At 35.8% G+C, this 72,089-nt stretch overlaps 2 protein-coding genes and 1 pseudogene across 5 annotated transcripts in view; 1 reads left to right on the top strand and 2 right to left on the bottom strand.

Moving 5' to 3' along the window:
• LOC120091490 (vacuolar ATP synthase subunit H family protein) overlaps positions 1 to 4,070 on the bottom strand; it is an 8,527-nt gene extending 4,457 nt beyond the window's left edge. Inside the window, exons 1-5 of one of the 2 annotated variants that reach the window (XM_039049555.2) lie at positions 3,843 to 4,070; positions 3,520 to 3,590; positions 1,350 to 1,475; positions 937 to 1,039; positions 290 to 362 (exon numbers count right to left, since the gene is read on the bottom strand). In XM_039049555.2, coding sequence (XP_038905483.1) covers positions 290 to 362; positions 937 to 1,039; positions 1,350 to 1,475; positions 3,520 to 3,555 — 338 coding nt within the window. In that variant the 5' untranslated portion in view covers positions 3,556 to 3,590; positions 3,843 to 4,070. Of the gene's footprint in view, positions 1 to 289; positions 363 to 936; positions 1,040 to 1,349; positions 1,476 to 3,519; positions 3,735 to 3,842 lie in introns of both variants that reach the window. The other variant, XM_039049556.2, reaches the window with a different exon arrangement.
• A 14,511-nt stretch (positions 4,071 to 18,581) lies between these two features.
• LOC120090366 (protein kinase family protein / protein phosphatase 2C (PP2C) family protein) lies at positions 18,582 to 50,051 on the top strand. 3 transcript variants are annotated; one of them, XR_016524657.1, is made up of 12 exons: positions 18,582 to 18,858; positions 18,976 to 19,093; positions 27,828 to 27,994; positions 29,381 to 29,448; positions 29,576 to 29,799; positions 42,865 to 42,916; positions 43,709 to 44,246; positions 45,902 to 45,971; positions 46,061 to 46,280; positions 46,378 to 46,482; positions 47,932 to 48,230; positions 48,319 to 48,375. XR_016524657.1 is itself a non-coding variant. In XM_039047979.2 (12 exons), exons 1-12 carry the CDS (start codon positions 18,738 to 18,740, stop codon positions 49,913 to 49,915), a joined length of 1,974 nt encoding a protein of 657 aa, XP_038903907.1. In that variant the 5' UTR covers positions 18,582 to 18,737; the 3' UTR covers positions 49,916 to 50,051. The 3 variants fall into 3 exon arrangements, 2 of the variants coding, with proteins under 2 accessions (XP_038903907.1, XP_090163479.1); XM_039047979.2 differs by lacking the exons at positions 47,932 to 48,230; positions 48,319 to 48,375 and adding exons at positions 49,326 to 49,421; positions 49,721 to 50,051; XM_090307353.1 differs by having other exon boundaries at positions 47,932 to 48,375.
• Positions 38,443 to 39,099, bottom strand: LOC150032947 (uncharacterized; annotated as a pseudogene).
• Positions 50,052 to 72,089: the final 22,038 nt, after the last annotated feature.

Below are 72,089 nucleotides of genomic sequence, written 5' to 3'. Positions count from 1 at the left end.
AATGAGTGGATGTGAATTATGTCTTATATGTAGATTATAAAGCTTGGTTGAGGCTCAACCATTTGGGGACATGAAATTATGTTACTTTATACATAATGGAAGAATTAAACTTTACTTGGTCAAGAAACAATGTAACTATAAGCAAAGAATGTAATACATTAGAGAGAGATTGAAAAAAGCAAAAACAAAATGGAACAAAAAAAATCAATATCAAGATCGTAGAAATTAATGAAATGTATGATTAGCTTAAAAGATTGAGCATGAAGCCATGCTTGAATCTCATACATACCTTAGGAAAGGTTCATAAGCATCTTCGCTTGCAAGAGAAGGATCATGGAACAATCTTGCTCTTTTAGGGTTTGCTGCCAAAGCATAACATATATATCAGTAGGTTTGTTAGTGTTTGCTTTAACAATATTTATCTATAAACACTTTAGTTAAGACTTCTACTGATAAATATTTGAGTTTCCCACGTCCCTTAGTTGGAGAAACATTTTAAGAAGAAAATAGTAATACGAGATCTGATAGTAAAAGTATTTATCATCAATCTTGCTCCTTCCTTGCATTCTTTCATTTTGTTTCATTTCTAAAATTAAAAAAATAAGATAAATAATAAATAATAAATCAAAATCAAAACCACAAATGCTCTAATTAGATTCCCTAATAAATGATTCAACTTAAAAAAACTTGCTATCTTCTACCAAACCACTCTTATCCCAGCCCCTTCTAATATAATTGGATTATTCAATTTGTTACCTTGCAAATACGACATACTTTTCAGAAAAGCACCCTTTTATACACTTCTAAAAAAAGCCCCAGATATATCTCATGAAAATATATATATATGTATGTATGTATAAAATTCTTAATCTTTCAAAACTCCTTTCCAGGAGATATCCCAAACAGAATCATCAACTGCTATTCATATGAAATTACCTGTAAGCATTTCGTCAATTAATGCTAGAACATATTCCACTGTTTCTTCCTTAAATATATCGCGTAAAATGCTAACAAATACCCGAACATATGCCGGACCATCCTACAAAATCCAACTGCACTTAAGTGTTATGATAAACAATAAGTTCCCAATTCACCATTTTCTCTACATAGGGTGGACAAACAAGTTTTCATAAATAATAAGGATAATTGTTTTAAATGGCAAAACTGCTGAAAATATTTTCAAATATAGCAAAATGTTACTATCTGAATGTTACTATCTATAAGTGTCAGACAGTAACATTTTGCTATATTTATAAATAAATTAGTTCATTTTTTATATTTGAAAACATCCCAAATAATAAATAGATGAATTATATTATTAAAATAGAACATATAAGAGGAAAAATTACATCATCCAACAACTGTGCCCTGTAACTCTCTGGTCTATTGTCATAACGCCTTAACAGCTGAAGGCTTGTTCCACTGATAAGTTTAGTAGTCATGTATGTCTCCCATGGAATATCCCTTGTAAGAACCTTTCACAATTAGAAAAAATGTTAATGATGTAACTGTTGAACAAAATCATCTTTCAGGTAAAATGTTAAAATCCAATTACTGTTGAATATTTTCTAAAGTGAAATATTTTGGTCCAACAACCAGGTAGAGAATTCAACCTCATAAATCATATTTAAAAAAAAAAAAAAAAAAAAATCATTCTTCTTAAACAATTAGACATATGCAATCATTCGCCTCAAATTTCATCACAAAATTGGAGAAAATGAAGTCAATGGAATAGAAGGTTATTATATAATTGTGTGTGTGGGGTGGGGAGTGGATCATCCAATAATGGTAACCTTATAAGGCGTTTTCATAATTTTTATAAGAAACAAAACTTTTACAATCCATGTGAAAGAACATTAAAAACATAATAAATAAAGATTTCTGTACGCACAAATAGTCCAGCCTTGGACATGTCACACTCAAATCCAGATCTTGGAACAAAAATTACTTGCAAAATTTCAGTGGATCACCTCATTTGGTGGGTGAATCTAGATGAGAAACCTATCACTATCAGTCTGGAATACGGAAGAGAAAAAAACCAATTCAAATTTACTTATTGGAAGAGTTGCAGAGTTTCACGATGCTTTTTCCAGGGAGGAAGCATTATCTCTCTATGATAGAAAGCAGCCGAGCAAGTTAAGTTTTTTTCCAGAACCCTGCTCACGATTAATTTTTTAACAACCATATATCCATTCCGGCCAAGTTACCAGAACTCTTTGAAAAAAACCTTGCTTTCTCTTCTATCCCCTCTTCTAAATGAAAACAAACTTGATTGTTCCTCAACTCAGGGACCCTGTACAACTGCATCTAATCTGATATCCATCAGCAGATTTGGCATTAATTCTATCAACCAGAGGGCAGAAACTTTTCCAAAAAACTTGGGAACACTTTTTGTTGAAGGGAATGACATGTTACCTTTGAGTTGAGTGTGTTCATGGCAGATGATTGGTAGTCAACACCTAAGTACAAGCCGAATGGAAGGGAATATTGAGCCTGGGAGCTCAAGTTTTTTATCCCCTACTCAAACCACAAAATCGAAGGATAGCCTAGAAGAACCTTTAAGATCTTCCCACAAAGACCTCCCTTGGCCCAGATAATTGGAATATCAGCACTCCTTCCCACTCCTAACAAAACCCTTTTGAATCCCTCCCCCAGCCTGAAGAACCACTATAAAAAGAAAACCTTCATAAAATGGGATTATTCCTTGTCCCAATATCCAGATCCTAAAAGACAGCAAAGAAGTAGAAGGGTGAAAGAGAAAAGTTAACTAAATAAATAAGTAAATAAAAAGACATCCAGTATCAATTACAAGGATGTCCCTAAGGGCATTTCAAGACCTCTGTGACAAATATAAGCTGAACATCAGAGGCATTGCTGCCTTAAAGAAGAGGAGTTTGTGACAAAACATTAACACCCCTTTGTGCTGGTAGGGCCTGGTAAGTTTGTGGTTTTTTCTTGTATCTCTTTCTTTCTTTAAGAAACCAGTACTATCAAATGAATATTGACAATGATTATTCATAGGAGAAAATCCCAGATCTTTTAAGAGACTTTATCCTAGTAACGATTCCAGAGATGATGCTTAAAAAGAAATAGTAGAATTGAACTTGCAATTGTTAAGCAAATGAATCTCTCAAGACAAACATCTTGATTTCGCTCCCTTCAATTTCTCGATCCAGTTATATTTTCTAATGAATGCCATTAAGATGCTTAGATGACTTATAATTTTAGATCCTATAAGAAATTTGCAATTATTTATAACCCATAAATAACGAGTAATGAACAATCATTGGATCATTGACCTAACTACTCAAACACATAACATTCAATCACGATGGGTGTAGTTACACTCAAACTAACAGTACAAATAATTCGATAACCCAAAAACATTTTTCCCCATCGAAGAAATCACGTTCTTTAGCGTACTACTATTTACAATCTTAGACCACCTCAGAATCAAATCTAAGAAGACAAGGAAAAGAAAACAAAAAAAAAAAACAAAAAGAATATCCAATCACTAACCTGCTCAGTGCTAAGCTCGGCCTGGTCTATTGCCATCGCAACTTCCGCTTGCAATTACACTACCAGCAAGGCTGCAGATCAAAGAATCAGATCAAATCCCCAAAATTGAACTCAGATTCACTCCACGAACGAGAAGAAAACTTCACTTGTCGTAAAAGACATCAAAATATCGAACTCCCAACAATTTCGAAGATGCAAAATCAAAATTGCTTCAACTATAAATGATGGGTAGAAAATGCCAAGAATTTATCAGTCGGAATGGGAAAGTAAAAAGGAAATATTCTTATCCCGATTCGAAAAGCAGTAAGGAGAACACAACTTACGATCTTTTCGCAAATTATGAAGGGGAGAGAATCGAATTAGCTCTTCCTTTTTGTTCTTCCCTTTCAATTTCCTACGCGAATTGGGTTGAGTTGGAGATTGATTGATTGGTTTATTTATTTATTTATTTATCTATTTATTTATTTATTGTTTGATCAACTAGAAAATGTATGCGGTCGATATGAACCGGATGGTTGGGTTGCCCTGAATGAACCGGATAGACTAATAGTACTTAATACTTAGGCAACCCAACATTTATATCTAGAGATGTCCACACAGCTGGGGACAAAGTTCAAGATGATTTTTCCCCTCCATTTCCTTCTCCATCTCACGAAAAAATTTTAGAGATTTCTTCCAAAATTCATTGGAATCAAGTTTCCCACATAGATTTTTTCGTCTTTGGTTTTAAAAAATCAATTAACTTATAACTAATGCCAAAAAAAAATTTATTAAATAGTTAAATTTTTCACTAATTTGTTTTACTATGATTAGTTCAATAACAATTTGAATTTAAAGGAAAATTACTCAAATTTACTAGTAGAAGTAAATAATTATCATTTAAATTATTCGTATATAATTTAAATATAAATGTTCGATTCAAATCATTACATTATCTTGACCATTAAACAATAAAATTTGAAATAGGATAATTATTTTAAATTAAAAAATTGTTGGAAACATTTTAAAATATAGCAAAATGTCACTTATCTATCCGTAATAAATATTTATAAATAAGTTGAAACATTTTTCAATATTTGAAAATAAATCCATTGAAATACAATAATAATAACCATTACATTACCAAGAAATCCCCACCCTGTCAGAGCACGAGTAAACGCTCGAAGATGGATAACTATACTTGCATCTTATATTTTTTTTTAGTTGGATTGAGTTATTTTTGTTATTATTATTTCAATTAGAGAAATTATCATAACTAATATGTAATTACATTTTTTTTCCATAAAGAGTGTAATTAGATTTTATTTTAAATAAAGTTGATTACATTATTCTTATAAATATAGAGTGTATTTGGATTATAAGTGTTTAATTTAAAAAATATATAATTTTGAAAAAAAAATAGAGTGTTTGGTAACGGTTCACACGAGATTTCAAGATAAATTTATTTGTGGAACATGAACTTTGTATTTGTATTAATTTTGTGGAAAGTGAGTACAATCTCTAATACATAATATTTTTGAAGCTTTCAAAATAAACTATAGATTAAGCTGGTTGATCTTCTTGAATGATCGGCTTTTGGACATCTTATCGACCTTTGGACTTGTTGATTTTGGACAATCGGCCTTTATGCTTGATGATCTTCTTGGAATGATCGGTTTTGAGCTTGATAATCTTCTTGGAATGATTGGTCTTTGGGCTTGATCTTCTTGGAATGCCTTTGGGCTTAATAATCTTCTTGGATGATCGGCCTTTAGATTTTGTTGATCTTCTTGAATGATCGATCTTTGGATTTGTTGTGATTAGCCTTTGGGCTTGATCATCTTCTTGGATAATCCGCCTTTGGGCTTATTGATATTTTCTTGGACGATTGGCCTTTGATTAGTTTCGCCGGAGAAACTGTACACTTGGTGTATAAAAGCGGAACACGTGGATGTTCAGTCTTCAAATGTGGTCATCTTCAAAGGACTTTCGTCTTCGTCTTCAAGTGTGGTCAGCTTATAAAATTGTTGATCCTTTGAAATGAGAAGAGTTCCTCTATTTATAGGGCTCTCTGATGGGCTTCATGGGATTGGGTCTGGTTAGCCTAAGGCTTTGGACTTGGTTGGTCCATTGTTCTAGCATTTGGGTCCAATTAATTGCATTTGGGTTTGATTTGACATTTGGGTCAAGTTAAATTTATTTTTGGGCATAATTGAATTTTAACCCAAACAATAATATCAAATTGGGCCAAATTAATCCTATCTGATTCAATAGTCACAATGAAACACGTGGACTTTGTCTTCAACTTCAATTTGGAAATTGGTAATTAATTTAGTAAAGGACATGGCAATCTGTGATTGATCCAAAATTTCTCCTTCAACAATGTCATTTTCAAGATTTTATGCACATATATGGGTGGATGAATTTCGAAAAATATAAAGTTGGAATCAAAATCCAAATATATCTTAATTGAATTTGACCTCAATTGATATGTTAGACAAACTATGAATTTAGTACATAAGTTTAACTCGAATTTGGGATAAAATTTGGAATATGACCAAATTTTAATTTGAGATTTTACTCCAATTTGATTTGGATTTGAGATAAAATTTTGGATATGCCCAAATTTTAATAAAATATTAATTAAGATTTCTTTTCTTATCCACCATTTATTTTGATTGAAGATAAAAACTAAGTTTGGACAACTTGAATTTGGAATAAAATTTGGAATATGGCCAAAATTTAATTTGAGATAGTTTTAGATCTTTCCCACAACGAACCTAAATTTGGATGTGTTATATAAAATTTGGAAGATAACCAAATTTGAATTTTACATCAGTTTGAGATTTTATCTTAATTCGGTTTGACGTGAGGATAAAAATCTAAAGTTGGATGATTTAGATTTAGGATAAAATTTAGAATATGTCCAAATTTTAATTTGAGATTTTATATACAGTTTAATCTGATTTTGAATAAAATTTGGAATATGACCAAATTTTAATTTAAGAAAAAAATTTGATTTTTAATTTAGGAAAAAAATTTAAATTTTATCCCCAATTTAATTTAGTTTTAAATAAAATTTGGAATATGTCCAAATCTTTTAAAGATAAATTTGAGGACAAAATCTAATAAAATTAAATTAAGTAGAGAATTTGTTTAATTTAATTTGAAATTAGGATATAATCAAATTAGGATATCTAATAAAAATCTAATATTTTAAATCAAATCTTTATTTGATTTGGATTTCCTAATTTGTTACAGAATCTGGAACCTCTAAACATAGACCCTAAATACCTCAATTATCCTTATCCTCTCCTCTTATTCTACATTTTGCTTTCTCTCCTTTTCCTCCTCTTCTTCCAAGTTTTTTTTAATCTTTTCTTTCTTTCTTTCTTTCTTTTTTCATCGTTTTTTCCCTTCTTTTTTTTTTTCTTTCAAATTTCCTTCCCTTTTTTTTTCTTTTTTTTCTTCATTTCGTTTTTCTTTATTTTTCTTTCTTTTCTTTATTTTTTTTTTAATCTTTTTTTTTTACCTTTCCTTTTTCTTTTCCTTTTTTTCTTCTTTTTTTTTTTTTTTTTTTTTTTATCTTTTCTATTTCGTTTTCTTTCTTCTTCTTTTTTTTTTTTTTTTTTTTTTGCATCGATGCCCCTCTGCGTGACCGTTCTTGACATACATAGGGATGACCTCGGAAAGGTCTACCTATTGTATCGCCGCTTGTGCTCATGCTTCCTGATCATCATGGGGGACTTCGGAAAGCCTTACAACTCTCTCATTCGATCAACCTAGAGATAACCCCAAAAAGGTCTACCCTAGAGTATCGCCGCTTGTGCTCTTGCTTCTTGGTCGTCATGGGGGACCTCAGAAAGACTTACAATTCCCTCATTTGATCAACCTAGGGATGATCCCAAAAAGGTCTACCTATTGTATCGTCGTTCGTGCTTGTGCTTCCTGGTCATCAGGGGGGAGGGGCGGAAAGACTTACAACTCCCCCATTCGATCAATCTAGGGATGACTTGAGAAAGGTCTACCCTAGAATATTGCTGCTCGTGCTCATGCTTCCTGGTCATCATGGGGGCCCCAGAAAGGCTTACAACTCCCCCATTTGATCAACCTAGGGACGACCCCGGAAAGGTGTACCTAGTATTGCCGCTCATGCTCGTGCTTCCTTATCGTCATGGGGGGCCCCAGAAAGGCTTACAACTCCCCGATTCGATCAACCTAGGGATGACCCCGGAAATGTCTACATATTGTATTGTGGCTCGTGCTCAACTTTGAAGATGAGGCAGATATGCCATCAAGCTTTTGAGTGGAGTCAGATTGACTGAGTCGATCTCGCATATAAGGCGGAGCCAGACGAGCTAAAGTTGTTCTCGCATATGAGGTGGAGCTAGGCAGACCAAACTTGATCTTGCATATGATGTGGAATCACACCAACATTTTTTGAGAGAAAGCAAAGATGCACCAACATTTTGGAGAGGGGGTGAAGTTGTACCAACCTTTTGGAGAAGAAGTAAAGTTGCACCGACATGAATTATGAAGATGAAGCGGAGCCGCGCCAGACTTGGGAGATGAAGTAAGTCACGCCAGCTTGGGAGATTAAGCGAGCCACGTCAGCCTTGGGAGATGAAGCACGCCTCGCCAAACTTTGGAGAGGAAGCGAGCCACGCCAGACTTTAGAGATAAAGCGAGTCACGCCAGACTTTGGAGATAAAGTGAAGTCGCACCATCAGCTTGAAGATGAAGCGAAGCTATGCCATTAGCTTGGAGATGAAGCAAAGCAGCATCATAAATGTCATAAATGGAGACATTGAAGATAGAGCCGAGCCATGCACACCGACTATGAACTTGAAGATGGAGTGGAGCCATGCACATCGTCCTTGAACTTGAAGATGGAGTGGAGCCGCGCACATCGACCTTGAACTTGAAGATGGAGCAGAGCCAGATACATCAACCTTGAACTTGAAGATGGAAGCGAAGCCATGCACACTGATGTTGAACTTGAAGATGGAAGCGAGCCATGTACGCGCGATCTTGAACTTGAATATGAAGAAGCATCGATGGAGCCTCTGAATTTGAAGATAAAGGAGCATTAACGGAGCCTCTAAACTTAAAGATGGAGAAGCATTGACGAGACCTTCATGTTTGAGTTTGACAAAGCATCGGCAAATTCTTCGCATTTGAGTTTGACGAAACATCGATGAATGCTCTACATTTGAGTTTGATGAAGTATCAATGAATCATCGACATCTGAGCTTGACAAAGCATCGGTCAATCCTCTGTACTTGAGCTTGAAGTATCGACGAATCCTTCACAATTAAGTTTGACGAAGCATCGACGAATCCTTTACACTTGAGCTTGAAGTATCGTCAAATCCTTCGCAATTAAGTTTGATGAAGCATCAACGAATGCTCCGCATTTGAGTTTGACAAAGCATCAATGAATCATTGACATCTAAGCTTGACAAAGCATCGACCAATCCTCTGTACTTGAGCTTAAAGAATCGGCGAATCCTTCGCATTTAAGTTTGAGATATTGGCGAATTCTCCGCATTTGAGCTTGACGAAGCATCGACGAATCTTCTGTACTTGAGCTTAAAGTATGAACGAATCCTTCGCAATTAAGTTTGACGAAGCATCAGCAAATGCTTCGCATTTGAGTTTGATAAAGCACCAATGAATCTTTGGCAGTAGGCTTGACTTTGTGACTTTGAGCATGAAAATAGCATTGCAAAGCCTCCAAACTGAAGATGGAGCATCAATGAAACCTCTGAACTTGAAGATAGAGAAGCATTGATGGAGCCTCTACACTTGAAGATGGAGGGAAATTGACGAAGCTTCTAAACTTGAAGATGGAAGGAAATCGATGAAGCTTCTAAACTTGAAGATGGAGGAACATTGACGAAGCCTCTGAACTTGAAGATAGAGGGGCATGCAATCCAACCCTTGAACTTGGAGACGAAAAAGCAATGGTGTAATCATCGAATTTGAAGATGGAGAGGCATCAATGTAACCATCAAAGTTAGAGTTGTAGAAGCAATAGTGCAACCCTCGAACTTAGAGACGGGGAAGCAATAGTACGACCATAAAATTCGGAGATGGAGAAACAATGGTGCAACCATAAAAGTAATAGTCTAATCCTCGAACTTGGAGATGAAGAAACAACAATGCCAACATTTTTGTAGAGGAAGCAGAACTGCAATAACTTTTAGAGAATGAGCGAAGCTGCAGGGAATAATATTTTTTTACGGGAAGTAAGGAAGTCGCACCAAACTCGAGCTTCGAAAAGGAAGAAACGAAACATCCAAATTTGACTTCAAAGAGGAAGTGGTGAAGCCTCCAAACTTGACTTCGAAGAGAAAGCGAAGCGCCATTCCAAGTGTGTGTTTTTAATTTACTTTAGCTCCTTAAAGGGATGAATATCTTCAATTTGTCGTGTTGTCCCCAACAGGGATGAACATATTCAATTTTTCGTGTAGTGTCGTACATAGGGTGATTGTGGTACCTTTTTTATGGACTAAACTTAAATTTCTGTAAGTTTTCTGCGTACCCTTGAAGAAAGGGATCAAGTCATGACGTAGTTCAAATGTTTATTTATTTTTTAAACTGAACTTGAAGTTTCTTTCAAGTTGCCTACGTACCCAAGTTATAACATAGTTCAATATTTTTTTTTGCTGAACTGAACTTGAAGTTTCTTTCAAGCTGCCTACATATCCTTTACAATGATAGGGATCAAGTCATAACGTAGTTCAATAAAGAGATTTTTGTTTTCGGTCGTTCACCTTTTAAGCTCATGTGGGCAAGGAGCACCATGCGATTTAGGATATTGTGATGAGGAGTTTCTTCACTTAAACTTCAGAAGTTCTTATTTCATCATGTTTTTTATCATCCTCTTCATTTGTAGTATTCGTCAATATGATGAGTTTTGACTTTACTATTAAATAACCTTCTGTATTTATATCAACAGACAATGTCCTCTTCATATGTGAAGGGACACAACTATGAATCTTCTTGCCATTTTTTTCTTCATGAAATGATGTTGCCTTCAAGATCTTCACCCTTCCTTTATGTTGATCGTTTGTTATCTTGAGACAATCAAAAGTAGATGTTGAAGGTCAATCTTTCTTTGACGTGGAGATACTTAGTCATTTGAAGGCTGAAGTTCTAGTGGAAGTCGACGTTGGACATTCGTTTTCTTCTTCCATCGTGGCCATACTCGATTTTTAGAAGATTGATGATCGAGTAATTGAAGACTTGATATGACTGAAGACAGAAATTCTTTGCTTAGTTTCTTTTGAATCATTAACTTCTTCAGCCGTTATAGATTGTTGTTGACTTTCGTTATGTTAATAGCATGACATGCAATAACCTCTGATACTTCCTCTGGACAATTATCTAGGAAGCTCCTTGAGAAGAATTCATCCAAAGTCACCAATCGTTGAAGTTGAAGGTCTTTGTCTTCTTCCTTAGCAGGCGTAGGCTTTCATACCTCCTTTTTCCCTTTCTTTTTATAAGTCTTGTTCCTTCTTCTATAACTTAAATAGGAACGTGACTCTTTTTGGGTGGAATTTGGTTGTCTTATCTTTCAACGAGTCACGAGGATCCACCACTTATCGTTATCCTCAACAGGCTCGTCTTTCTTTTAGGAGTCCATCATTGGAATCTCTTGTTGGAACTGAACAATTATAGGCTCGAAGGTTCCAAACTGGATCATGCTTTCTCTTTGATCATAGGACGTAGACGGTGTTGGAGCACTTGAAGTCGTCACTACTGTGGCGTGATTTGTTTGAGCTACTTCATCAAGATCTAGCTCAATTTTCTTTTTATGAGCTAACTTTAGAATCATCTCTTTTAGCACGAAGCATCTTTCAACTGGGTGACTAACGACCCGATGATACTTGCAGTAGTTAAGATCATCTGTTTTTCTTACTTGTTCCGACTGTTTGCATTTCGACAGCTAAATAAGTTGTTTCTCTAGCAGTTACTCCACCATGTCCGCCACATCAGAACCAGGGAATGGATAAACCTTCTCTCGTTTTTCTTTAAGAGTTGAACGATGCTTCTCGCCCTCATTGTGTCTTCTATCAAATTTTGTTTGTTTTCCTTTGGAGGAAAATTTCAATGGAGTCACATAACGACCATAGATTCTTTTGTGGCACTTCTCATGATCTCTTCAGGGCCTTTAGTTTATTCCTTATTCTTTCTCTCTTTAGGGACTAGGAAACCTTTAGTTCTCCTATTAGTGAAGCTCAGCTCCATATCATGAGCGCGCATTGTCAACCCCTCAAATGTACGAGGCTTTATCCCTTGTAGAATGTAGAGAAGTTCCTAATGCATGCTTGGTTGCACATCTCCACTGCAGATAATTAAGTGAGTCTATTTTTGCAATCCAGATTCAGAGCTCTCCATCGGTTGATGTAGTCGATAACCGGCTCTCCCTTCCGCTGTTTGGTGTTCGTCAGCTCCATCATGCTAACGGTGCGCCTTGTACTGTAGAAGCGATTGAGGAACTCCCTTTCTAGTTGTTCCCAACTGTCAATCACTTTTGGCTCCAAATTAGTATACCAGTCAAAAGCATTCGCTTTTAAGGTTCTGAAAAATTACTTCAGCAGGTCTCCTTTAGTTCCTGCATTTTCATAGGTTTCAATGAAATGAGCAATATGTTGTTTTGGATTGCCTTTTCCATCGAATTGTTGGAACTTTAGAGGGGTGAGAGTGTATCAACATGCAGCGGAAGTAACAAAGATCATTAAGTATTCAAATTCCTTAATTTTGGCAGAAACTATAACATGTTCATCCAATATAAGAGGGTTTGTAGTCATATCTTTGTAGAATTCTTCAAGATCTTGATCAACAGAGTTGTCTTCTTCAAAACTTACCGTGAACCACCTTAAAGATCTTCCCCACTATCCTCTTGGAGCTTTAGAACGAGTTGTGGGACTCAAGAACAGTTTGAAGCAATGGAAAAATAAGGAAAAGCTCACTGCATTAGTCTGCTTGAATAACTTTTTTCTTCAACATGAAATTTTCTCTAAAATTTCTTTTGAATGCATGCCTCAATTCCACTCCAATCTTCTTTATTTATTGTAAGTGAACATGCAAAGAAGATAACTGCATGAGATGCAACTCATACTTGGAGTAATTGAAGAGAAGGTAAGTGGTGTTTTTGTGAGCAAGTTGAAGATGTCTAATGGAAAAATCGATTTTTCCATTTTGTGTCATTTTCGTAATTTTTTAAATTTTCCAAAAATCAAATGATTTCAATAAATCAAATTTGATTTCAAAACTGAAAATATTATTAATTTTATAAAATTAATTTCATAAATTAATTTAATAATAAAAGCAATAAATAAATATTTAAATAATTCTAATTAATTTAATATCAAATATTAAATTAATTTTTACACAAATCCATCTTCATGTATTTAAATCGTATTTAAATATAGAATTTCCTATTCCATTTAATTCTAATTTGAACGTTTCAAATTAACTTATCAAGCTACTCTAAAGCTTATCCATTTACGAGCTAGTAGGGGGACCTCACGAACCTAAAGATTATGGGCTCCAACGATCCGAGATTAATCGGTTAAACTCATTAGACCGAACTAACCCCAATTTGTTAACTAATGGGTCACTCCACTATAGCTCATAGTTGAACTCCCCCACTGTAGATATATTATATCCACTTGATATAACCATAATCAGTAAGTCAATCCTTCACGGGTTGTTCGTAATCACAATTGGGTCAAGATAATCGTTTTATCCCTGTGAATACATCTTGTTCCTTAAGTTTCTACTAACCATATAATGAACAATTTTGATTCATAATACCTATGAATCAAGTCCTTTCTCTATCATGAGAAGGCAGGCCCCCGATTGTTCAAGACCTAGAATCAGTACTTAAGAGAACAACCTATCTGCTAACTCTGAATCAGGTAGGAGGGAATTTCATCTTACAGAGTTATGTCCCCAGCTATTCATCAGGTCTTATCCCCAAAATGGGAGGCTTATTAAGCAGTGCTGTTGGACTACTCTTACTGTTTGCAGATCAAAGGATAGTCTCAAATAAACAGGAGTTCATAGCTAGCTTAGGATTAAGATCGAGTTAACCTAGGTTACTTGATAAATGAAATAGTCAATTTTAATAGTAAACGGTCGTTATAAAGAAAATTGACTATTTTCGTGATCCGGTCTATATGCAAACTCATTGCATAGGATGCCCCCAATCACATGTCTCAACATGAACGATCTGTGGATCACATCGTTTGTAGCACTTTACAATTCTTTGTAACAACTATAAAGTGAGCCACATCCAATATTGTTACCAGGATGAGATACTCAATTTCATCCATATACTTATTAGACCATTTGGGCTATATACAGTTAACTTGATCATGTTTATGTCACCACATAAAGTTAAAGTATTCAGATTATAGCCATGGATATGTTTATTGGATTTTCATAATAGAATGCGAAATCAACAACTTATTATTATTATTGATAAATAAAATATTTAACACGAACTGCGAGTTCTAGGACATTCCCAACAGGAGATTGGTACCCAGCTGACATTCTCAAGTTATCAATTATTTTGGTGTATAACTTGGAGTACAAAAAAGAAATTTGCAACGGTCCTCCATACTACGCTCTTATAGAGTTTGTGATCATATCCTGCAACTGTTGAACCGACAGGGGGGTGATAGAGGTGGATTGTGGCTACTAACTTTCCTACAAGACAATATTTCATTTGTCATTGGCTTTTGTAGCTAGAGATTGATTCGACTTAGCAGTTTCTTGAGCCTATATTTGATCTCTTAAAGCAACAATTTCATGATCGCACTCTTCTACAACATTAGGATATTTATCTTTCTCTTCATCTCCGCCATGGCCGATTCGGCCGTTATGTCTGCCATCATGACATACACTACTTCAAAGTGTAATTCTTTCTTTGATTAATTAGAAGCAGGAGCAAGTTGTCGAACAAAGGATTTTCTCTTATGAAGATCTTCAGTTGTTCCCAGATTTTCTTTGAGAGGAAAAAACCTTGTTCTTGTTCCTACATGATCTCTCTTGAATGGATGCAGGTGACAATTCCTGTGTATGTGTTACTTGCAGCAGTTGCTTTAAATGCGACTTTCTTTGGTGCCATTAGTTTGCTTGAATATTGAGAGAGAGATGAGAGGTAGATAGGTCCCACTGGGCGTACCAATTTGTTTGCACGATATTTCAAGAGAAATTTATTTCGTGGAACTTGAACTTTGTATTTGTATTAATTTTGTGGAAAGTGGGTATAATCTCTAATACATAATAATTTGATGCTTTCAAAATAAACTATAGTCTTTAAGCTGGTTGATCTTCTTGAATGATCAATATTTGGGCTTGTTGATCTTCTTGGATGATCGACCTTTGGGCTTGTTGATCTTCTTGGATGATCGACCTTTGGGCTTGTCGAGCTTCTTGGATGATCGGCCTTTGGGCTTGTCGAGCTTCTTGGATGATCGGCCTTTGGGCTTGATGATCTTCTTGGACGATCGACCTTTGGGCTTATTGATGTTCTTGGATGATCGGTCTTTAGGCTTGATGATCTTCTTGAATGATCGGCCTTTGGGCTTGATGATCTTTTTGAATGATCGACCTTTGGGCTTGTTGATCTTCTTCGATGATCGGCCTTTGGGCTTGTTGATCTTCTTAGATGATCGGCCTATGAGCTTGATGATCTTATTGGATGATCGACCTTTGAGCTTGTTGATTTTCTTGGATGATCAGCTTTTGGGATTGTTGATCTTCTTAGATGATTGGCCTTTGGGCTTGATGATCTTCTTGGATGATCGACCTTTGGGCTTGTTGATCTTCTTGGATGAGTGACCTTTGGGTTTGTTGATCTTCTTGGATGATCGACCTTTGGGCTTATTGATTTTCTTAGATGATTGGCCTTTGGGCTTGTTGATCTTCTTGAATGATTGGCCTTTTGGCTTGTTGATCTTCTTGGATGATCGCTTTTGGGCTTGATGATCTTTTTGGATGATCGACCTTTGGGCTTGATGATCTTCTTGGAGGATTAGTCTTCGCATGAGGCTTCCGGAGAAACTTGTTTTGTGGAGTTGAGCTTGAGTTGATGTTAATTTGATGCGATGTGGTTCGAGCTCTAGTACTTGATTATCTGATTCTCTCTCGGTTGAATGCGTACGCTTAATGTATAGAAGCGGAACGAGTGGATGTTCTTAAGCTTGGAGTCTTGGAAGAATGCTTGTATCTTCAAAGGACGTCTTCAAGTGTGGTCAGAATTCTTATATCTTCAAAGGACTTCCATCTTCGTCTTCAAGTGTGGTTAGCTTCAAGAGTTTGAACTTATTCTGATTGTTGGGAAAATTCTCTCTAGATCCTCTAGAGGGTAGAATTGTTGCCCTTTAAAATGAGAAAAGTCTCTCTATTTATAGGGCTCTTTGATGAGCTTCATGGGCTTGGGTTGGTTAGCCCATGGGTTTGAGCTTGGTTGGTACATGAGCCTGACCTTTGGGCCCAATTAATTGGATTTGGGTCTGATTTGACATTCGGGTCAAATTCAACCTATTTTTTTTTGGCATAGTTGAATCTTAACCCAAATAATAATATTAAATTGGGCCAAACTAATCTTATCTGATTCAACAATCACGATGAAACCACATGGCGTCATTGGACTTTGTCTTCAACTTCAATTCGAGACACATGTCCACTCCTAATTGGTCCTAAATTTGATGATTTGGAATTTGATCATTAATTTAGTAAATGACGCGGCAATTTGTGATATCCAAAATTTCTCCTTCAATAGTAACCACTCAAAATAGTTTTTGAAGTATATTTTAAACAGTTTATAAAAAAATATTTAAACAAAAACGAGTCTTTTGAAGAAACATTTTTTTTCTCAAGTTAATTCAAACGACCCCTAATTAAATACATATTTTAGAGCCTATCCATACTATGTTGTTTTCTATATTTATCTTTGAGCATACCTTTGAGTTTAAGGTATGGTATTTTTTATCTCATTCCTTTTAAAGCACTGCACACAACAATATTAGTGTTTTTTAAATCACTAAGTTTTCATATTTTTCTTAAACCTACGTCACTTTTCATGGGTCAATTGGTTAATTTTGGTATGGCGAGATGGGGAATGGAGTGGGGGAATCGAATCTTTTGACTTCGAGGTTGATAGTAAGCACTATGCCAGTTGAACGATGCTTGTTTTAGTAAACTTGTTATAAATGTTAATGTCATTGACCAAAATTGGCTAGGCACTTGTTACCTTTTAATCAATATTGCTTTTGGAAAAATTACTCAAAATGATCCCAAAATCTAAAATCTTCTACACGATACAAATGACCTTTAAAAAACATGTTTTTGTTTTTTTTAAACCTTTTTTAGGAGTGGAATCATTCTTTTTACCTTTATATTACCAAAATCATCACATACCATAAATTTGATCATATCTCTCTCGATATAACTTCACTCTTGTTAAATGACACTTTCATATGGTTTTTTGTGTTATTCCCAATCATGCTCATACATAATTTAACAAAATTTTAAACGACCTTTAAATTTGATAACCCAAAAGTTAAATTGATCTAAGTTTGAAATTTATGAGACCATTTAAAAGTAAGTATCATTTAACATTTGAATTAGATTTATATGCGTACTTCAAAAGAATATGAAAAAAAATTATGAAACCAAATGGTTATTTAACTAAAACAGAGTTGTGTCGAGGGAAACATAACAAAAAAAAATCACACATTGAGATTTGTGCAATCACATAGCATGCAGAAGAAGATTATTTGGGAAAGAATTGAAGAAACAAAGGAAATATAAGAGAAAATTAAGCCAAAAGAGATAGTGTTGCGGCGCTAAAGTTGTTCAAGCCAACCTAACCCAAAGAGTATTTTCGAAGCACTTAATAAAAGTGTCTCAACGCTATGGAAACATTATGTGCAAACCGTTCATTTGTAGACTTGAAATATGTAGATGGGAAGGAAATAACATTGCAATGGTTTAAATACGTGACTTTATAGACTACCTACTCTGATACCATCTTAAACCACTAATTGATTCAAAAGTTCAAGCTGATGGATAAATGTAAACTTATTTCCAATCCCCATAATCTCACAAATGTTATACTGAACAATTTGGGACATGTGAAGTGAGATTTTATACGAATGACCTAATACCAACGTCATTAATGCAGAATGACCCAATTTTAGAAGATGAATGAAAACTAACATTCTGCTTCTGTCGCAGAGCACTCCACTATGTTAAATACATGATCGCATTAAGGATGTCTCACCCATAATGAAGTAGTAAGAGCCTTGACTTGATTTTAATTTTTAATCACTAGTTGATTGACCATGGTTAAAAAAAAATCTCGATTGAAATGACTACCACATTAAGGTCACATTTACCAAACCGTAATGAAATTTGGTGTAAATTGGAATGAGATTTCATTGATGGATAAATCGTAATAAACTTGAATCGCAAATACAATTGGATTGCTATTGATCGTGTTTACCTAAAATTATGATTCTGTTACATTTTACTGTTACCACTACTATTACCGTTTGACCCTAACGGTAACGGTAACAGTAACAATAAATATAATAAATATATGAAAGGTGGTGGGTGAAAAAAGATAAGTGGGAACAGTTAGGTATCGATATTCATAATTTTCATACTGTTACAGTAATAACATCTGTAATAGTAATGATAACGATAATGATAAAGGTTGTGGGGCTCACATAATTTTCAACTACACTCAAATTGAACACCTTTTATTCCTCAATAAGATTACCCAACTTGATTACAAATTTCAAGGCAGGCCCCACATCTCATTACAATTACAAAAAGCAAGTAAACAATACAAAGTAATCGACTAAGGTCCACCTTCTACATTACCATTAATGAATTACTTTCCAACCGAGGTAAACGTGACCTAAGACTCCAATTATTGTGAGGGAAATGTGACCTAATATTCCAATTATTGTGAGGGTAGGGAGACATCCCTTAGTAATAGTGATCTAATTTTCATCATCATTATTTTCACCTCACATCAACGCCTCAAAAAATAGGTCATCCATGCAAGTGACGACCGTACAACGTCCAAGTGCAAAACATGAGGATTGACGAAAGGAGCAGTCCAATGCGAAATGTCCCACGCTCCAGTGGTATAAACAGAACACAGAATGAGCTTTTCCTCAACATTTCTCTTCGTGCTCCACAAGAATGGATATGGGTTTGGAAATTGTGGTTCCAAACACGTGCATCAGGGGCTGCTGCTCCAGCAAATCGATCCCTCTTCATCTTCAACGTTCCGCATTTACGTTGCTCTCCCCAATTGCCCGAGGTAAGCACTAAACGCTGCACTACTTGATTCCGGTCCAATTGCTTCACTGTACAAGCTTATGATAAAATTGCGTAAGAGATTTTGTTGAAAGATTTGATATATCAAATGGTGACGCAGGAGCCGAGAGTATTGTGTATGAAGGAAGGTTGGATGGTAAAAAGGTGGCTGTAAAGAAGCCGACCTTGTCTACTTCTGAGGAATTGGACAAGTTTCATAAGGAGCTTCAGTTGCTATGGTCAGTCCCCTTTTCTCTCTGTCGTTCCGTTATGTTAACATACACACGCACACATATATTTATTTGACAAAAAGTGAAAGAATGTAAAAGAGCAAGCAAAAAACAAGCCTACAATAGGAGCCCCCTAACTTGATTCTGAAAGGAACTTAAAAATCTTTTCGGTCCAGAGAGAAGATGAGCATGTCACCACAATCTTCGTTATCTTGAAAGGGAGAATTTATAAGGACCTCATCGATCATAGAGTGCCAATCTCTTTTCTGCACTATAGCAATCCCGAACAAACTAAAGCAACGACTCTAGAGGGATAAGCTAACTGGAAATCCCACAATAAGGTCCAAATCCTCCTCCTACCATCTGCAAAGAGCACAACATTGCAGCCTCATCAAAATGAAATATCTTTGGATGCGGCCATACTCTTAGGCGTTCACTCTTCCAGAAATGACTTGCCAAATGAAGAACTTCATTTCATTAGGGACTTTGGTCTTGCAGATGGAGGAAAATACTAATGTACCTAGTGTTTTTTAAAGCTCAAGGTTCAATAAAGCACAATAGACATCTGGGGCTTAAGCACAAGGCATAGAAAAAAGCGTGGGTTTTATTTTGTGAGGCATACTATATATAAAAGTATTACATTAAAAAGAGAAAGCATAGTTGAGGAAGAAATATGGAAAAAAAGACCCCAAACGCAAGAAACTTTGCACTTAGGCTTAGTAAACTTTGATTCTTTTAGTTAATAATGAAGGAAACACCCTAATTATTACTATTTTTTTTAATAATCAAAACGCCCTAAGGCCCAGTGCTTTGAGCCTTGGGGCTTTATAAAAGGCGCGCACCTTATTTTGCGAGCCTCGCCTTTTCAAGGCAAGGTGCCAAACCTATGCCTCGATCCTAGGCGCGTGCCTGAGAGGGCTTTTTAAAACACCGAGGCTCCTTAAGACGAAGAAGAGGAGCAAAGGACATGGAAGAAAGATCTACAAGAGGAACCCTCAAATGGATTAGAAACCTAAACTCTTTTCCTTGAATGGACCAATTGTTTAGAGATGACTGGAAGAAAGGAGATCACTGTTGATGTCTCTTGGTTAGTGAGGGGATGGCGAAAGCCCAAGGAAAATGAGGAGGACAAATCATAGGAAGGAAAAAAAGGGCCACCAAATGCAACATCTCTTATCTGAAAAATCATAAAACTAGGGAAACAGCACATAGAGGGACTTGTCTCCCAACCCACAATCCTTCTAAAAGTAAGTATAAGACCCATTCCCAACCCAACATTTAACGAATATAAAGAATAAAGGAAAATCCAAAGCAATAGTGGTCTAGAGGTCTTTACTAGTGCCCTTTAACCCACTCAAAAGGGTGCAAACCGTACTTACTCAATAATCAGTATGATCCTTGCCACAAAGTATGCATGATGTAATAGGTTTGGGATATTTTGGTAAAATCAAGTTAATCTTGGTTAATCCTTGATTAGTTACATTTTAATTACTAATTTAGTTTTAACCTCTTTTAGTTATCTTTTTAGGACTCTTGTATTTCTCTATAAATAGAGAGGGCCTCCTTGTATTAGATGATCTTCTCTTTAAAAAAAAAAAAAACTTTGGTTTGGATTCTTGGAGATTTCTCCTTTGAATACTCAGGCTACATCAATTTGGTATCAGAGAATTCGATCTGAGCCAAGCTGATTGTCGCCGGTAAAAGTCTGAGAAACTCATGTCAACACTGATCGCAAGAGGGAGCTTCGTGAGTTGTGCTCGTTACTCAACAACACACACCTAAATAGGGGAAACCCTTTAAATTCAAAAGATCGAGAAGAAGTTTGAAGAATCATCCAAGAATGAAATTTTATAGAAGATCTAATGGATTTTGGGATAGGAATTATCATTTTTGCTATGAAGAACGACCACGAAAGATGAAAACATGTTCGAGAAAATTCAAGAATCGGTCTTACAACAATTATGATGAAGAAGCTTATTCAAGAACACCCAATTTATACATAAATCTTGAAGTATTGGAAGAAATGAAGAAGGGAGCCAAGAAAATCCAACATTTATTGGGAGAGATGACTTGAAATGTGGAGTGACTTTCATAACAGTTGCAAGAACTTAAAAAAGAACTCATGCAAGAAAATCAAGAATCCATCCAAAGGGACTGTGAAACTGGAAAAGAAACAAATGGAAAAGAAACCCATTGAAAAGATGAAGACCAACGACACAAAAATAAAATTGAAGAAATTGTCGACAACAAGGTTGAGAAAATAAATGAGATTAACTCGGAGATTGCATAACATGAATTGGACGAGGAGGAACAATCGATTAATGAAATTGATGGTGGGGACATTGAAGGCAAAGGCACAATAGAAGCAGAAGAAAACAATACCCATGTGCGTCCCACTTCGAAAAGGTTTGAAACCTTAATTGCAATAGACCATGAAACAACGTGTGAGTTAATATGTTCGAAATTGGAAAAAATTAGGTTTTCGATTGGAATCGATGGCAACGACGGAGGGGTTGAACTGGAAGAGCGAACAAAGAAGGTGAAAAACACGCCATTGGTAGAAAAAGAAGAAGACGCAGCCTTTCGAGGTGAGCGCTTTCACAAATTTTTCGCCCTAATTCCCCGTTCCGACCCAACCTGAAAGACCTAGTTCCATAAGTGTTCTCGAAATCCATCAACCCATTTCATTTTCCCCGACCCGACAGAGAAGACCCAATGCCCTCTTAATGAAACTGTGGGTTTCTTAGTCAATAACCCACAAATTTTGACCCAAAATCAAACCCAGCCCCGATGCCAATTTGAAATATTTGAAATCCATCCTTTTCCAATGAAGTCTGCAACCTAGCACATACCTGAACCTACATTTTTTTTGAAAAAGTAAACAAGCCTCTTCGTTAAGATGATGAATAGGCAATACAAAGTGAATGGTAATACATGAAGAGACAAAATTAAAGCAATAGGATCAGCGAGTGCACCCGGACATCTTAACTAGGTTGACACCCCTTTAGCACTCTCATCACATCCAAAAAGAAACAAACCAAGAACAAAATCCGACCAAAACGAAACCAAAATATTACAATGAAGACCGAAAGCTAGCACAATAACATAATATCTAAATACAGTCAACATAAATTCTAGACACGACCATCTAAGTATTACAAAGGTGGAAACATGAAGGCATTCCAATTAAGGCTAATGTCTTGAATGGAGAAATCTTCAAAAGCTTTGGAAAGTGAACACCTTGATGAAGCATTAAGCCGGGCTGTCTCAAATCTAAGTGACCAAGGGGAGGCTTTGTCATGAAAAACTCTTTGGTTTCTTTCAAAACACAGCTTGGACAATAAGGCTTTTATTGCATTAATCCAAAGTAATCTCAATTTTTCTTTGAACTTCGGACCGGTCAGTAATTGAAGAACATTATCTTTAAAAACATCACCAAGAGCCCAACTAAGATTGAAACAATTGAACAATTGTAGCCAACAATTTTCAGCATAATCGCAACTAGAAAACAAGTGTTGCAAATCTTGAGAGTCTGCCAAGCAAAAAGAACAAACTTGTGGAGACAAAATGTGAGAGGGGAGTTTCATCTGCATCACAGCTGCACAGTTGAGAAGCCCATATGACATTATCCAAATCGTGATGTTTATCCTCCGTGGACTTGCTAATTCCAACCGTTTTCCAATGGGTGAGGCCAAGGAGAGATGTTTGACCAGGGATTTTACCAAAAATGAGCCATTCGCTTCTAAATCCCAAAATCTTTTATCTGGATTTGAGGTGAGTGATTTTGTAGATATAAGACCAATGAGGAGCTGAAAGTCATCTATTTCTTCTTCCTTGAGTAGTCTTCAGAAGTTAATGGACCAAGAAGCAAGTGCAAAATCCCAATATTCATGGACAACTCCATTTGGATTTAAAGAAATATTGTAGAGTCTTGGAAAGGAAATTATTAGAGGTATTTTATCCACCCAAGGATCATGCCAGAATGCAGTCCTTCTACCATTACCAATTTTGTAGGTTGCCAATGATTCCACTTTTAACCATGTCCTTGATATGCTAGTCCAAGGACTACAGAGGCTGCAATTAACTTTTCCATTGGTATGCCACCCAAACAAGCTTCTACCATGGATACTTTTTACAACTTGGCTCCATAAGGAATTCTCATTGCTGATAAGTTTCCACCCCCACTTAGCCAAAAGACTTAAATTCTTAAATTTCAGACCTCCAATATCGAGTGCTCCATCTTCTTGTATTCGGGTAGCTATGTCCCATTTAACTAAATGGTTCAATTTGCCTCCGGAATGACCTTTCCAGAAAAAATTCCTCATTAATCTTTCTACAATCAGGATCACCTTTTCTGGCATCAAGAAGATAGACATGTAATAAGTAGGGATGTGCGAAAGGACAGACTTACAAAGAGTGGCACGACCTCCTTTAGAGAGGTTATATCTCTTCCATTTATCCAATTTGCCTTGGATTTTATCAATCACTGGTTGCGAAAATTCAACCTGTTTGGGGTAATCTCCTAAACGTAGACCAAGATACATAAAAGAGAGGTGAACGACCTTGCAATTCAGTTTAGACGCCGCTGAAAACAGCTTGTTATCGTCAATATTGTTGCCACATAATGCAAATTTCTCCTAGTTTACCTTTTGCCCTGAGCATCGCTCAAAGAATTCAATTGTTTTCTTTAAATTTTCTAACATCTCATCATTATTTTTGCAAAAGATCAATGTATCATCGGTGAATTGAAGGATGGAGACATGAACTCTATCTTTTCCCACAATAAAACCTTCAATTTTGTCTTTTTCATGAAGCCTGTCCAAAAGTGCGCTTAATACCTCACTGACTAGTAGAAAAAGAAAAGGCGGGAGAGGGTCACCTTGTCTTATACCCCTCGAAGCGTAGATTTTACCCCTTGGCCTTTCATTTATGAAGATCGAATAATCTGGGTTAGATACCCAACCCATTACCCACAAAATTGATCTTGAATAGAAGTTCTTTTCAACAAGAATTTTTTCAAGAAAGACCCAATCTGCACGATCAAAGGCTTTCTCTAAATCAAGTTTTAAGATCCACTCCTTTTTCTTCTTAGAACAATAATCTTCCACCACTTCATTGGCTATGAGAACCAGATCTAGAATTTGTCTTCCTCTAATGAAAGCACTTTGCGTAGTTGCAATGATACTTGGCATAACTTTCTTTAGGCGCTCAGCTAATACTTTTGCTACAATTTTGTATGTCAATGTAGTTAAACTAATTGGTCGAAAATCTCTTACCAAAACATCTTCTTTTTTCCGAATCAAGCTAATGAAATTCTCCTTTACACAAGAGTTTAGCTTGTCATTTCTATAAAACTCCTCAAATAAATTCATGAAGTTATCTTTGAAATAATCTCAAAATTTTATACAAAATTCTGCTGTAAAGCTATTAGGTCCAGGTGCCTTGTTTTTTCCCCGACATCTTTGAGATTCTGGTTACGGGTAACTTTAGGCCATTGCAAATTAAGAGGGATAGCTCTAATACCTGGAGATTTGGAGTACAAAGAAGAGTAGAATCCCAGTATTAAGTCTTCAATTTCCTTAAAAGAGTTTGTTGATACTCCTTGATCGTTGGTCAGCTCTGAAATAATATTCCTCCTTTTCTTCGCGTCCAAGAAACGATGGAAAAATTTAGAATTTTCATCTCCCAAACTCAGCCAATCTAGCTTGCTTTTCTGTCTTAAATTCCTTTCGTCAATTCGGTAAATGGATAACAAATCAGCTTTCAAGGAGATTCTCATATCCCTTTCCAAAACAGAATTTTCTGCTTCTAAGTCAAATTTTCAATTTCTTTCGGTAACTCTTCCGCTGCTCTTTTCTTTTTATTTTCAAACTCAGCATTCCAAGTCTTCAAGGCAGCCTTGACTTTCCTTAACTTAGAGGAAATAATGAAACCAACCCAACCTTGTTGATCCTCCAAACTCAATACTCTTTCAATAACCCTGCAACTTTCTTTAATGTCTAGCTAGCTATTGCAAAATCTGAAGGGAGAAGGCCCCCACTCAAAGGAACCGGTTTCAAGCAAAATAGGAAAGTGATCTGAGAATGTACATGCTTGTCTTGTTACTCTAGTATTTGAAAATAACTCATCCCAGTTATTGGAGATTAAGAATCTATCAAGAAGCGAACGTGATACAGTAATTCCTTCTCGTGGCCATGTAAAACGACCATTGCTAAGTGGGATTTCCATTAATTTTGCCAAATCAATAAAGTTATAAAATTCCTCATTCCTCTAGTTAATCTCCCCAGAGAAAAACGGTCTTGAATTCTTCAGGCGATATTAAAATCCCCTCCAATTCACCAAGGTTCATCACAATAGTCTGAAAGTGAAATAAATTCTGGCCAGATATGTTTTCTTTCTCTATAATCAGTAGGTCCGTAAATGTTTATGATCCAACATGATTTCTTGCAAACAGTCAAGCATTTCAGAGATAAAGAATAGCCTCCTTTTAGCACTTTCAAAACTGAAATTTTGCTTTCATCCCACATAGTTAGAATGCCTCCAGATTTTCGAAATGCATCAATAAAGTCCCAACCGATGTCTTTTGAGCTCCATACCTCCTTGATAAAGCTAACGTCAAATGAATTTCTTTTAGTTTCGTGAATCAAGACCAAATCCGGGTTTATTTTCTTTAAGCTTCATCTTTGAGCCAATCTTTTGGAGTCATTGCCTAATCCTCTTGTGCTCCACTACAAGATCTTCATGCTAGGACAACATTGTAAAGGAGCTCTTACACTGGAATTCAACCGAGGATCAAATTGCAATCTTCCATCACTGATAATAGTTTTTGCAAAATTGCCTTCTTGTCAATAGGTTGTAAGGGTGGGACAGTTGCAATATCAGTCACATGTCCTTCTTCTGATTAAAATAAGCACTGTAAAGCATTATATTGATCATCGTAAGTTTCTTCCTCCTCTTGGACAGCCTCAGAATCTAATCTTTCTAGCTCTTTACTACTGACGCTGGCTATAGAATCTCCATCTGAATCATATTTTCGGTTTTGATCAACGGCTTGTTGAGATTCCAAGGTTCCTCGCACAAAGGCTAATTTAAGCTGGCAATTTTGAAATCAGAATAAGAGAAATAACAAGATTTAGAGTGAGAACTATCTGGCTTGGCTGGAGAGGACCTCAGAATTTGGACTTTAATGCAACATTCTTCAAGCAAATCCACGTTTACCATGGCTGTCCAAACATCGCGGAAGGTTGTCTTCTTCCTTATGAATTGCTTTCGAAAAGGTCTGAATAGGTGAGCTTTGCTTTTGGGTTTCAATGCGCAATTAGAAGATGGTGATACACCTTTCTTGGAGTAGGGGAGGGATGAAATATCTTTTGAGACTTTCTTTAACCCTTTGTCGAAGGGTGATCCAAGAATGTGGTGATTAATGGATGAAAAGGACCATTGATCTTCTTTGAATATCTTATACCAAGTCCAATTGAATTTTTTTGATTTTTCACACTTACCACATGGGTTTTCCTTCATTCTGAGAGGAGTCTAAATTGACGACAAAGGCTTGTTTGGACAACATAATTCTTGGATTAATTCGTGATGATTGTGCAGAAAAATTTATTCCATTTCAAAAGTCCAATCTTGGACCGAATTGTACAATTTGGATGTTGGTATTGATTCTTCAGAGATATTTCCGTTCGAGTGGCTTATTGTTTTACTATTACCTTCATTTTCGTTTTAAAACTCGAGGACGAGTTTTTTTTTGGGAGGGATAGAATATGATGTAATAGGTTTGGGATATTTTGGTAAAATCAAGTTAATCTTGGTTAATCCTTGATTAATTACATTTTAATTAGTTTTAACATCTTTTAGTTATCCTTTTAGGACTCTTGTATTTCTCTATAAATAGAGAAGCCTTCTTGTATTAGATGATCTTCTCATTAAAAAAAGACTTTGGTTTGGATTCTTGGAGATTTCTCGCCTTTGAATACTTAGGCTACGTCAATGCAGTTCTATGAAAAAATGACATTACTGTTCTACCAACATAGCCTCATTATGTAGTCTCAGACTGTCAGGTTAACAATGCAGCAATGTCTAAACCTCTAGTCTCCATCGATTGTGAAACTACTTCCAATTTAACCGAGTGAGATTCACCAATCTCTTAGATTCGTTCTCATAAGAAATTTATCATGAAATTCTCTATGTTTTACACTCCGAGATTAGTATTTTAAACAAGACCCTCAACTAAACCCGTATCGACCTACCAACACTAACCAGCTCATAATATCGGCAATAAAAATGAACAGAAAGGTGTGCTTTGTGATGAAAAGCTTTCTTCTCTTTTGGGTTGCAGAAAGCTTTTGGGGTGGCTGGTTTGCTATTTTCAAACGGTTGTCCTTGGCTGTTTGGGAGTACGTCTTCTGCTGTTGTTGTTTTTTTTTTTTGGTTTCTTTAGTTTGTCAAGTATTTTCTTTGGTTTTTGGTTCTTTGTTGTGGGTTAATTTTGTTGATTGGTCCATTTACTATTCAGAGTCTATGTTGTTCGCCTTTTGTTTTTGGCCTATTTTAATTTCTGGTTCACAGTTTCTTTCTTTTCTTTTTCTCCCTTTGGGAGTTTGCTTGTATATTTTGTATGTTTTCATCTATCAATGAAAAGTTGTCTCCGACTCTCTTGTTAAAAAAAAAATAAAATAATAAGCGCTGATGATAATGGGTGCGTCTTTCCTTTTACTCATAAAATTTTCTTTCCGTGAAGTGAATTAGATCATCCAGCCATAGTAAAACTGGTTGCAGCAAATGCGAAGCCACCTAACTACATGTTTTTCTTTGAATTCTACGAGTCTCCAAATCTTGCGGAGAAATTGCATGCTGAAGAATGGAATCCAAGTATCAATCAGGTGCTCACGGTCACTCTACAGTTAGGTAATTTTTTCCGGTATCAATTTTGATAACATCTTCTTTGTTCTTTATTTTAAGTGGTTTATCTTGTACCTTTGTGTCTATAATTTTTCATTTGTAGAATTTGAGTGTTTTGGTTGGTTTCTGTATATGTATTTTTTTCTCTCCACAACTCTGGGTTTTACCGTTCTTTAAGCCCCGACTAATTTAACAATGATGGAGTAGTTTCTATACTCATGGTTCTAAATATTGATGTCAATGAAATAATGTTTCAATTTTATGAATGATGATAGATATTCTTGATAATCTATAAACTCATAAAAAAAAATTAATTTAATAAATGATTAAACTTAATAATTTCTTTTAATGAAGGAGGTATTTCGAATACATTTTCAAGTGTTTTATTTAAAAAATAAGTCATTTTAGAATAAATTGGAGTGTTTGGCAATCACTCAAAATAGCTTTTTAAGTGTATTTTAATAAGTTTTTATCAAAAGTGTTTAAATAAAAATGAGTTTTTTGAAAAATACTTTTTTCTTAAGTCAATCCAAACGGGTCCGAAGAAACAAAGCTTTCATTGAGTAAAATGAAAGAGGGGAGAACATTAGTCCAATAAAAAAATGGAATAAAGAAACAACAGCCCTTAAATATGTAGTTGAACCTAACTAAACAAAAACATGCTCCAATCCAAAAGAATTATGTCTAACAAGTAATTATAAAATACTTTTAGGGGTTTTTTGGGGGCCCGTAATGGAATGAGTTTGGATTGTAATGTAATCCAAAACCCATGTTTGGATTGAGTGTTCTCGACCCAATTTATAATATTAAACTCATTTCACTTGAACAATTTTTAATCTGACCTTCTTTTCCACCGTTTTCACGTTTCATGATCCTGTTTCCATTCCACCCTCGATTTCTCACGTTTAACACTCGTCTGATTCCCAGTAATCTTGATTACATTACAGCCTCCCAAATAGCCCCTTATTGGACGCCCAAAACAAGGCATTAGACCTAGCCAGGGCAGAAAAATACCTGCATTGCCAAGTACACTACCTTTATCCTTGAAGGGAGGATGAAACTGAACCCTCTTCATGACGAGATGGCAATCCTTGTTAAAGCTATAGTTTAACAGAGGTCCAGCAAACGTTGGTTATTTTATTTTCTATAGTCAGCAATTTAAGACCTTATCTGGTGATGTTCTTTTACATATTTCACAAACATCTGCATACGTGTTAGCTAAACACTCAGCAATTGGCACACAATTCTCCATGTTTTTTAATTGTTTCGTACAAAAATAACAATAAAGTTGCTGTTGCGGATACAATAAAACTTGTATAAACAGTTTTACATTCTTTTTTAGGCTTATTTAAGGATGCATATTTAGTTCATATTCACATTATTCTCTTCCAGCAAAGGCTTTGCAGTATTTGCATAACTTGGGGATCGTACATAGGGATGTGAAACCAGCGAATGTTCTTGTAAGTGTCTTCCAGATTACTCTGTTAATCTGGTCATGTGCTTGTCCTAAAGATTTGAAAAAGTCCAAGTGGTATGGCCTTCGTTGGGGTGTATTTGGCACTAAGCTCTAGCGATGTTCTGATGCAGCTTGACAAAGATTTGCATCCATACTTGGCTGATTTTGGTTTAGCAATACACCGGAAATATCTGAAAGAAATTTCTGCTGAAAATTGGGAGTCATCTGGCAAGCCAACAGGTGGTTTCTATAAGAAAAGCATGGTTGGGACACTCATCTATATGGCTCCTGAGATATTGAGGAAGGAAATATATACAGACCTATCAGATGTCTATAGCTTTGGCATCCTAATGAAGTAAGACTTCTTATTTAATTTATTTTCACATTTGTGCCATTGCTTGTGTAAACTATGTAGCAAGAGAGAATTTAAAAGGAAGAATGTATTTCTATTCTAAGGAGCTGTAGCTCCTCTAGCGAAGGAAAATTCAGTCAATGAATACAGGTTAGATTTCCAGCTTGGAATCTTTCAGGTGTGTCCAGCACTCGTACCATAGAATTTTAATTAATGGATTTGATGCCTTTGGGTTGCCAATAAGCCTCTTAATTGTCAAGGCTAAAACAGCTTTGAATTGTGTTTAATCTGTCACCAAAAACCAACAAACTAAATAAACGAACGGAAGAAGCTGACCAAAGTAATAATTAGGGTTTAAATCAACTTTGTTTTACTTTGGTCCGTAAGCTTTCAAAATGTTTATTATTCCCTGAATTTCAAAAAATAATTTATTTGGTTTTGCTATTATTTTATCATCTAATATTCATTTATAGGAACTCACTGTTAGGATACCTTCTAATAAGAAAATACTCAAGAACACGAAATAAACTTGTTGAAATTTGGGTTTTTTACTCTAGGGATATTTCTGTCTTTATACTTGTACCCTAGGGTTTCCCTTTCTCTATTTATTATGGCAGTCTCTATGTACTCTGTGTATCAGTCTTCTAATAAGAATCCTTTTATCCCATGGTTTTTTCTCCTTGATTAGGGTTTTCCACGTAAAATCTTGGTGTGCTATTTTTCTTTCTCTACTCTGTTTTTCATCATGGTATTAGAGCATGAAGACGAAACCCTGGCCACCATTAAGGAAAACCTAATAGAAGAATCCCAAACCAATAATCAAGATATAACCAGTGTTATCCAAAAAGCCATTGATAGATATTTTCAGTTTTTTCTTCCCCATTTTTAGCGTGACGATCACCCAACCCATTCCGACCAGCCGATCCGAGCCGACCATCCAGCAGACCAGCCGTTGCAGCCCATCGACCTGCCAACCGGTTCGTTCGAAGTAGGGACAACCAGTCGACGCGACCTGCAGATCGGCGATCAGACCCAGTCGCCAGTCGCGATCGGCGCTACCCAGTCGCATCCCTGCCGCAGCCCATCGCGCCAGTCGCAGTCGATCTTCCTTAAAACCGACGATCTTCCCCAGTCGCAGTCGATCTTCCCTCCTCAGCCGATTCATTAATGCAATGGAACTCAAGAACTTGAAGAACTGGCCTTGGAAGGAAATCTTTATTCAAATCATAATCTTTCAGAAGCTGTCGGGATCCTATTTTTCAGCCGAACATGAGCAACAGGTTGGGGCAGTTTTCGCCGGGTGAGTTTGAAGGGGGAGATTTTTCATCATACCACCAGAACTAAGGGAGTATAATCCAAGATCAATTCACTCAGTTGTAGCTGCAGATGAAACGACAGAACGAGATGTTTCAGTAGCAGATAGCTGCTATTGGGGAAGCCCTGGGATTGGCATCCAATGTCCAACCAGATCTAAACCAATATCCTGAAAATTTGTTAACTTCGTTCCCCACTTACTCCTCAAATTTATGTTCTGGAGCTATAGGCAACTCTTCTAGCTTTATTATGGGAGAAAAGTTGAATGGCGATAATTATTTCTCTTGGTCCCAATCTATTAAAATGGCCCTTGAAGGTCGTCACAAATTTGGATATCTGATAGGTGAAATACCAAAACCAAGGACAGGTGATCTCCAAGAGCGAATTTGGAAAGGAGAGGATTCTTTATTGAGATCGATTCTGATTGGAAGTATGGAACCTTAGGTTGGAAAACTCTTATTATATGCAGCCACGACCCGTAATATTTGGGAGGCAGCCCAAAAACTCTACTCCAGGAGACAGAATGCCTCTCGTTTATATACCCTACGTAAGCAGGTCCATGCATGTAAACAGGGGACAATGGACGTTACAACTTACTTTAACAAACTATCTCTCTTGTGGCAAGAGATGGATTTGTGCCGTGAAATGACTTGGAACTGTCCTTGTGGAGGAGTTTTACATTATCAGTCTGAGGAAATTGACTGCATGTATGACTTTCTTGCTGGACTTAACTCTAAATTTGATGCTGTGCGAAGTCGTATATTGGGACCAGACCTATATCATCCCTAATGGAAGTTTGTTCTGAAGTTTGCCTGGAGGAAGATAGGTCGAGGGCCATGAACAGTACACTTGTAACACCAACAAATTCCGCTTCTTTCAAAACTTTAGGCCCCGTCCATGATAAATAGAACAGTAAGCCACCCCCAGTGTGTGAACATTGCAAGAAACCCTGGCACACGAAAGATCAGTGCTGGAAGCTTCACGGCCGACCGTCGAATGGTAAGAAACGACAGCCAAGCCGGGCTCTTGTATGTGAATCTGTAACTGGAGATACTCAGCCTCAGAATCAAGAAACCACTCAGAGCACTACCACTACAGTTGTTGGAGTAAGTGCAATCGCCTAATCAGGTACTTTTCACTCCTTTGGCCTTATGAGTATAACTGGTAATAAACCATGGATATTAGATTTAGGAGCCACGGACCATTTAACTGGTTCCTCCAATCAATTTCTGTCATATCAAGGTTCTGGAAATGAAAGGATCAGGATTGCAGATGGGTCCTTTGCCCCCGTTGCTGGAAAAGGACGGGTGTCGCCCTTTGCGGGCTTAATCGTCCAAGATGTGTTGCATGTGCCAAAAGTTTCTTACAATCTGTTATCTATTAGTAAAATTACAAGGGATTTGAAATGTCGTGTTATCTTCTCACCTGATGCTGTTGTTTTTAAGGATCTGAATTCGGGGATGACGATTGGCACTGCCTGGCATGACAGGGGACTCTATTTCCTCACTGAAGAAGCCTCCTTTAGGATATGTGATAGGACTAGTTTGTTTTCTTCTCATTTTTCTGTTTCTGAAACTGATTATATGTTATGGCACTATGCCTGGGCCATCCTAATTTTCAGTATATGAACTAGTTGTTTCCTCATCTTTTTCATAATATTAATATTTCTAAGTTGAAATGCAATGTGTGTGTTCAAACCAAACAACATCGTGTTTATTTCACGTCTCAGCCTTATAAGCCCTCTAAACCATTCACCCTGTTCCATAGCGATGTCTGGGGTCTGTCACCTGTTACTACCATAACTGGGAAGCGATGGTTTGTAACCTTTATTGACGATCATACTAGACTAACCTGGGTTTTTTCTTCTGACAGACAAATCCAAAGTTATTTCGGTCTTCCAACAATCCTACAATTCTATAGAAACCCTGTTCAACACCAAAATCACTATTCTCCGGAGTGATAATGGTCGAGAATACCTTAATAACTCCTTACGAGAATTCCTAATCTCAAAAGGAATTGTCCATCAGAGTTCCTGTGCGTACACCCCTCAACAAAATGGAGTGACCGAACGGAAAAACCGTCACCTAGTTGAAGTTGCTCGATCTCTTATGTTGTCAACTTCCCTTCCTTCTTATTTGTGGGGTGATGCTTTCTTGATAGCAGCCTATCTAATAAATTGCATGCCATCCCGGGTTCTAAAGTTCCAAACCCCTTTAGATTCCTTCAAAGAGTCCTACCCAAATACCCGACTTCTTTCTGATGTACCCCTTCGTGTCTTTGGCTGTGTGGTGTTTGTCCATACTCATGGTCCTAACCGTACCAAGTTTACCCCTCGGGCTCAGAAATGTATCTTTATGGGGTACCCACTACATCAGCGTGGGTACAAGTGTTATCATCCCTTTTCCAGAAAATACTTTGTCCCTATGGATGTGACATTCTTTGAAGATCATCCATTCTTTCCTAATGGTTCTCTGCAGGGGGAGCATACTAGTGAAGAAACCAATTGGGGTCCGAGTCTATCTGTCTTGCCTGAACCCACCCTTGATATCAGTATCAGTACCAAGGAACCTATTCTCCCGACCAAACAAGTCCCTTGGATCACATACTATAGGAGGAATCTCAGGAAGGAAATGGCGCCGCCTGTTTTTTCTCTGGCTTCAGTCCATAAGTCAGAACAGAGATCAGTTCCAGATACTAATATTCCTATCCCTGATCATGATAATAAATGTGATAAAACTGATGCTTGTGTTGAAAATGTTGAGAGCAAAAGTAGGGAAGATAATGACAGCAAAAATGTAATTGAGGTCGATGATTGTGTCTTGACAGATGATTGTGAGACACTTGAGAACGTTGTTGAACCTGGAAAAGAAACGTCTCTTACTCCCGCTGAAAACATCGTTGAAAGTGAGAAAATGACAGAACAGGAGGGTGGGTGCAGTATGAAGTCAGAAGGAAGTAAAGACAGAGATGAATCCCTTGATCTTCTGATTGCCTTAAGGAAAGGTACTAGATCATGTACAAGATATCCGCTGCAGAGTTACTTGTCCTATAGCAATCTATCTCTTGAGTTCAAGGCCCTCACTACAAATCTAGACACAGTGGTGATACCAAACAGTATACACACAACATTGGAAAGCCCTGAATGGAAAGCCGCAGTCTTGGAAGAAATGGGGGCTCTTGAGAAAAATCATACGTGGGGCCAAGTCACTCTTCCAAGTGGTCATAAAGCAGTCAGATGTAAATGGGTGTTCACAATAAAGTATAGGTTCTGTTGAAATACATAATTCTTTCTTTATATTTCTTGTGATTATTTTACAAGAGGGAGCACCCCTTTTATATACAACTATGATGGTTAAGTATGGAAAAATCTATAACAGTAAAAAATTGTATATAAGGTAAGAATAAAAATAAAACCTAATTGTAGGGAATAAAATCAAATGTATAAGGTAGGAGATTTTCCATAATCAACACTCCCCCTCAAGCTGGGCGATATATGTTGATTATGTCCAACTTGGTTTTTAAGTCTTCAAACATATTCTTGAATAGGGTTTTTGTAAGTATGTCAACAATTTGCCTCTTGGTAGGTATGTAGTTGAGTGAGATGCTTTTGTTTTCAATTTTTTCTTTAATAAAGTGCCGATCAATGTCCACATGCTTTATGTGATCATGATGGACTGGGTTTTTGGCGATACTGATAGCAGTTTGATTATCACAGTGTACCTCCATTGGTTCTTCTGATTTGATTTTAAGTTCAGATAGAATGCTTTTGAGCCACATTCCTTTACATATTCCTTGAGCTAGAGCTCTTAGTTCTGCTTCGGCACTACTCCTGGATACTACAGATTGTTTCTTGCTTCGCCAGGTGACTAAATTCTCCCATACAAAGGTGCAATATTCAGAAGTTGACCTTCTATCTATTTTTGAGCTTGCCCAATCGGCATCAGTGAAGATTTCGATGTTTGTTCTCTTAGATTTCTTGAAGTATAATCTCTCTCCTAGAGTTCCTTTCAAGTACCGGAGTATTCTGTATACTGCTTGTATATTGTCTTCTGTTGGTCTGTTCATAAATTGACTTACAAAGCTAACTGCAAAACAGATATCAGGTCTTGTGTGAGTTAGGTAAATCAATTTTCCAACTAGCCTTTGATACTGATCTTTGTTAACCATTTTGTGATTGTTTTCTTTGATTGTGTGATTGTTTGTGTCAAATAGAGTATTAGCAGGTTTGCACTCAAGCATTCCAGTTTCCTTTAACAGGTCAAGGACATATTTTCTTTGAGAAATGCTCAAGCCTGTTTTTAAGCAGGCTACTTCCATTCCTAGGAAGTATTTAAAGTTGCCTAAGTCTTTTACTTCGAATTCCTTGGCTAAGAGAAGTTTTAGATTTCTTATTTCTTCTTGATGGTTTCCTGTAAGAATAATGTCATCTACATAGACAATGATAATTGCTATTTTACTCGTGCAAGAATGTTTGACGAAGAGAGTATGGTCAGATTGACATTGTAAGTATCCGTTTTCCTTTACTACTCTTGAGAATTTATCAAACTACGCCCTAGGGGATTGTTTTAGGCCATATAGGGATTTTTTGAGTTTGCATACCTTAGTTATGGTTTGAGTTGATTCTATACTGGCCGGTATATCCATATACACTTCTTCTTCTAAGTCTCCATTAAGGAAGGCATTTTTTATGTCTAATTGGTGAAGAACCCAATCATTGTTCACAACTAAGGAAAGCAGGACACGAATAGTATTTAATTTTGCCACCGGGGCAAAAGTCTCTTGATAGTCAATGCCATAGGACTGGGGTGAATCCTTTGGCGATGAGTCTAGCTTTGAACCTATCTATTTCTCCATCAGCCTTGTACTTGATGGTGAAGATCCATTTGCATCCTACTGTTTTCTTTCCTGGAGGTAGGTTTGTTATTTCCCATGTGTTGTTCTTTTCCAAGGCCTTTATTTCGTCTAATACAGCTTGCTTCCAATTAATGTCCTTGAGGGCTTCATAGACATTGTTTGGAATGTAAACTTGGGATAGTGTAGTTATGAATGTTTTAAACTTGGGAGAGAGGTTTTTGTAGGACAGGTAGGTTTGGATGGGATGCATTGTACAAGTTCTTACCCCTTTCCGTTTTGCAATGGGAAGATCAATATTTTCAGTTGTGTCTTCAGTAGGAGTTTTAGCTGTGGAGTTGGAGACATGATTTTCCTGTATTTCGGTTGGATTTTGATTGAGTATTGATGTACGTTCAAGGGTGTTCTTCCTTCTAGTATAGACTATAGGCTCTTTCCTACTTTCCAGTGGGCTTTGATTAGGAATATCTATTTCATGTATATAGGGAACATACGGAGCGCTCTCTTCAATGAGATCTAGTTTTTGGTCTCCTTCGTTTTCTAGAAGTTTTCCGTTTTCTATGAGGGTGGAAGGTTCAGTGGTGTCTTGCTTTTTAAAGTAAGGTTGGGTTTCAAAGAAGGTTATATCCATGGATGCATAGAACCTTTTTGTAGTTGGTGAATAGTATTTGTATCCTTTTTGGCTTGGAGTATAGCCGAGAAAGATGCATTTTATTGCCTTAGGATCTAACTTACTCCTATTGGGTCTATGATCTTGGACAAAAACTGTACAACCAAATATTTTTAAAGGGACTTGAGAAAATAATCTAACATGAGGAAATACTTCCTTAAGTTTTTGTAAGGGGATTTTGAAGCCTAATATTCGAGAGGGTATTCTATTAATAAGATAGGTGGCTGTTAGAACCGCTTCTCCCCAAAAACAATGGGGGCTGTTGGCGTGACACATTAAAGTTCTAGAAATTTCTAGAAGATGTCTGTTTTTTCTCCCCGCAATTCCATTTTGCTGGGAGTGTTAGGACATGTACTCAGGTGGCCAATACCCTTTTCGTTTAAATTTTTTTTTTTAAGGAATTGTTAAAATAATCCTTAGCATTGTCAGTGTGAAGGATTTGTATTTTGGTGTTAAAGAGATTGAGAATCATGGCAAACAGATTCTGGAATATGGAACTAACTTCAGATTTTTCTTTCATTAAAAAAACCCAAGTAAGTCTAGTGTGATCATCGATAAATGAAACAAACCATTTAGCTCCTGTTACATTCTGAACTCTACTAAGTCCCCAAACATCACTATGCATCATAGAAAAAGGATAAGAGGGTTTATATGCGCTTACCGGATATGAGGATCGAGGCAACTTTGCCATTTCACAAGACTCACATTGAAACACCTGAGAACTTTTATTGAAAATGTCTGGAAACATTCGTTTCAAATATAGAAAATTGGGATGTCCTAAACGATTAATGCCATAACATTATTGTATTGTCATAATTGTCTTTAGAAGCAACCAAAGTAGATGTACTAACATAATTATCTTTAGAGACAACAAAATTAGATGTACTAGATGCACTGTCATAATAATCTTTAGAAATAAAATGAGATTTGCTAAGACCTAACTCCTTGACTTGTGGCTTAAGAGAATTTAGTATGTAGAGACCGGAGGTTTCCTTAGCATTGCCAATCATCTTCCCCGAATTCAAATCCTGAAATATGCAATTATGTGAGTAGAAAGTTGCACTGCAGTTTTTCATAGATGTTAATTTGCTTATGGAAAGAAGATTACATTTAAGATTTGGGACATACAACACATTCTCTAATACTAGATCTTTAGATACAAGCACATTACCAATTCCCATTACTTTAGAATAGGTACCATCGGCAATTTTTACAGTAATTTGACTGTTACAGCGTGTGTAGTTAGTTAAAAGTGAGATGTCACCTGTCATGTGATCTGATGCACCAGAGTCAATAATCCAAGTATTACAATTTTCTTTGGTTGCATTAAGGGCCCAGAGAAAGTTACCTGATTGTGCCACTGTTGCTGCTACACTGGTTTCTGATGTCTTTTGAGTAGGTTTCGGTTGGCCGAATAATTTTTGGAGAAGGTCCAACTGCTCCTTAGTAAACACATTATATTCAGGGTTGACGTTACCTTCTGATGATGTACTTGTTTGATATGCCTTTCCACGTCTGTCTCCTGCACCTTTGTTGGGCTTCCAATCTGGAGGTTTTCCATGTATATCCCAGCACATTTCTTTAGTGTGTCCTGGTTTTTTACAGTGTTCACACCATGGTTTTGGTTTTCGTTGCCGATTTTTAGTTCCTGTGTAGTTTTGGTTTCGATTGTAACGGTTATCATGAGTATTTGTACATACCTCATTACCAAGGTTTCGAGCAAGTAAGGCTGATGATTCAGATTCAGAGCTTGCAGTCACTCCTAACATTAGCTTCTTCCTACTTTCTTCTCTTCGTACTTCTGCAAATACTTATCTGATGTTAGGTAATGGTTTAATAGCTAAGATTCTACCACGTACCTCATCGAGTTCTTTATTAAGCCCAAGCAGGAATTTGAACACTCGTTTCTTTTCAACTATCTTTTTGAATGTAGCTTCATCTGCAGTGCACTCCCACTTATGGCTTGCAAAAACATCCAGTTGCTGCCAAAGGCGAGATAGTTGAGTGAAATAGTGAGTGACTTGCATATCCCCTTGCCGAAGCTCATGGATTTTTCCTTCAATTTCAAATGACTTTGTAGTATTTTCTTGGTCAGAATAAGTTTCATGAGCTCCTTCCCAAATTTCGCTTGCAGTTGAGAAGAGTAAAAATCCTCACCAATCTCTGTTGTCATGGAGTTGATTAGCCATGACATAACCATATTATTTTCTGCTTTCCATGTCTTGTATCTTTGATCAGTTTGGTCTGGGATAGGAAATTTGCTTGACAGGTAGTCTTCCTTTCCTTTTCCACATATGAACATCATGACTGATTGTGACCAAGGTAGATAATTCCTTCCATTTAATTTGTGATTAGTGATTGGAAGAATGGTCCCTTCAGTATTGTTAGAATTTATGGATGCCATAGAGAAATAGACGATTGGCAAAACACGAAATTAAGGAAATTAAGGATGAAATAGGGGAAAATCAAACTGAAAACTTATAAAAAAACCTCTCCAGACCCGATTTTTGTCAAATTTTGTTCCCGACCTGGTTTATCGACCCGACTAGGAAAAAAAACACGAAGATATGCTGCTCCAGACCCGGTCGCTTGCTGCTCCAGACCCGACCTAATCAGGCTGACAAACTCACAAACGGATCCGACTTGGTTGGGTTTAAAGTCTGCTTGTTTCCTTAACACGATCCGACCCGGTTCAGCAGCCACTCTGCATCCACGATCAGCAACCACCCACGAACGGAGACTTCGCTTACGAGACTCGGTACCCCACGGTCGACGACTTTTGGTACCCCACGGTCGACGACTTTCGGTACCCCATGGTCGGCGACTTTGAGTCACAGTAGATCGACTTCAAATAGTAAAGTTCAGAGAATCGGCTGAGGAACGAGTGTCGATCGAAGAATCGGTGGGAGTACATACAACGGCCGGGAATGTTTCGAATAGTATCAGCCGTTCGTGAGAGTTGGAGTATGAGTTTGCTTCGGACGTGAAGCTCTAAAGAGTCTGATGTACTGCTTCAAAGAGAACGGTATGTTTGAGATTTCAACGTTTTCTGTTGTTTTCTTTCTAGGGTTTCGGACGTGAAACCAATAGAAACCATGTTGAAATACATAATTCTTTCTTTATATTTCTTGTGATTATTTTACAAGAGGGAGCACCCTTTTTATATACAACTATGATAGTTAAGTATAGAAAAATCTATAACAGTCAAAAATTGTATATAAGGTAAGAATAAAAATAAAACCTAATTGTAGGGAATAAAATCAAATGTACAAGGTAGGAGGAGATTTTCCATAATCAATAGGCCCGATGGAACAGTTGATAGATACAAAGGCAGATTAGTTGCCAAGGGTTTTACTCAGACTTTCGGGGTTGATTATTCCAAGACTTTTTCGCCGGTCGCAAAACTAAATACAGTTCGGGTCCTGCTTTTTGTTGCAGTTAATAAGGATTGACCTCTTCACCAGCTTGATGTGTAGAATGCCTTTCTCAACGGAGAGTTGGAGGAAGAAGTCTACATGAGTCCTCCCCTAGGATTCGAGAAACAGTTTAATCACCGAGTTTGCAAATTAAGGAAGTTCTTATATGGGTTAAAACAGTCCCCAAGGGCATGGTTTGGCAAGTTTACTACGTTTGTAAAGTTGCAAGGATATAAACAGGGTCACTCTGATCATACTCTTTTCACTAAAAGGTCAGTATCCGGGAAGATTGCAGTTTTGATTGTTTATGTTGATGACATTGTTATTTCAGGCGATGATACCTTAGAGATTGACCGATTGAAGGCAAAGATGGCTGAGGAATTCGAAATCAAGGACCTTGGAAAACTAAGATACTTCTTTGGAATGGAAGTAGCTCGATCGAAAGAAAGAATTTCAGTTTCCCAACAGAAATATACTCTGGACTTGCTTAAGGAAATGGGTATGACAGATTGCAAACCAGTTGACACTCCTATAGAAGCAAATGCAAAGTTAAGTGGTATGAGCGAAGGTGTTCCAGTTAGCAAAGAAAGATATCAGCGACTTGTTGGGAAATTAATAACTCTCTCTCATACTAGGCCCGACATCTCACATGTAGTAAGTATGGTAAGTCAGTTTATGCAGTCTCCATACGAAGAACATATGAGGGCAGTGGAGTGCATTTTGAGATATCTGAAAACTTCTTCAGGGAAAGGCTTGATGTTCAGAAAAATTGAAAAGCGATGCATCGAAGCTTACACCGATGCAGATTGGGCAGGATCTGTAGTAGACAGAAAATCGACATCAGGGTATTGTACCTTTATGTGGGGTAACCTTGTTACATGGAGAAGCAAAAAACAAGGTGTTGTTGCCAGAAGTAGTGCCGAGGCTGAGTACAGGGCCATGAGTCTGGGAATCTGCGAAGAAATTTGGCTTGAAAAAGTTTTAAGAGACCTTGATCAAGATCATACCGGTCCAATGAAACTCTATTGTGATAACAAAGTTGCAATAAGTATAGCAAATAACCCAGTTCAACATGATAGAACAAAGCATGTGGAGATTGATCGGCATTTCATCAAGGAAAGACTTGATAGTGGCAACATTTGTGTTCCTTATATTCCTTCCAACCAACAGATTGCAGATGTCCTAACATAGGTTGTTTGACGCATGTGTGAGCAAGTTGGGTCTTATTGACATCTACGCCCCAACTTGAGGTGGAGTGTTGAAATTAGGGTTTTTTACTCTAGGGGTATTTCTATCTTTATACTTGTACCCTAGGGTTTCCCTTTTCTCTATTTATTCTGGCAGTCTCTATTTACTCTGTGTATCAATCTTCTAATAAGAATCCTTTTATCTCGTGGTTTTTTCTCCCAGATTAGGGTTTTCCACGTAAAATCTTGGTGTGCTATTTTTTTTCTCTACTTTGTTTTTCATCAAAACTCAAGAACAATCAAATATGGAAATATGTTGGAATATTCTATGATATCATAGAAAAGTAGCAAGATAACTACTAGTCTTTCGAGAGGGCTAGACTCTCCCAAATTCCCAAGTTAGGAAATACCACAAAATTCTTCATACCCTCAACCATACTCTCTTATACTATTTATAACCAAAAAACCTAACAAACTTAACGTCTAATTACTAGAATGTCCCTTACCACTCATCATACTAATTATTCCAATATTCCTAACTAGGGGCCTTACACTCACCTCAATCAACCACTCAACCCATTTGGCTCCAATACATGCAGCATGTCGATACATATACTTGAAGCCAATGGATTCAATTTTTCTAAATCCATCTTCTAAAGTTTAGAGACTTAAATAAACATTTTGAAAGTTTATCAACCAAAATTAAATAAATTCTAAAGTAAAGTTTGGAAAGCGTAAGGACCAAAATGGAATAATTTTGAAACTTTTTTATGGGGAGTACACCAATTGAAAAAAGGCATTTTAAATGGGTCATCCATATACAATCAAATCCAACATGCATAAATTCAACTTCCAGCAATGTACTTGTAAACCTTCGTTTTGTTTTTAAAACTTGAGGATGGAATTTTCTTTTCTTTTCTTTTTTTTTTTTTTTTGAGGTATAGAATTGATATAGTAGGATTATGTTAATTTTGGGTTTTTACTTGGTTAATCCCTTCTTAGTATCCTTTTCTATTAACTCTTTATAAATAGAGAATCTCCCCTTTATGTAGTGGACACTCCCTGATTGATAATATAGGCTTTGATTTGATTCTTGGTGAATTCTCACCTTTAGTCCCTTAGCCTACCCGAATTTTGGTTTTGTTTTTCCTTTTTGGTGTCTTTGGTTCTTGTACTTTTGGTTCCTCTTTTTGGTTGCTGCTGGTTCTATTTGGCATTTTTTCCCTCCTTTTCCCTTGAACTTTTTCTTCCTTTTTCATATATCAACGAAAAGTTTGTCCATATTAAAAATATATATATATATCTTTGAGACATTTCTTCTGGATACTTGGGTTAAACATCACTAATCTGACTTAAAAAAAAATGCAGACCAGGGAATAGTCGTGCACAAGACCTTAAATGCAGGGGTAATTTTGTCTATTTACTCTTTAAAATTCAAAGGGATGAGTTGGTACTTTAGACATCCAATTGTGTGCATGCAGCATGATTAGGACGGGATCAATGAGTTTTATCGTGATTAGTGTGTTTGATAGTTCTCATAAAGTTGTTGACCACTGCAATCACATTTTTCTTCTGTAGCTTCTTTCTATCTTTCCCCCTGAATCTTGAATCTGTGACTTTTCTGCTGCAGTGAGCTTTTGACTGGTGTTGTTCCATATACCGATCTTCGTACTGAAGCACAGGTCAGATATGTTGAATTAATTAATCTTTTACCAATGAACATTAGATATTGATTAAGTAACACTCAATTGGATATTCAAGCATTTCTTACAGATGTGTTCAGCTATTGATTGAACAACATATATCTTTTGAAACGTATTTGTGTATATACTGTAGTCCACTCCCAAGTTACCATCTACTTGCTTTTTGTCTTTTTTTTTTTCCTCTTAATATTCTTTTTATTATTATTTCTGTGGTATACCAATAGATCATGTATATCATCTCCCTCAAGTTAAATGTACTCCATACCTAGGGCTTTCTTGAACAACGTTTGTTTCCTTGCAATTAGAAAGTTAAAAGGATGAAAAACCTAATTGAGGAAATTTTCTCATTTTTCCTCCAAGTAGTATGTCATGTAAGGTTACCATCAACCGCATTTAACATATATTGATTAATGGAAATGGCATAATTGAAAAATCTTAAAATTTAAGCAGCTAAATTAGAACATTCTAAACTGTTTAGAAGCTAAATTGAAAAACCACTCAAGCAATAGGGTGCTAAAATATAAATCTAGCCTCCATTTTGTTAATGAAATTATTTCGTAGCGGGAAAAAAGGGGGGAAGAAAAAGACTTGGATTGAAAAGCACTACCTGACTGGAAAATCCTATGCCCTATGAGGTGGATATTGGCATATCACAACTCTGTTATCACATTTCATTTCATATCTATACTTAGCAGTGATGCATGAAAATATATCCTTTCTTTTTCAAAGCACTTGATGGCTAGATGAATGGTGTGAATTTTCATTGGGCAGGCCCACACTGTACTGGAAATGAATTATACAGAGCAGCTACTTACGGCAGCTATTGTTTCAGATGGCTTGCGGCCAGCTCTTCCTAGTGATGAGTCTGGCACACCATCTAGGTTGTTATCACTTATACGGAGGTGCTGGGATGCAAATCCTATAAACAGACCATCTTTTTCTGATATAGTTATGGACTTGGAGTCAATTTGGGAGAATAGAAAGGGTCTAGAATCTGACACCCCTATACAATCTGACTTGTGCGGTAGGCTTAGTGATGCTAATGAACATGATTATGTGTATCGAGAAGATATTAACTGGTCACATCAGGGAGAACATTGTTCTCAAAAGTCATCTGATGCAGATAGGTGTGCTTTGAATGAGTGGCTTGATTTCTCAGCTGACCAATTGGCATACCGCCCAACACTTTCTTGGGGATCCTTCTCCACCTGTGGGAGGAGGGAGACGATGGAGGACACTCATTTTCTTTTGCCTCACTTCTGCAGTGAAAAGGACATCCATGTCTTTGGGATCTTTGATGGTCATAGAGGTTTGTAATTGCAAATTCCTTTAACTATTATCAAAGCACCTCAGACTGAATTGGAGAAGAATGCAACTGTCATTAGTTCACATTACTCTGTTGCTTTAGTGATAAACCACATATATTTGTGTGAACAATACTTTTGTTGATTTTTTTTTTTAAAGAATTTTTGTCATTAAAAAGTAGAATGGAAAATCTCCCCCACAAATCAACTCAATTTGTTTTTTTTCAAAATAGGGAAAATTTCTATGTTGAATCCCTGCATTAATAGTGAAACTATTGTTTAGTGCACCAGTGAATTAGTATTGAAATGGAAAATAAGAACATCTAACAAGGTATCGATACAAGTGATGAAATTCAACTTATAAAGATGCCAAAGCTCTTCTACTTCTTGGTGTATCCTTCTGCAGGAATTTTTGTCGGTAAGACATAAAATGCTCATCCCAACCAATCTAAGAAGGGGGTCCAGTCAAACAAGATAAGGCCTAACAGATACTTTTGAACCCCTTTGGTCGAATCTTTGGTGGAATGGGTTTAATAAAGGCTAAGGAAAACTGATAACTGAATTTGTCAACTTTGTGCTGTCATATGTTTACAGAGATGGAAGCCAGAAGGTTCTTTGGTTTAATGCAATCCAATCTCTTTCTTGGAAAGTGTGGCTAGTAGAAATTCAAAGAATGTTTCATGTTGAGAGACTCGGATCATTGTATGGTCTTAGATTGCTCTTCTTGGTGTGTGAATTATCTGTGCCTTTTTTGTGAATAATCTCCCTTCTACTACACTCAATTGAGAGAGCATTTTCATGACTTTTGACTTCTTTGCTAGATCTTTTTATGGAATCTTCTCTCTTTTGTATACTTCGTCTTCAAATGAAATTGGTTTCTATAAAAATAAGTGATATTATTCATACACGCCATGTATCAGTTGAAAGAGGTATAATTGATGCAATGGGGCTTGACATGATAAGTTGATAGGCCTGCAATGCATTTTACTTGTGCTGGAGAAGGAGATCAAGGTTGGAAGGAGATAATGATCAAGAAAACAGTTATAAGTATGTGCAGAGAGAAGTGGATGGAAATTAAACATTTCAGCAACCCATTAATGAGAGTGGTTGGGATAAAAGTTACATAACAGGAGTGGAAGAAATTAGGAAAAAAGTTGGTTATTGCATGAATAGCAGGGGTACCTAGAAAACTCCCAAAACTGAAAGCAGTTCTCTCTAGGGGTGGAAGCTGTTTAGATCATAGATCCATGATTGATGGGCCTGATTCAATTTACCTAATATCCTAGGAAGTGGAAATTGGGGTGGGACACTGTTTAAGAAAAGGCAATTAGCACCTTCAGAAGTGACAGTGAGGCAGGTATCGAGGTTTTTACTGTATTTTATTTTAGTTTTAGAAGATAAAAAAGTATATGTTCCAGATGCTTAATATCTCTAAACGATTACATATCTAGAGTATCTATCATATTAAAACCATAGCTAATATTTGGGGAAGTATACTGTTGTGATTTAAAGAGAACTTTTACAAGGAATTGTATTTGTCATTTGATATACTAGACATCTTTCTGGCTTTGCCATTCAGTTACCTTCTTACCAATTACTAATCACTTCAACGTATTGTTGGTATGTGAAATGCCTAATGCTTTAGCTTTAAAGCATGCAGGTGCAGCAGCTGCTGAGTTTTCAGATCAAGCAATTCCTGGATTCTTGCGAACATCATTTTCCACAAGAAGGTTTTCATTCTTTCTTTTTAATATTTTCCATCTTTTTCACCTTTCGGCATTTTTATTTTTATATACTCAGATGGATCTACTGTGTGCAGTCCTGTAGATGCATTAATGGAAGCATTTGTAAAAACAGACATTGAGTTTAGAAAACAACTCGAGTTTTTTCGCAAATCCAAGAAAGTCAAACAGAAAGACTGGCATCCTGGTTGCACTGCTGTTGTTGCTCTAATTGTTAGAGAAAGGCTTTTTGTTGCCAATGCTGGTGATTGCAGGACAATATTGTGTCGGGCTGGGGATCCCGTTGTTCTAAGTAAGGTGAGTTTTTTTTGTGTTTTTTTTGTTCTTTCTTTTTATAATCTTTTCATTATATTCTGTTCCTAACGTATCTGATGTAATCAACATTTTCTATCAGGATCATGTCGCTAGTTGTCTCGAGGAGAGAGAGCGTGTCATCAGTGCTGGAGGCCAGGTCAATTGGCAAGTTGATACATGGAGGGTTGGTCCGGCTGCTCTTCAGGTCTGTTATTATTTTTTTTTCTTTTGATCTCTATGAAAAACGGAGATCCCGTTTAATAATTTTGTTTTTAGTTTTATATTTTTTAAATTTACGTTTGTTTTTTCCCCCATTTTTCTATTATGGTTTTCAATTTTCATCTTTCTTAATTAAACATTTAAATTTTAGGTCAAATTGTAAAAACAAAAACAAGTTTTTGAAACTATTTTTTTTTTGTTTTTCAAATCTAACTTTGAGTAGAAAGTGGATAACAAAGTATAGAAACTTATGAGTGGAAGTAGTGTTTATAAGTATAATTTTTAAAAGCTAAATGATTATGAAACAGGGCTGAAATATTCTGCAACAAATAAAAATGGGTGTTGTCTACCAAGTTGATGGATAAATTATGGGACCATGTTTTTCTCCTCTTACACCAAGATAATTTCTGTAGGATCTAAAGGCAACACTAGGTGGGGGGGGTTGTTGAATAGGGTTGACTACCAATTTTTAAAAAATAATTTTATCTTCAAACAATGCTCAATAAAGTTAAGCCACTAATTTGATTAAAGAAAATTTATGCAAGACAAAACTTAAATCATGCAAGCTATGATAACTTCAAATTTAAAGACAATTTAATCAAGGATAAATTTAAATAACACACTAAAAATTAAATCATGCAATTAGGAAAGATTAAAAAAATAACTAAGACAAGGAGTAAAAAATTTGAAAACAAGAAATAAAAGAGAGAGAGGAAGAGAAAACACCGTGAATTATAGTGGTTCGGTAAATTGTCTACTCCACTCTCCAAGACTCCTTCTTGGGTATTTCACTAAGGGATCCTCTTGCAGGTGAGGACCAAATCGACACACGACTCTCTTTTTCCTAGGCTAAAGAGAAACCCAAGATCCTTTTTACTGGTTCAGGATTAAACCAATTTCTTTTTCTCATAACCCAAGGTGTACCCACACCTTAATACAATTCCCAAAAATTAAAAGAAAACCTCAGAATATTACCTCTTGAAGGCTAAATACACAATTTGAGCACTCAAACAAAAAACTCACAAAAATAACTCTAGGCCAATTTAGGAGCAAGGAGGACAAAAATTTGAGAGTAGAGAGAATTGAGAGCTTAAGGACTTGATAGCTTTTGGTGTGTGTTTCTGAAGAGTAAAATCAAGTCGAATTTATAGGCGAAGGGGATAAATTTTGGCCATTGGATATGATTGCAAATGAAGAGTGGAGATTGAATAAAAATAGAAAAGGGAAGGATTTGTAATTAAGAGAGGAATTGAAAAATTGGAATTATTGAGATTTGGAGAATAAAAAAGGATTTGAAGGATGACAATTTAGGAAGGAAATCAAATTTGTAAAGGCTGAAAAATCTTAAACTGCGCCACGTGTCGCCATACTATTGATCCACGCGTCAATTAACGATTTCTCCTCCTTTTCCTTTTCTTTTTTTTTTAAATATCAGCTGCCACTTGTCATTATCTTATTCGTCCACGGTCGCTACGTCACTGCCACATCATGGGCCATGCCATCGCCACGCCAGCAAAAAAGTGACTGGTTGGAGTGCCACGTCATCAAAATTGACCGTTTGTGTGCCACATCAGCCACCACGTCGGATGCCACGTGTCACTGCCATGTTGGATTTCCTCTCCAATCTTCTTTTGCTTATAATTTTCTCGTTTGAACTCCGATTTGAGCGATTCAAATTGTGTTGGAATCGTCTTTCCGAGCTCTACAAGATAGTGACTTTGAAACACTGAAAATGTTAGTACAAAAAATCTGAGTTTGTTATCATCAAAATAATTGGTTTGATTGAAGCCCTAAAGCTAACAATTTCTGCATTCCACTACAGATGAAAAGTTTATTGAATGCAAAAGGAACCAAAGCTGGTTCTGCTTTCCAATGTAAATGGCTATTTTTGTGGCTTGGTAAACACTATTCTTTGGTGAGTTTTATAGAAATATATAATGTAGATTTAACTTGGTGTATAAGCATGAGATCCTAAATTTCAATAAAGAATATATATAAAAGTTAAATACACCTAACCAAAATAATTTTTGTGAAACCCTAAAGCTAACAATTTCTGCATTCCACTACAGATGAAAAGTTTATTGAATGCAAAAGGAACCAAAGCTGGTTCTGCCTTTCCAATGTAAATGGCTATTTTTGTGGCTTGGTAAACACCATTCTTTGGTGAGTTTTATAGAAATATATAATGTAGATTTAACTTGGTGTATAAGCATGAGATCCTAAATTTCAATAAAGAATATATATAAAAGTTAAATACACCTAACCAATCAGTTTTTTTCCTAGGGCCGAGTACAGCTTAACTAGATTATCCAAGGACGTTTATTTTAAAATTTCATCGTTCACCATCTGCTAATTATTTCAATGTTGAAAATCATTGTCATGAAATGCTACTCCATGCTTAGTGGGATTATGCAATGCGTGACTTTATTGGTTCATATAGAGATTTCAACTTCCGACCTGAGGGGAAGAAGTACAGCTGAATTACCACCGAGCTTTGATCACTTTAGCAGTGATGGTTGTACCTTCTCTTTCGAGTTCTCCGATTGTCTTATATACCGACAGCTTTCTAATCTCCAAAGTAGACTTTCCTGGCTCGCAGTGCTGATATTAAAATTTTCCCAACAAACTCATTATCTTATGACCCCATTGACCCCTTCTACAATCTTAACAAATAGTTATAAACACATTCTCTTTTCAGATGGCAAAATAATATATCTTAGGATAAAGATTGTTTGCAGCAGTTGGAAGTAAAAGCTGATCAACGCAGTAATTTTAGTTCTTTTTTCACATTAAATGATGTTTTTCATTGACTCTTCTGAGCTTGAACAGGTAACTCGATCAATTGGCGATGATGATCTGAAGCCAGCTGTGACTGCAGAACCTGAGATTACGGAAACTGTTCTGACATCACAGGATGATTACCTGGTAAAATCAGTTTACAAACTCTGTTTCATTTCAAAGTCACAGAAAGGATTTGAGATGGCAGATGGGTAGTATGTTATAGATAATTTGATATTGTGATGCAATAGTTAGTTACTTAGGACCTTCATATGGAAAAGTAATTTTGTGATATCAATTCCAACCTATGAGATGAGCAATGAAAAAGAAAACAGATTCTCAGTAGGTACAATCAAAATAGACTCTATCGATCAAACAATATGACTGTTCATAGTCTATATTCCTTTCATTTCTTTTGATCATGAAACCATGATGTTGTATATCAGGTTATGGCTAGTGATGGATTGTGGGATGTCCTTAGCAACTCTGAGGTAGTTGGTATAATCAGGGACACTGTCAAAGATCCGGGAATGTGCTCAAAGCGACTCGCAACAGAAGCGGCAGCTCGGGGCAGCAACGACAACATCACAGTAATCGTTGTATTTTTACATCCAGTATCCACAGTAGAGAGAATATATTAAGTGGTGTAATTAGGATGCCTCTTCTACATACCATAGAGAAAAAGGTACATCTGCTTCTAACACATTCTTTCCAAAAAATGTAATAATTTTTCTGAAGAAACAATTCATAATATACAAAGATGTTGTGAGTTGAATATATACTGTGTGATGGAAACATTTGATTCGTAAGGAAAGACTTTGTGATGGAGGGCAACGAAGGCGATGGAGTATTTATTCACTATTGTTTGTTCTTTGGATTTAAAAATGTTGTATTATTTGAAATAAAGTTTTTCTGATTCTATTATATGTATTTATGAGTGCCAGGTTAATTTGTGGTGAAAAAAAATCAAATTTGACCGACTTAGACCAATCTTATCTATTCCCACCTTAATTCAATTTCATCAAATTAGACCCTAAATTAATAACAGTGTGCAATTTTTACTGTTGATTTCAATTTTTGCTAAATCGGCCCCTAATTTTAACAGAAAAAGGGGAAAGCTTTTCACAAATTCATTAAAAAGTACAATATTAATTAATTATAAAAAAGAAAAAAAAAACCTCTAATTTGAGGTATTGAGTGAGGTGGACATAAGGTGCCCATTTCTTTATAACTACCGAGGGACATTTGGTCGAGCTGATTGGATTGAGTTAGTAGGGAGCTAAATTATTTGGAGAATTAAATTATTCTTTTTTCCTAAATATATATTTCCCTTTTAACTTTTCAAATTTCAAATTCAAACTAAATTCCAAAATCTTTTATTAAATAAGGAAGTCTTTTCCAAAACTTTCTCCAAATAAATTTTAATTTTCACTAATTGAATTAAACATTATTTTCGAAGTAAAACAATCGATCCTTAAAGATTCAATATACATCCCAAATAATTAGAGATAATTAATTGAAATTTACCTCAAAATTTTAGAACGTTATAATCTTCCCTCATTAAGAAAACTTTGTCCTTGAAAGTTTTAATCCTGAAAAAGCTCTGGGTACTGTGTCCTCATCTCGTCCGATCGTTCTCAAGTTGCTTCTTCAAACTGATGATTCTGCATAATACTTTTACTAGTGCTCACGATTACACAAGTTTTCACTTCTCTAGCTAGGATTTGGATAAGTTTCTCCTTATAACTTAGGTTCTCATTCAATTGTAATGACTTGTAATCTACCACATGAGACGAGTTTGCTACATACGTCCTTAACATGGAGACATGAAAGACGTTCTGAACTGCATAAAAGGTCGATGACAATGCTAATCGATAAGCCACATGGCCAACTCGCTTTAGGACCTTGAAAGGCCCAACCACCAATTGGTTTCCTCTGAGAATCCAAAGAGTTTGTGGGCTCTTGGAATTTTGGGAGAGAGAAAGATGAGATGAAAGGAAGTGATTTTTCTCTGGGAAGAAGCAATTACACATAAGGAGAGAGAACTCACAGTCTCATGAGAAGAAGATGAAGACCCTTTCACCTTACCTCACGATCTTGAGAGAATCCAGAGGGAGGATATATGTTATATCAAATATTACACATAGCCTATAGTTTTATATTGTATCAAATACAATATAACTTATAGTTTTAATTCTTTAATTATTGACATTTAATATAAATCCCATTTATATTATATTCATTTATATGAGTCCAATTCATATAATTGATATTTGAATCATATTCAAATATTTATTTCCTCTCAAATAAACTTTATATTATAATAGTTGTATCATATATAATTAAAATAAACAATTATATCACATATAATTAATTTGCTCAATTAATTTGAACAATTCAAATTAATCCAAAATTGATTCTCATAAACACCCGTTGAACTATAGAGGGGACCTCATGGATCTGTAACTTGAAGCTTCAACGGTATTTGAATAATTAATTAAACTCCTTTAATTAAATTACAAATTACTCAACATCCGTTAACTGTCGGACACTCCATTAAAGACCAACAACTGCACTCTTCGCACTACAGATATATTTCTGTATCCATTGGATGTAACCGGTCAACAGTATAATGACCCTTCACAAATTGCTCGTAAGTACAACTAGGCCAAAAATTACCGTTTTTCCTCTATAGTTACATCGAACTCTTTAAGTACCACTGATCCCTCTAATGAACAATAAGTCATAGTTTAACTATGACTAAACCCCACTCAACCAGGAGAGTATGTGGCACCACATTGTTTAAGTCCCAAAATCAGCCTTTAAGCGAGCAATTTATCTACTTTCCCCGACGTTGGGGAAGGAGTGAATTCCATCTTGTGTAGATGTGTTCCCAACTCCCCAATTAGACGAATCCCCAAAATGGTAGGCTTGTTGAGTCGACGATCTTGCCATTCTCACCCATATAAATAAAAACAATCGCCCTCATAAGCAGGAGTTCACAACTCACTCAAGATTTAGGTCATGTCACCTATGGTCATCCCAGTGAAATGTAAGTCTCTATTATGAACAGTGTTATGTAATGATACTAGTCATTTCGTGGTCCGGTCTTATATAAATTCCTTTGTATAAAATAGCCCCGATCACATGTCTCCACATGAATGATCAAGATCAGATTATTTGTAGAACTTTACAACAATTGTAACATCTACATCATAGTGTCAACAGGATAAGGTATCCAGCCTTATCCATCTACTATAGACCATTTAGGTTATTATGTAAACATGATCCACCTGTATGTCTCTACATACATGTTTAAGCTACAGAAGATAACGTTGGATGTTAGTTTATTGGTTTGTGGGTTTAATGCTACTAAATGTCAAATAAAACATCTAATATTTTATTAAATAAATAAAATATTTGTATTATGCAATTACAAACTACATGACCCTACAAGATTTAGGACACCAACTACAACAATTCTCTGTTCTAAAACTAGTGAAGTGTACAATATACAAGTCATACTAATATACAAGTAAAAAAAATTACTAAACTAGGGCATAAAATGTGCCCAGTACAAAATCTCTCACTTTCCCTAGACTATGTGGTTTTTCCTATAGACCCATACTCTGTAGGTGACCCTCAAGCACCTGAGGTGTGAGGGCCTTTGTAAATAGATCAACAATGTTGTGCTTCAAAGCTATCTGCGTGACGATCACGTCTCTTCGATGCACAATCTCTCGGATGAGATGATACTTTCGCTCTATGTGTTTCCCGCATTTGTGACTCCGAGGCTCTCAGGAATTAGCTACAACATCACTATTATCACAATAAAGGGTGATGGACTTTGACATGTTTGGAGCCATTTCCAGATCAGTCAGGAATTTCTTAAGCCACACAACTTCCTTAGCAGCCTCACAAGCCGCTACATACTCAACCTCCATGGTAGAGTCAGCAATGTACCCTTACTTGGTGCTCCTCCAGACTACTGCACTTCCGTTAAGAGTAGGCACTGATCCTGATGTGGATTTCCTAGAATCTTTATCAGTCTGAAAATCAGAGTCCATGTATCCTTTAAGGACCAAATCCTTAGAACCATATACGAGCATGTAGTCTCTCGTTCTTCATAGATACTTGAGGATATTCTTAATAGCGATCAAGTGATCATATCCTGGATTAGACTAATATCTGCTGACTATCCCCACCACATAGCAGATGTCAGGTCTAGTACATAATATCGCATACTTCAGGCTGCTAACAATCGATGCATAGGGGATCCGTCTCATTTTCTCAATTTCTTGAGGTGTCTTAGGACATTGTTCCTTAGACAATTTAACTCTATGCCTAAAAGGGAGTAAACCCTTCTTGGAGTTCTGCATCAAAAACTTGACAAGAATGTTATCAATGTTCGATGCCAGAGATTGAGCTAGCATTTTGTTCTTTTGATCTAAAGGTCTGAATACACAGAAAAAATTGTGCCTCTCCCAAATCTTTCATTTAGAATTGGGTCGCTAGCCAATTCTTAATTTCTGTCGGTAGTCCTACATCATTCCTAATAAGTAGGATATCGTCTACATATAACACTAGAAAAACTACTGAACGGTTGATGATCCTCTTGTATACACAAGGCTCGTCAACATTCTGATCAAAGTCATAAGATTTGATGTAGTATCAAATTTTATATTCCAAGATTAAGAGGATTTCTTCAAGCCATAGATGGATCGATTAAGCCTACAAACCTTTTGCTCTTGATCTTAGGTTATGAATCCCTTAGGTTGCTCCATTCAAATGGTTTCATCAAGATTGCCATTCAAAAAGGTAGTCTTGACGTCCATTTTTCAGATCTTATAGTCATAATATGAGGTAATGGACAGGAGGATCTGAATAGACTTTAACATAGCAACATGTGAGAAAGTCTCCTGATAGTTGACTCCCTCAACTTGGGTATAACCCTTTGCCATAAGTCTAGCTTTGAAGGTTTGCATGTTACCATTAGCACTACTCGTTTTCTCTTGTAGATCTATTTACAACTTATAGGTTTTACCCCATAAGGTTGATCTACAAGATCCCAAACTGAATTGAAGTATATAAACTCCATTTTGAGATCCATAACTTTGATCCATTCATCTTTGTCAACATCCTCCAATGCCTTCTTGTAAGACAATGGATCCTCAACATCCTCGTCAACTATCATAGTTAGGATTTCTATTAAACACATGTAATGGACAGGTGAGTTCGCAACCTTCCCACTATGTCGAGGTTCCCTCAACACTTGAGATGGACATAACCTACTAGATGAACCAACTTCAACAACTCTTGTTGATGTGTTTGGTTATTCAACAACTTTTGTTGAAGGTTCAGTCGTTTCCTTGGAAAGTTCATTCAACACAATTTTACTGCAGGGCTTATGCTCCCTAATGTGGTCATCCTCTAGAAATGTAGCATTTTTCAACACAAACATTTTATTTTCTTTAGGATCATAAAAGTAACCACCTTTCGTTCCTTTACGGTAGCCTACAAATAGGCACAATTTTGAACGAGGTTCTAATTTCTTAGGATTTGCCTCAAACACATATGCTGGGCAACCCCATATCCTGAAATGGCGTAAACCACCTTTACGACCATTCCATAATTCCAAAGGTGTTCTGGTAACATTTTTGGATGGAACACAGTTCAAAATATATGTTGCAGTTTATACTGTATAACCCCAAAACAAGTCCGGTAGGGATGCATAACTCATTATAGACTGAACTATATCCAATAGGATTCGATTTCTCCTTTTGAATACACCATTCTGTTGTGGTCTACCAGGTGCTGAGAGTTGGGATACAATTCCATGTTTTATCAAATAGTTCTAGAATGTAAGATCTAAAAGCTCTCTACCTCGATCAGATTAAAATGTTTTAATTGTTTTATTTAATGCATTTCAACTTCAGCCTTAAACTCTATGAACTTTTCAAAGGCTTTAGACTTCTATCGCATTAAATAAACATGCCCATATCTTGAATAATTATCAGTAAAAGTGATAAAATATTCAAACCATCCTCTTTCTTTAACATTCATAAGACCGCAAAGGTCTGAATGTATAAGCTCTAAGGGTTCTTTGCCCTTATGACCTTTTCCAGTAAAAGATCTTTCAGTCATTTTGTCTCCAAGGCATGACTCACATACAGGTAATGAATTTTCTTTTAACTCATTTAGAAGTCTATTCTTTACCAATCTCTCAATCCTATTGAAATCGATGTGTCCCAACCTTAGGTGCCAAAGACGGACATTTTCTTTAGGAGAAATTTTAAGTCTTTTATTTTGAGTTATCACAACTTTAAACATTTCAGTGTTAAGGAGAGCTTTAGTAACTAATGGTCTTGGCACATACAAATTATTTTCAAGATTAACACAACAAATTAATACTCTATTCTTTAAACAAACAGTTTATTTACTTGAATATTAAGAGATATTGTTGTTCAAGAAGACATTTTACATAAATATGGTCCCTTTTCAAGCCTGAAACCACATATACATGATCTAATAAAATATAAGATTTCTATAAGCATAGTCTAACCCTCCCACTGCCATAGCTGAGACTGCGCTCAGTTCCTACATGCATCGTCATCTCCTCAACTTCCAGTTGCTGCTAGGAACTAATTCCTTGAAATGAAGAACAAACATGGTTAGTGGCACCTGAATCAATTATCCAGGCTGAATCATCATTCTCCACTAAACAAGTCTCTAATACAAGTGAATCAGATTTACTTTACTTGGCCTTCTTTTTTCTGCCAAGTATTTTGGACAGTTTCTCTTCCAATGTTCCTCGTGGTTGCAATGGAAACAAATTCCTTTTGTAGACTTGGTCTTTTTGCCCTTCTGGGGAGCAGCTGGTTGGTTAGCCTTCCCTTTTCCACCTTTCTTCTCCTTCCACTTTTTGGTGCCGAAAGAAGAAGGCACAAACTTAGTTCTAGAGAACGATCCTCTGTAGAACTTCTTTGAGAATGAGGCAACATTTTCCTCTCCCTTTTGTTACTTATTTTTCATCAAGGACTGAAAAGTCTGAAACTCATTGAGCAAGGTGGTCAGGTTGTAGTCAATCATGTTCATAATAGCATTGCTATGAAATTGTAGGAAACTCTCAGGTAAAGATTACAAGATGAAGCTAACTTGATTGGCCTCATCAATGACAGACCCATTCATCTCCACCACATTGAAGTGGACGATCATGTTGAGAACACGTTCTCTAACAGATGCTCTCTCTTGCATACGGGCATTGAAGATGTGTTTTAGAACGTCATGCTTGAGTTGTGCGGACGGTTGTCCGAACATCCCCCGCAGGGAATCCATGATCTAACGGGCAGTGATCATAGGCTCATGCTTCTTGGCCAAGACTTCAGAAAGGCTAACCAAGATATACACTCGGGCCTTTTCATTTTCCCTTATCTAGTGCTTGTATGCCTCTCGAACATTTAGAGTGGCATTTTGAGCAGGAATAGGAGAACAATCCTTCATAAGGACAACACATAGGTCATCAATGATCAGTATTATGTTGATTGTGTTTTTTCCATTGTATAATTTTCGCCTGTAAGTTTTTCGACGGTGAGCAAATTTAAAGTCGTGAAAGTAATGATTAATAAATTATTGAAACCATACAAATGATTTTTATTAGTATTGTATGCATTAACCCATTTGCAAAAACCAATCAAATTTAGAAAAATAATCTAATGCACTATAAGTAACATCTATTTTACAATGATGTTTCAGTGAGATAGGAAAAAAGTCAATGTAGGGTGATCAGGTGCCTCTTCACTAAAATGAGACTATCTCAACGAATAGATAAAACAATTCCTTATTACTGTAGCTATCAGTCACCATTGTTCGGTCCAAAAATTGTTAAACTTGCTTAACATTTCTTGTAGGTGTAACCTCTCATTTTAAATTCTAGAGTTCCCCCCCAGTGAGCCAATCGTAGGAAAAAATCGACAAAAACTAAAGTAACCCTATCCATTTTTGGAGTTTGAGGTAAAGAATCCTACAAATGCCATCCATAGGAGGGACATAAGAAAAGGTGCCTCGAGGCTGGGCATGAAACTTTACTACAAACTAATGAGAGAGACCGTAGGATGTGTTGAAATACGTCCCATTCCCACTTACTATAAACACTCTCTCCATTCACTTTGATATTAATCTATACAAATATCATCCGTAGAGGCACAAGCAAAGGTGCCTCGAGGTCGAGTGTAAATCTCACAGGGTGAACTTTTAGGGAGAAACGTGAAAAGATAAAATGAAATATCATATACCTAATTTTCCTCCCACTGAGTGTTTTACTTAGGGTTATTTAACTTAGAAAAATCCGACTACTGATTTTTAACTAAATGTTTGTTTAATTTGTCTAAAAGTAACATTTACTTGGATGGTTAAACAACTTTGATTAATGTTTGTTAAACACTCTAGTAAACCTCAATCAACCATTGCATAGTTGTATCAAATGTACCTAATTCACGTTTCCAGGTAAGTTCCCAAGTAGGAGTATTATGTTTCCGTCAACTTAAATACCCCAGCCTAGACAAAACTAACCTTAGACAAAAGGTCCATTGTAAATACATTTGTTACAAATTTAATCTTTTAATTAAGAATCAATTAATCCTATTAAACTGATTAAAAAGTAAACTTAAGTTCTAATCTTATTAGAAAAGTGAACTTAAGTCTATGTGATTCATATTTTAAAGCTATTTTAAAAAATGATTTTAACCTAAGGTTTGCATGCAATTATAAATTATTGATTTTTGATTTCTATATTCATTTAATTATAATGATTATAAAATAAATGAAACAAATTTAAACCAATCAATTGCATCGAATGACATACTTTATAAAAATATAACATTTATAATATTATCTAAAGTGGTGTCATGCATCATGCAATTCCCATTTCATTACTAAAGATACATAACACTTATATATTTAAGTAATGAAATAATTAGTAACATACATTGTATCCATACATCAAAACTACATATTATAACTCTTATAATATAAATGATGCATGACTATGTTATTAATGCATGCAAGCATATAGTATAACTCTTATATTATATGATGCATGAGTATGCTATAAAATAAATTCATATAACTATATATTATAACATTTATAATATAAATGATGTATGAATAAAATGCGTAACCTATGGTGGGATTTTTACTATATGGCATACACTATGACATATAGTAATGAATATAAATCATACATGAAATGCACAATTATTGGATTGAGATTGAACACCTAAAAAATTAATTAAATTAATATAACACTTATATTAATTTAATTATTTAAAAAATCTAACTATTACAAAATAATAGTCAACCGGTTTGAAACAAGTGAACTGGGCCTTGAACCGCTCGAACCGAACCACCCACCAACGTTCTCTCAATGGTGATCTCTTAGCAACGCTGAGCAATCTCTTAGAAAATGCTGAGTGATCTCTTAGCAAACGCCGAGTGATCTCTTAGTAAATTCTGCGCGATCGCCTATTAAACGCTAAGCAATCTCTAACAAACGCCGAGCGATCTCTTAGCAGTGATTTCTTCCTTGTCGTAGCATTGCTTTGTTTTTCCTCCAAAACTCACGGGAATAGCACAAGCAACTCGAAACTTTAAGTTAGAGACTCGATCACAAACAATTATGCCCAAATCAGGGGCCCTTATAAAACAATTTATAAATTGAAAATGATAAATCTGAACAGTCCAATCCTGAAAACATGCAATAATCGTAAACCATTCACATTCACAAACATTCATCACATGAACATATATAGAATGATACCCACTAATTTTGTAAAATTAATTCTGAAAAATAAGAAAAAATTGGAACCAAAATTTGTCTCTGATACCAATTGAAGGAATTGGTTAAGATTTAGAGTGGAAACAGGGATTGATCCCGAATCCCAATTTTTACAGAACATGAATTTTACAGAAAAAAACAGAAACATTATGCATCAAAATAAAAAGTTATAGCATGCTAATTATGAATAAAAAATAAAAGGGATAAGAATACTCTTACCTTTGAAGAACTCTTCTTCAAATTTCTTCTCCAACAAATCACGAACAATCGAGATGGCCACCACCAATTGGTTTTTGGAATGAGAATCCAAGGAGTTTGTGGGCTCTTGAAATTTTGGGAGACGAAAAGATGAGATGAAAGGAAGTGATTTTTCTTTGGGAAGAAGTAATTACACACATGGAGAAAGAACTCACAATCTCCTGAGAAGAAGATGAAGACTCTTTCACCTTACCTTATGATCTTGAGAGAATTTAGGGGGAGAAGTTACAGCTCTTTCCCAATTTAAAATTAAAAAATAAGTTAAAACCAATTTAATTATTTAAAAAAATATATGATAACTACTTTATCATATATTATTTACAATGAACTATATGTTATACCAAATATAACACATAGCCTATAGTTTTATATTATATCAAATACAATATAACATATAGTTTTAATTCTCTCATTAATGGCATTTAATATAAAACCCATTTATATTAAATTTAATTATATGAATCCAATACATATAATTAATATTTGAATCTATTGGGGTTGATGCCCTAAATCTCGTAGGGTCCCATAGTTTGTAAACAATGGATGAACAAACTCTTTATGTGATTAATAAAATATATGACATTTTATTCACTTTGTTTATAAAATATATGATATTTCAGTTGCATTAACCACAAACCAATAAATTAACATCTAAGATTATCTTTGTAACTTAAACATGTATGTGGAGAATTACAGGTGGATCATGTTTAAGTGATAACCTAAATGGTATGTAGCACATGAATAAGGTTAGGTACCTTATCCTGGTGACACTACGAGTATGGCCTGCTTTGTAGGTATTACAATTATTGTAAAGTGCTACAAATGATCTGATCCTGATCATTCATGTATTAAACATGCGAGCGGGGATATTCTATATAAAGGAGTTTGAATAAGACCGGACCACGAAATGTTTAGTCTCATTATTTAACATCGTTCATAATAGAGACTTACATTTCACCAGGATGATCATAGGTAACATGACCTGAATCTCGAGTGAGTTGTGAACTTCTACCTATGAAGGCGGTTCTTTGATTTGTATAGGTGAGAGTGGCAAAATTCCGACTCAACAAGCCTACTATTTTGGAGATTTATCTGATTGGGGAGCTGGGAACACATCTATACAAGATGAAATTCACTCCTAAATAAATTGCTCTCTTAAGAGTTGATTCTAGGTCTTGAAAAATGTGGCGTTATACCTTCTTCTGGCCTGAGAGGGGCTTAATCATAGTAGGACTTAATCATAGTAGGACTATGATCTATTGTTTATTAGAGGAATCAGTGATACTTAAGGAGTTAGATGTTACTACAGGGGGAAAACGGTAATTTAGCCCAGCTGTACTTACAAGCAATTTGTGAAGGGTCATTGTACTGTTGATTGGTTATATCCAATGGACACAGAAATATATCTATAATGCGAAGAGTGTAGTTGTCGGTCTTTAGTAGAGTGCTCGACAGTATTATTCATGTACCGTTGGAGCTTCAAGCTATAGGTCCATAAGGTCCCCTTGCTAGCTCAAAAGGATTTAGTTGAGAATCAGTTTTTGGATTAATTTGAATTGTTCAAATTAATATAGGGATTTAATTATATATGATATAATTAAATTATTTCAATTATATGTGATATAATTGTTATAATGTATTTGATACATTATAGTTTATGGGAGGAAATAAATATTTGACTAAGATTTAAATATATTTTCTATGAATGTGATTTATAATTGTTAAATTTAATATAAATGACATTTAAAAGAGAAATGAAACTAAAATTTATATTGTATGTGATACAATATTAAAACTATAGGTTATATGTTATATTTGATATAACATATAATTTAATATAAATATAATGTGATAAGTTAGTTATCGTATTTATTTATATTATTTTATTACTATTATTCGAATAATATTTCTCATCTTTTCTCTCCAACCACTTTAGTTAGTGGTTATAGTTTTTATGACAAAAAGAATAAAAAAAAATAGTTTCTCTAATTCTAAATTACGATTTGCTATTACAGATCAAACAATTGAGAAGTGCTATGTATTCTTGATTTCTTGAGAGCTTTCTTAATCTTCTTCTTCCTCCACCAAAACCTATCCCTTCTAACCAAAATTGTCAGAGCCTACCACTCCTGGGTTCTCACCCCGAATTCCAAGGACTCTTTGTGGAAGTGTATGGGTTACTGTTCGAGGATTTGCTGAAGAAAGTCTTCAAGGAGGAACGTCACTGTTTGAGGGTGTTTCACGAAGAAAGATCTTCAAAGGTAATGTATCTTGAACATTTTTTTCTTGTAAAAAGCATGCTGTAATTTATTTTGAATGCATATCTATTGTATGTTTACTATAAATTATGTTTTCAATAATTAATGAAATTTGGACGATCCGCTTTCGCTCAAGGATCTCTTCAAACGAGTTCCTTCAATTGGTATCAGAGCCAGGTTGTTGGTTTCTGATTCCAAATTCTATTCTTGTATTGAATTCGTTTAGAGTACTAGTGGGTTTTATTAATCTACATTACGTTTATGTGATAAATGTTTGTAGATGAATTATTGATCGATGTTTACGGTATCTTTTTATGGCTTTCTGTTTAATTTACAAAGTTGATTTGTAAAAGGTCCCTATGTTTTTGGGCAATAAATTGCAATCGAGTCTGTAAATTTGTTTAGTTTTGAGTCGCTCGTGAAGCTTCAAATCAGAAGGGTTACAGTGTGTTTCGATGGAGAAGACAAAACAAAGGTTACCGCATCGTGTAGCTAGAGCTAAAGGATTGTTTAGTTTTTGTTATGCGATTGTGTAGAGTTTGCTACATGATCGTGTAGCATTTGCTAAACGATCGTATAGCTAATGCTAGGCGATCGTGTAGAGTTTGCTACATGATCGTGTTGTATTGGCTGCATGATCGCATAGGTACTCGCTAGCTGGACGATCATGCAGTATTGGATACTCAACGCATCCTTATGTGTTACACATCGCGTAGACTATCATACTCATCGCATAGTCATTAGCTACACGATCACATAGTATATGATACTCAACGTTTGAATGCATACTAAATGATCGCAATAGACTTTCATGCTCATCGCATAGTCATTAGCTACGCGATCGCATAGACTTGACACCTCGCTGCTCGACGATTAGGTGTTTGCTACACGATCAGTTGCAAGGGTTCTTTGTTGAGCGGTTCGAGGCAAGCAGTTCAAGACCCGGTTCACTTGTTCTGTACTAGTGGACTCAAATTATGTAATAGTTAACCTTTTAATTTATTGTTTAGAGAAGTTCTATCCCGATCCATCAATTTTTAGTTTAAATATACATGTGATATATGTTTATACTATATGTCATAATGTATGTCATATAATTTTAAAACCCACTATAGGTTATGCATTTATTTGTTATAATATACTAGTATGCATGATTTAAATTACATAAAGCATGCTCATGCATCATATAATATAAGAGTTATAGTATATGTTTGCATGCATTATAGCATATCCATGCATCATTTATATTATAAGTTTTATAATATAAGGTTGAATGGTTGTATGGAATGTATGCTATAACATGGTTCATTACTTATTTATATAAATGTTACATATTAGTAATGAATGAACATTGCATGAAGCATGACATTACCTTAGAATCAACTTATGTATGTCTATCATATAATGGTGGGTTCTAATTGTTTCATTTATTTATAAATATTATAATTAAATGAAATTAGAATTAAAATCAACATTACCTTAAGCTTTAATCACTTTTTAAAATTATTTTAAAATATGATTAAGATAGACCTAAGATCACGTTTCTAATGAGATTAGAAATCTAAGTTTAATCTTTTAAATCAGTTTAATAGAATAAATTGATTCCTAATAAAAGATTAAAGAGTTTAATTAATTATTCATGCACCGTTGGAACTTCAAGCTACAAGTCTATAAGGTCCCTTTGGTAGCTCAAAAGAATTTAGTTGAGAATTAGTTTTGGATTAATTTGAATTGTTCAAATTAATAGAGGGATTTAATTATATATGATATAATTAAATTATTTTAATTATATGTGATATAATTGTCATAATGTATTTGATACATCATAGTTTAATGGAAGGAAATAAATATTTGAATGAGATTCAAATATATTTTCTATGAATGTGATTCATAGTTGTTAAATTTAATATAAATGAGTTTTGTATTAAATGCCATTTAAAAGAGAAAAGAAACTATTGTTTATATTGTATGTGATACAATATTAAAACTATATGTTATATGTTATATTGTATATAACATATAATTTAATATAAATATAATGTGATAAGCTAGTTATCATATTTATTTATATTATTTTATTATTATTATTCGAATAATATTCCCCATCTTTTCTTTCCAACCACTTTAGTGGGTGGTTATGGTTTTTATGGTAAAAAGGAGAATAAAAGAAAAACAATTTTTCTTCTTCCAGATTACGATTTGCTATTGTAGAATAAAAAATTAAGAAGTATTTTGTGTTTTTGATTTCTTGAGAGCTTTCTCAATCTTCTTCTTCCTCCACCAAAACCTTCTCTCCTAACCAAAATAGTCAGAGCCCACTACTCCTGGGTTTTTACCCCGAGAATACCAAGGACTCTTTGTGGTAGTGTCTGGGTTACTGTTCGAGGTTTCACTGAAGAAAGTCTTCAAGGAGGAACGTGACTGTTCAAGGGTGTTTCACGAAGAAAGGTCTTTAAAGGTATTGTATCTTGAACCATTTTCTTGTAAAAGCATGCTGTAATTTATTTTGAATGTATATCTATTGTATGTTTACTGTAAATTATGTTTTCAATAATTAATGGAATTATGACGATCCGCTTCCGCTCAAGTATTTATTTCCTCTCAAATAAAATTTATATCGTAATGTATCAAATACATTATAATAATTGTATGATATGTAATTAAAATAAACAATTATATCACATATAATTAATTACCTCAATTAATTTGAAAAATTCAAATTAATCCAAAATTGATTCTCATAAACCCCCGTTGAGCTACAAAAGGGACTTCATGGACCAGCTTGAAGCTCCAACATTACTTGAATAATTAATTTAACTATTTTACTCAATGTTCGTTAACTGTCGAACACTTCACTAAAGACAGACAACTGCAGTCTTCGCCCTACAAATATATTTTTGTGTCCATTGAATATAACCAATCAACCGTATAATGTCCCTTCACAAAATGCTCGTAAATAAAGCTAGGCCAACCCCTGTAGTAATATCTAACACCTTAAGTACCATTTGATCTCTTTAATGAACAATAAATCATAACCTAACTATGATCAAACCCCTCTCAGGCCAGGAGAAGGTGTGGCGCCACGTTGTTCAAGCCCTGGAATCAGCCTTAAGGGAACAATTTATTTACTTTCCCCAACGTTGGAGAAGGAGTGAATTTCGTCTTGTGTAGCTGTGTTCCTAGCTATTGGGGTTGATGTCCTAAATCTTGTAGTGTCCTATAGTTTGTAAACACTTATACGAACAAAAATTTATGTGATTAATAATATATGATATTGTATTCACTTCTGTCTATGAAATATATGATATTTTAGTTGCATTAACCACAAACCAATAAACTAAGATCCATGGTTATCATTGTAACTTAAATATGTATGCAGAGACATACAAGTGGATCGTGTTTAAGTGAGAACCAAAATGGTCTATAGTATATGGATAAGGCTGGGTACCTTATCCTAGTGACACTACGAGTATGACCCACTTTGTAGGAGTTACAAATGTTGTAAAGTACTATAAATGATTTGATCTTGATGATTCATGTATTAAACATGTGAGCGAGGATATTCTATACAAAAGAGTTTGTATAAGACTGGACCACGAAATGTTTGGTCTCGTTATATAACGCCATTCATAATTGAGACTTTCATTTCACTAGGATGACCATAGGTAATATGACCTTAATCCTGAGTGAGTTGTGAACTCCTGCTTATGAGGGTGGTCCTTTGATTTGCATGGGTGAGAATGGCTAGATAGTTGACTCAACAACCCTACCATTTTGGGGATTCGTCTGATTGAGAAGCTGGGAACTCAGCTACACAAGATGGAATTCACTCATTCCCCGAAGCAGGGGTAAGTAGATAAATTGCTCCCTTAAGAGCTGATTCTGGGTCTTGAACAATGTGGTGTCACATCTCTCTTGGCCAGAGAAGGGTTTAGTCATAATGAGACTATGATCTATTGTTCATTAGAGGAATCAGTGGTACTTAAGGAGTTAGATGTAACTATAGGGGCAAAACGATAATTTGGCCTAGCTGTATTTATGAGTAATTTGTAAAGGGTCATCGTACTGTTGATTGGTTATATCCAATAAACACAGAAATATATATGTAGTGTGAAGAGTGCAGCCATCGATCTTTAGTGGAGTGCCCGATAGTTAACTGATGGTGGATAATGTGATTAAAGAATTTAATCAGTTATTCACGTATCGTTAGAGCTTCAAGCTACAGGTTTATAAGGTCCCCTTGGTAGCTTAATGGATTTATGTTGAGAATCAGTTTTTGGGTTAATTTGAAATGTTCAAATTAATAAGAGGGAATTTAATTATATATAATATAATTACGTTAATTCAATTATATATGATATTATTGATATAATATATTTGATACATTATTGTTTAATTGGAGGAACTAATATTTGAATATGATTTAAATATATTTTCTATGAATGAGATTCATAGTTATTAAATTTAATATAAATATGATTTATATTAAATACCATAAAATAGAGAAAAAGAGTTATGGTTTATATATTGTATATGATGCAATATTAAAACTATAGGTTATAAATATAATATGATAAGTTAGTTACCATATTTATTTATATTTATTAATTATTTGATAATTAAATTCTTTTTCTCCATGTCCACCCTTAGTGGGTAGTTATTTAGTTTTTGTTGCAAAAACAGATAAATGAAATTTGATTTAAAAAACTCCATGTATAGACGCGATTAATAATCGAGTATCTACACGATTGCTTGAGAGACTATATGATAGTTTCATTATCTACACGATCGAGAGACTTATCTATGCGATAGACTTATTCGTTTACACGATAGTGTTGTTCGTCTACTCGATCGTCTTCCTCTTCCACACCAAAATTCCCCTCTAACCAAAATTAGCCAGAGCCCATCACTCCTGGATTCTCACACCGAGAATACCAAGGTCATCAAGTGGTAGTATCCTGTTTGTTTCAAGAATTGAGTTGCTGCTTGTTGCCTGTACGAGGGAGTTCGTGACTTGTTCGTTGCGTTCGTGAACGAGTACTATCAAGGGATTTACTTGAAGAACGGTTCTTCAAAGGTATAGTCTCTTGATCCTTTATTTCAAAGCATGTTGTAATTTAAGATTTATGCATAATCAGTTCTTGTATGACTATAAATGTATACGTACATTCACAATGAGATTTGGACGATCCGCTTCCGCTCAAAGGTTCTTTGTAAATGCAGTTCCTTCAATTGGTATCAGAGCCAGGTTGTGTTCTGATTTCCAAATTCCATTTGCTGTATTGAATTTCGTTTATAGTTTGGTGGGTTTTAAGTTTCTACAATGCGTTTAAGTGTTAAATGTTTGTGGATGTTTTTGATGGGTAGTTTCGAGATAGTTGTCACTGTTTAATGCTTTCGTTTTACTTTTACAAAAGTTACTTTGTAAGGGCCCCTGCGCTTTTGGGCATAATTGCTTGCAATCGAGTTTATATTCATTTATGTCTTTTGAGTTGTTCGTGAAGAAGCTTTAGAGGCAGGAGTTGCAGTTCGCTTCAATGGAGAAGATGAAATGGTGGTCGCATCGTGTAGCTTAAGTTAGACGATCGTTTAGATTTGGCTATACATTCGTGTAGAATTGTTCTACTCGATCGTCTAGCTAAATGCTATGCGATCGTGTAAAGTGTTTACTCGATCGTGTTGCGTTGGCAGCATGATCGCGTAGACACTTAGGGGTAAATGGTCGCACGGTATTTGATACTCGACCCAAGGCATGCGCACTAAACAATCGTGTAGGCTATCATGCTTATCGTATAGTCATTAGCTACACGATCACATAGTATGCAATACTCTATGCTTATTACTCGATCGTGTAGACTATCATGCTCATCACATAGTCGTTAGCTACACGATCACATGACATGTGTTACTCGAAGCGCGCTACACGATCCTATGGACTTTCATGCTCATCGCATAGCCCTAAGCTATGCGATCATTGCTACACGATCATTTAAATTCAACACGTTACTCGACGATCAAAGGATTTGCTACACGGTCAAGTGACGAGGCTTCAAGGCGGGCGGTTTAAGACCTAGTTCACCTGTTCGAACCGGTTGACTCCAACTTTTGTAATAGTTTAGAATTTCCTTTTCGATTTTGAGATATACTATCCCAGTCCATCAGTTTTTATTAAATGTGCATGTGATGTATGTTTAAATTATATGCCATAATGTATGTCATATAGTTTTAAAATCCACCATAGGTTATACATTTTATTCGTACATCATCTTTATATTATAAGTGTTATAATATGTTAGTATGCATGATTAAATTACTTAAAGCATGCTCATGCATCATATAATATAAGAGTTATAACATATGCATGCATTAAAGCATATCCATGCATCATCTATATTATAAATGTTATGATATAAGGTTGTATGTTAGCATGTAATGTATGCTTAGTTCATTACTTGTTATATAAAAATTATATATTAGTAATGAATGAACATTGCATGAAGGACACTTTGGTTTGTTTATAAATGTTATAAATAACTTTTGCATGTCTAACTAGCAATGTGAATGGTTTTAATTGTTAATTTGTTATAAGGGTTATAACTAATGAAATTAAAATTAAAATCAATAATAAAGAGTTGCATGCACACCTTAGGCTTTAATCATGTTTTAAAAGTGTTTGAAAATTTGATTGAGATAGACCTAAAATCACGTCTTTAATAAGATTAGAAACCTAAGTTTAATTTTTTAATTCGGTTTAATAGGATTATATTGACTAATAAAAGATTAAATATGTCACAAATGTATCTATAAGGGACCTTTTGGCTAAGGTTGGGGTACTTAAGTCGATGAAAATGTCGCACCCCTACCTGGGAACCTACCTGGAAAGGTGAATTAGATAGATATATTACATACATACAAATTTGATGAAAGTCTGTTAAAGTGTTTAATAAGACTTGAATCAAACTTGTTTAATCATCAAAAGTTAGTATTGTTTTTGAGCAAATTAAACAAACCACTTAGTTAAAATCAGTAGTTGGATTTTCTAAGTTAACGAATCCCTAGGTAGAACATTCAGTGGGAGGTAATTGAGGTATATGATACTTCAGTTTACCTTTACACGTTTCTCCCTAAAAAGTTCACACTGTAGGGGGACACTCTAAAGGTGCCTCGAGGCCGAAGATAGATCTCACGGTGTGTAACTTAAGCATGTATGTGGTGACATACAAGTGGATCATGTCTTGAGTGATAACCAAAATGGTTTGTAGTATATGGATATAGGAGGGAAACCTTATCCTGGTAACGCTATGGATGTGGCCCGCATTGTGAAATGGCCACAAGTGTTGTGACTTGTCACAGATGGTCTGATCCTGATCATTCGTATTGGGGACATGCGAGCGGAGGCGTCCTATACAAAGAGTTTGTAAAAGACTTGACCATGAAGTGAGAACGTCTCGTTATATAATATCGTTCATGACAGAGACTTTACTTCACTAGGATGACCATAGGTAATATGACCTCAATCCTGAGTGAGTTGGGAACTCCTGCCATTGAGGGCAGTCCTTTAATTTGTATGGGTGCGAGTGGCCAGGTCGCCGATTCAAACCTACCATTTTGGGGATTCGTCTGATTTGGGAGCTGGGAACTCAGCTACACAAGATGGAATTCATTCCTTCCTCGAGGCAAGGGTAAGTAGATTGATAGCTCCCTTAAGGCCTGATTTTAGGACTTGAACGATGTGGTGCCACACACCTTCTCCTGGCCCGAGAGATGTTCACACATAGTTGGACTATATTGTATTGTTCATTAGAGAAATCAGTGGTACTTAAGGAGTGAGATGTAACTACATGGGTAAAATGGTAAATTGGCCCAGCTGTACTTACGAGCATCTGTGAAGGGTCATCGTACTCATGATTGGTTATATTCGATGGACATAGAAATATATCTGTGGTAAGAAGAGTTCAACTGTTGGTCTTTAGTGGAATGGCTAACAGTTAATGGATGGTGGATCTCATGGTTAAAGAGCTTAGTCAGCTATTCACGGACCATTGATGCTTCAAGCCACAGGTTCATTAGGTCCCCTGGGTAGCTTGGATAAAGTCGAGAATCAATATTTGGGTTAATTTGAAATGTTCAAATTGACAAGAGGAATTTCGATTATATATGATATAATTGGCTAAATGTATGAGATACATTATTTTGGAGGAAATTAGATATAAATATGATTTATATCAAGTAGAGGAGAAATTACTATAGTAGATATGTAATAACAAACTATAGGGTAAGAATATAATATGATTAAATTTATTAATTATTTAATTGGTTAATTATATGATAATTGGCCTAAAATTTCTCTTGGACATGCGTTAGTGGGAGTAGCCGCTTTGGTTATGGTAACCGAAGAATAAAATGAAAATTTGTTTCATTTTACAAAAGTTCGAAAAAATTGGCATCGGTATGAAAACGTAAATGATTGCATAGTCGAGAGCCTATACGATAGTCGCTCAGCGCCTAAACGATCACACACCTCGCGTCTAAACGATCGCATGCTAGTCCCTAAACAATCATTTAGCTTACCTAAACGATCGCATAGTGTACCGTATTTTCTAAATCATCGTTTACCATTTACTAAACGATCGTCTACCATTTACTAATCGATCGCTTAGTAAAACCTACACGATCGTGTAGCTTCTTCTAAACGATAAGCATTTAGCTATATGATAGCTTCCTTTTCTCTCCCACTTGTTTATCATCTACACGATTAGTTCTTTCTCCAACCTTTACCAAACTCACCAAAGACCACACTTTGGACTCTCACTCCGAGAATACCAAGGGCTCCATTTTGGTGGTGTCAACCCCGCTACGTTCACTTGTTCGTGATTGTTCATGTTGCTGCCGTTCATTTAGACGGTTGTGCTGTTGCAGCCGACTTCTTTTCTGGGCGATAGAGATTGCGTAGAGGTCTTCCGCTGTGTCAGAGTTCCAAAGCTTAAAGAGGGTCTTCAACTGGTATGAGAACTCTTTCCTTTGTATTTTAATGTTCAAATCATGTCTTTAATTAGTGTGAATTTACATAATTGTTATTAGAATGTATGTGTTGTATTTCGGTCACGATGAAATCGGAAAGATCCAAATGCACTCATGGATGCTCTTCGTTAAGAGATCCTTCAATTGGTATCAAAGCTAGGTTACGATGGGCTCATTAGGGCGGGACTCTGACACCGAAAGCGAAGGGTCACACTTACGCAGAATTGTTAAAGGTTAATAGTTCTGGACCAAAAAATGGTGGCTGTTAAATTCAGTTCAAAGAGTTATTTCTACCTAATAGTTGAGAATATCTCATCCCAACGAAGGGGCATCTGATCACCTCACTGGTGACGTTTGTCCTTCCTCACTGGGGCGTCATTGCAAAATAGAAGTCTTTAACTTAGGGTACTTTAAACTGTTTTACAAAACTGATTGGTTTAAAAGTGGTTTAGCAAAATCTAATAAAGTTTTGTTCGTATTTTCAGCAATAACTCTTTTTCAAAATGGCAACAGCCACGTTGTCTTTGTTAAGCGCCGAAAAATTAACTAGCGACAAATTTTCAACATGGAAACTTATGATCACGAAGATCCTAATCATCGAGGATCTCATGTTCGCTCTTACGGAGGCCTGTCCTCCTATTCCAGCTCCAAATGCCGCTTGAAATATTCGGGAAGCATATAAGCGATGGACAAGGGCGAATGAGAAGGCTCGAGTCTACATCTTGCAAGTCATTTTGAAGTCTTGGCCAAGAAACACGAGCCTATGGTCTTAGTGCATGAGATCATAGAGTCCCTACAGGGGATGTTCGGACAATCATTCGTGCAGCTCAGGCACGACACTCTTAAGTACATCTTCAACTCACGAATGAAGGAGGGAACATCTGTTTAGGAACATGTTCTCAACATGATGGTCCACTTCAACGTGGCAGAGATGAATGGATTGAGCATTAATGAGGCTAGCCAGGTTAGCATAATTATGGAGTTGTTATCAGAAAGCTTCTTTCATTTTGTAAGCAACGTTGTTCTGAATAGGGTTAATTACAACCTTATAACTCTACTCAATGAGTTGTAGACTTTCCAATCTTTGTTGAAAGGCAAGTAGAAGAATGTTTGTGAGGAAAATTTTGCCTCTTCTTCCAAAAAGTTCCACAAAGGTTCGACTTTCAGAACTAAGTTTGCACTTTCTACTTCCGACACTAGAAAGTGGAAGAAGAAGAAGGGTGGTAAGAGGAAGGCGCCTACTAACTCACAACCTGCTGCTCCAAGGGGTAGGCAACCGATGAGAGTTGACAAAGGAAAGTATTTTCATTGCAACCAGGATGGACAATGGAAGCGAAATTGCCCACGTTATTTGGTTGAGAAGAAGAAGGCCAAACAAGGTAAATGCAATTTACTGATTTTGGAAACGTTTTTAGTAAAGAATGAAGATTTTGCCTAGATTATTGA

This window comes from Benincasa hispida, chromosome 11 (genome assembly GCF_027475165.1).
Source record: "Benincasa hispida cultivar pf3 chromosome 11, pf3_genome.v1.1, whole genome shotgun sequence".
NCBI lineage: Eukaryota > Viridiplantae > Streptophyta > Magnoliopsida > Cucurbitales > Cucurbitaceae > Benincasa > Benincasa hispida.
This window is presented reverse-complemented; position numbering and strand designations above follow the sequence as displayed.

Bases quoted from the DNA above. Each gene is read 5' to 3' on its own strand.
- LOC120090366 (XM_039047979.2), top strand. From the start codon at position 18,738: ATGGATATGGGTTTGGAAATTGTGGTTCCAAACACGTGCATCAGGGGC. The intron at 18,859-18,975 runs GTAAGCACTAAA...ATGGTGACGCAG, and splicing joins GCTCTCCCCAATTGCCCGAG to GAGCCGAGAGTATTGTGTAT. The intron at 46,483-49,325 runs GTCTGTTATTAT...GAGCTTGAACAG, and splicing joins TTGGTCCGGCTGCTCTTCAG to GTAACTCGATCAATTGGCGA.